Source organism: Telmatherina bonti (assembly GCF_933228915.1).
Source record: "Telmatherina bonti genome assembly, chromosome: 12".
Taxonomy (NCBI): domain Eukaryota; kingdom Metazoa; phylum Chordata; class Actinopteri; order Atheriniformes; family Telmatherinidae; genus Telmatherina; species Telmatherina bonti.
Genome location: NC_136610.1, coordinates 24663817 through 24735358, shown reverse-complemented (window position 1 = coordinate 24735358; position 71542 = coordinate 24663817). Strand labels below are relative to the sequence as shown.

Genomic DNA, 71542 nt, shown 5'->3' with positions numbered 1-71542 from the left:
ATGTTGTCTTAATAGCAACTGACATTTATTTAACATGTAGTGTAATGGTCTTGTTCGTGTGTGTTTCCATTTGCTGATGTCCCATACGTGTTGTTCATCCCTTCTGCCTGTCCACATTCTTTTCAATGGGTCACAGAATGCCTCCCTTGTATGTTGATCAGCTGCAATAAAAGGGGAATCTCATTTTAAAATAATTCATCAACTCTTTACTCACAAGTGAGATGAATGTCATCGTTTGATAAGACCACCATCAAGAGGGAAAAAAAAAACAGTCCACGATTTTGTGGGGAAAAAGAAAAATCTTGCATCCCGGTTTTAATTTGTCCCACTTTCTGTATTTTAGCCTCCCCCCTTTTTTCCTGACTGCGTCAAAAATCGAAAACTCCTCTGACAACATTAAAAGAAATATGTTAAATTAAGGTGGGCATGCTTGCCTGAGCCCCCAGAAGAGGCATAAGAAATCAGAATCAACTTCCAAAATTACTCATCTTATCTCCCCTCTAGCTGTGGGGGTTGACTCTAATGAAGTCTGGAGACTGCATATGAAGATAATTATTCATGATATGATGTTCAATGTTTTTAAAACTATTTTCATATAATTTATTAGCTCTCAGCATGCAGTTTTCTGGATGATTCTGTCTGTGTAAATGCAATCGGGGCAAAGCATCACAGCTCAGAATTTACCTTCATTTAGTAAAGCACAAGGTCTCCTGAATTTATCATATCCATATTTGAATCCACTGTAAACAACACATTTCTACAGTAGTGTAGAGCAGTCACCCTAACAGAAAAACTGGGACCTTATCAGGCTGTAACATGATAGTCTTACTGGAATAATGGGAAACCTATTACATTATGATGTAATGGTTTTATTGTGAAACTGCGTTTTATAGTGAAGAAGTGCAATTTTAACCATATTTATCTTTCAATGAGGAAACTGTGCATGCAGTAGGTCAGAGAAATGTCTGATTGAGCCTGTGATGATGAAGCTTGAAGAACACTGATAAACCAGACAGTACCATGTGTTCATGTCAGCTACCAGTCTCAGCAGAGCATGTAACCTTCGTAATTTTCATTTTCAGTAGACAGCAAGGCAATAAGTGTAATCTCACTGCCTGCAGGTGGGTGACGTGTTGCTCATAAATGTTCCACATTTCTGTGTGTTAGCAATACATCTGAGTAACAACTAATCCATGACAAAAAAAGAACTGAAATGTTTCTGTTTGACAAGAATAATTGGCATAAAATGCATTTTGCTCCAGTATATTGAGGTTGCAACATCTGCATGCAGTAGCTACTTTGTGTTTCATATTCTTACAATAAAATCATACCATGTTACACCTGATATGTTTCATGTTTTATTATAAAATTGATCACATTATAACATGACAAATCTTGTGTTTTTGCAACAAACTACTACATCATATTGTGATAAGGTCTCAATTTTTCTTAATTTAGGTGACAGCTCAGTGGTTCCATACATTTTCTTTATCTTCATCTCCTGAACTTTTATGTGACATAAGATTACATGACATTTTTCCACATAATCTCATATGGTTTATGTGATTGTTTAAATGAGGATCTGAAGATGTTACAAACACCGATCTGAGTTGGAATAGTTGGAAATCATCCAAAATTCATTCTAGATATTTTGTCAAGTTGCATTTTATTTCCATAGTGCATTTAAAAACAACCACAGTTGGCAAAAATGTTGTAAAAGCCACTGATATCTAGTCAGCCACCACCAACTCAGCACTAAATATGTGCTAAGTTGTGTAGCATTATATTAAACAAGAATAAAATAAACAAACTTATTAAAAAGCCAAGATACTCTCCTCAGCCAGGACCGGAAGCCAATGAGAAGTTTGCCCTTGAAAAGGTGAAAAGGGAGGCTTTCCACAGATTAAAGGGCCACCACTGAAAAGGCCCTGTCACATCTGATTTAGAGACTGGACCAAAGAAAGCCAGTAGCTTCGCTGGTCCAGCTGGAGTGTGAAGCTGTAAAAGGTCAGACAAGCAGGGAGACGACACACCAGTAAGTTTTTAAAAATAAAAAATAAATAAATAAGAACCCCTATTGCTTTATTTAGCAACTTGAATTGGACTGAAAGCCATTGAATGGAAGCCAGAAGGTATGATGTCTTCGGCCTTTCCTGTCAGATGTGTGTCATAAAACATGTTTCCTTCTTTTGCAAAAACACAGTTTGGATTAGGATGACAAAAGCCCCAAAGCTTTTTACCATATATGTCAGATAACCTGCACAAAGTTCTCTTCTATTCAATTCCGATTAATGCAGGGAAACTGCAGACCATAAATTAGCCTTGTCTGGAGCTCGCCCTGCTGCCTCCTTTTACAAGTGATGTGAGCCATGGAGGTCATGAGGGTTGGTGCTTAACAAGGAACAGTAATAGTACATGAGCAGTTTCACATAACACTTTATCAAGGCAGTAAGTTCAGGACAGACAGGGAGAAACAAGTTTGTCAAATGACCTTTACTTTCATCAGCAGGCTTAAGTTTTAGCAATTTGTCTCAAGTTCTCCTTCTGTGTGTGTTAGCGTGAGTGTGTAGCTGAGTAATCCTACTTGACAGCGGTAAATACAGAGTCAGAACGACTTTCAGGCTGAATAACTTTCAAAATATCCCGATATTGAGCCACAATTTGTGAGTCTAAAATCTAACTGAAAAAAGGTTCACTATAGATCTGTTCACGCCTCTCTGTGTCCAAGTTTCATACAGAAGCTCACGTTTAACCCTTCCACGTACACGTCAAAGAAAATCCTCTTCTGTTTCCTGCAGCTGTGCTGGACTTGTATGAGTTTATAAAAAACTTTGAGGAAGAATGTTGCAAAACACAAACCGGGAGTAAAGAAAAGTGATTCATAACATCATTTTCATGTGGAATCCACCTTTTCCCTTGATTTTTTCTTTCTTTTCTTTTATAAAATGACATATTAAGTGGGTAAATGGGCTTGGTCCCTGCCCCAGTGACCTCCAGGTGAGAGGCAGGGTGGACCATGAATGGGACACCAGTCCATCACATGGGGTAAAATCAATCTCTTTTAACATAGCGCCATCCAGTGGTGATATACTTAATCTGGAGGAAAACATTAGTTTTCTATCTCCATTTTGAAGATTCTTCCAAAGAAATCAATGCCTGAAACAAATCGGAACATGATAAAAATGTAGGATAAATTTCTCTTCTAATCAGATGTTTTGGAAAAAAAAGGTTTATTAAAACAATATGCAAATGGCCTGTAAAGGCCGTTTGCTATTCAAACCTGATGACGGCCCCACCACTGTTTTGACTTTGATTGGTTTATTTTCTGTTGAGCCTAAACCTAAAAACAAGTTTACAGCTGTGGCCAAATGTAAGGTTTTTATTCTCTAGTTGGCCAACTAAGTAACTTATAAAACAAGCAGTGTATCAACACAAAGTGCACATTTTTAACCAGTGAATAAACCGAAACCCTACCATAAAATCCAGATTTAGGAGATTTCCCCCCCCCATCACAGCTATTAAACACAAACCAGGTCAGTTTACTGACATCTAGAGAGAACTGCAGATTTGTGAGAATTAGTCTGATCATACGGGATCTCTCCACCATCGGACAGGAGTCAAACAAACTAAAGGAACTTATTAACACAAAGATAAATAAACAGACAGAAAACCGTAAAACACAGTGGAAAAGGGCTTCAATCAGGTAGCCAGTAAATTCAAAAGGAGTCCAATAACAAACACACACACAAAAAAAAAAACATCTCAGGCTACATTATCTCCTTCATGTTTCTTCACAGTTTTTAAAGGCTAAAGTCACATTTACTGTACGTTTATACACCAGTAATATTAACTGTTTCTTCTGATTTTGTGTCAAACATTGACTTCAATATCAACAGTATGCGTTATTTGACTTGTATCCATGAGTGGGTTTGATTTAGCTCCTCATGCTAAAACCAGATCTGTCAAATTCCTGTAGAATCCTGATGTCAGGACATCCTGAATAATCTCAGAATGAATGTTTAATCTGATCCCCGTGTCATTTCATCATATACGAGGAAACAGAAAAAAAAACCAGAGCAGAGATATATTTGGCTGCAGTATCAACACATTGTGTCATAAATGCTTCCAGCCATCAGACAACCCCAGCCATCAGACAACCCCGTCTGTAACGCCGTCTTGCTTCTTATTTGCCATCTCCTGCCTTGTCTTTGCTCTTGTCCCGTGGTACGCGGCCCATGTTGAAAAACTCAGGGTTTGGCCTCATGTCTGTGAGGTGAGCGAGTCTGTTGGACATGGCGAAGAAAGCAGCGATGGCTGCAATGTCCCAGGCGTCCTCGCGGTCGAAGCCCGCTTCCTCCAGTGACTCAAAATGCTGCTCTGTGATGGTGTCACAGCGACACACAGCCAATGCAAAGTCCAGCATGGCGTGCTCCCGGGATGTGAGCTCGGCCTTCTTGTAGTTAACAACGACCTGAAAGAAGGGAGAGAACTTATCAGCAGCCGCTTTCATAAATACAGTAGAGTCGTGAAAAGGTGCAGAGTAGAGAGGTGGCGTGTGGGAATGCATGTCATCATCTGCCGTGGACTTCAGCAGGTGAGACAATGTATAAACAAGTCAGGAAATGTTATCAAGGATCTGCCAAATCTGTGCATGTGGGGTTTGTCCTTTCAGCTGACATTTCTACAACATTACCCTTGCTGGAGTGGATGTGTGGAGATAAAGGCAACACAGCAAGGAGCCTTATCTGCTATTCTCAATGTGTTGTACAGAACATGGTGATCTTTACAGAATCATCTCCGCATCACCTGCTGCTGCCTGCACCATCTGAACAGCTGTTCACCCCACATCTCCTCCCTTGCATTTATGGCCTGCAGAGCACATTTTTAGCTGAAAGATCCCTGCTGTGACGTGCTTGTGTTAATAGCAACTGTGTAAAACACTGAAATAACTGTCCAGTTTCTCCTAAACTCTGGTGTTTGCATGGAAAAGGGCTTAATTAGTCAGTAAGCATCCAAATATGATATAAATATGCAGAAAAAAAATAAGAAAAGCTGGAGAATTATGGTAAAAACAAAAAGATGAGCGTGGAAAACAGATGTAGCTGGTTACTCCTTTGGCACAGAGTGTGACATATTTTATACCACCAGGGTTTCATGAGGACATTTGTGTTGTAGAAAGTACACAATTGTGTTGAACATTTCTCCTCTGTGTTCAGGGTGGCTGTGGTTCAGGTGGTAGAGTGGCAATGTGATGGTGTGATCGCTGGCCTGGCCACACACCACTACAACACACTACAATGCGCTGAACATAAAGTTCCTCCTGATGGCAGGCGAGCATCTTGTGCTGCAGCTCTGCTTCCGTTGCATAGAGTTTTGTTGGACCCGTCTGAGGTTAAAAAGGTGTGTTATGGTCAAACGCAGAGCATTTAGCATCAATATGCTAAGGTGGAGGTCCTGCGTGGACATCATTTGTCTGCTTATTAGCAACATTACAAAAGCTACAAAGTGGAATTACATGATAGGGGAAGTGGAGCATAAGCAAAGCCTAAAGCGTTTTATCGAGCTGTGGCTCTGATGTAGACTGCATTTGCTGTTGGACACGCTTCAGCAAGACGGCAGAAATAAAAGTAGAGAATGACAACGCTGGTTGTTTTAACTGGTATGTATATCAATGAAGTGATTCTGGGTTCAATCTGTGGAGGTGCTGAGTTGCTGGTAGGGTTCAGAAATTTCCTTCAACACTTTTTTGTTTTTTCTAAAGCAAATATTTAACAAAATAGAAAATAGAACATGCATTTAGGGACAGAATTGGAACTTTCCATAAGTAAGAGATAAGAGACAAAAATAGCTTAACTGCATCTGTCCTAAAACTGGATTATAATTAGTAGTGCAGATGTAAGTTGTGAAAGTGGTTTAAGGATTGTACCTGGTCAGAAAGAGTGGGTTTCTTTGAGTAGATGCGATGCAGCGCACCGTGCGAGACCACGCAGTAAAGACACTTGTTGTGGATACTGGTTGCCACGACAATCAGCTCCCGGTCTGCCTTGGTTAACTTGCCTGGAGGACAATGAATCCCAGAGCAAGAAACACACATTCATATAACGTTTAAATAGCAGAAAGCAAAGCTGGCTGGGATCAAAACATGCTATGTTGTTTTGGGAAAAGTAGAGCTCTGTTGCAGGATGTTCTTGATAAATCCCAAAAGCAGCTTGTGACACAAGCTTTCTGCACTGAAATAGAACTTGGAAAAGTTTGTCTTTGAGTTGATGGCTACTTTTTTCTTTTTTCTTCCTTTTTATAGCTAAAGTTCACAACACTACACAACAAAAAATTAAATATAAATAATTTTAAACATCACAAGTAAAACAAAGTTTTCACAAAGCTCCATCCTACTAAGTAATATTTAATCAAATTCTGTTATAATGGTGTTTTTCTCTTTTTTTTTGCGGGGGGAATGAATGTGACACAGCACAGTCGTTTTCTTTTTATAGCCATACAGTGTGCATCAAAGTGCTGATGCGGAGCGTGAATACTGTCCCCAATAGACAAGGTCAGGAGTGTCCAGGTCTGGTTCTGCAGGTTTTCGTCATCTACCTGAACCAACACACCTGATTTAAATTAAATGTCTCTACTAAACAGCTTGTTGTCAAGTTCTGTCCAGTCATGTTGACCCATCAATCTGACTATGGTGGGCTGCAGCCGGAAACATCCAAAAACTGCAGGACAGCGGCCCCAAGGACCGACTTTGGACGCCCCTGGAGAGGATGATTTCTAACAAAAACTACAAGATTGACTCAGTCATTCATTCAGTGTAAATCTACATCTGTCTAAACTAATTCAAGAAATTGTGAAACATGTGACTTTTAAAACACACAAGCAGCTGGCTTTGCAATAAGCACAAAAGCTATATAAACTATAAAACTGTAGAAACATAAATACACACCCGTCTCCTTGTTCATGAGTTCATTGTAGTATGCAAAGAAGGCTCTGAACTCTGCTGGTCTGTGAGAGAGGACTTTGAAGACATTTGGCAAGAAGCCTCCCTGTAAAAGTCAGTTTGGTCAAATATGTCAGTCTGCAAAGTGGAGTTAAATGCATACATTTAGCAGATTATCTTACCTTTGATTCCACCTCCTCCATAAGCTCTACTATATCATAAGGCAAGTCTTTTTTGTAAGGTATCGGATAGCGGCTGATTTTCTCTGGAGGTTCGCTGGAGGACTGTCTGGACCCCGCCATGGTCAGCACAGCCGCCTTTCCTCGAAACAAGCGGCCCGAACGGAGAGACGGCTGCACATGGAGCAGGAAAGTGACATTAACCCCCGGAACACAAGCACAATGTGATACCAGCCCACAGAAACAGAAAATGAACAGAAGCAGCAGATCAATTTATCAGCTTACAAGTTGTGTAAAGGCAGCCGGACGGAGCAACTTGGAAACGAGGTTACACGCCATGTCAGTCGACGGAAAACAAGACTGGTTGGGGATTAATATTTAGACTCAGACAGTCTAGAGTTTTCCCAGACTTATTAAGGAAGTCAGACAAATCCTTTAAAGCGCGTAAATAATGGTACAGCCACAACAACAAACGCTATATGTGTAGCTTGTTCAAACGCCCACGGATGACTCCGCCGTCTGCGTATGTTATAGTAAGCCTTTTATATCCAGTCTTGCAGTTACTTGCTTTTCCTTCGATTTTATGTCAGATGTTAAGAATCGAGTGAAATCGCCCAATGAAAGTGCAGCATCGAGTTACGCCTGTTGTTGTACATTCCTCCTTACCGCCAGGGGGCGCAATGAGTGTGACCGATGATGGTTCCACGCTTGTCAGGATTTGTGATTGTGTTACTGTTATAATTGTCAAATTGTCAGAAAACCACGTGGATAGTTGATACAAATTTAAGATAGCCAAAATAACCTAAAAACAACAACAACTAAAGAAACACTTGCAATTCAGTTTTTTCCCAAGAAATTATTTAGGGGGAACAAAAGTTCGCCAACACAGTTTTGACCCGGGAGAGACTGCAACGGACCAAAAGCAGGCTTTCGCGATTTATTCTATGTAGTCTGTGAAAAGCCGTTTAGATAGTTTATAAAATATTTAAGCAGAGGTTGAAGACTGCTACAGAATGTTTTACCATGTAAGTATGTATATTAGTCTCCTGAATTGGACGGGGTAATTTAGGTACTAGGATGTTTTAATGATTGTTTATGTAGCATTGTGATGGTAACACCACTGAAATTTTCCCTTTCCCCACCTAGCTGCCTTTGTAGTGTCGCAGATTACAGCCAGCTCATTTTCTAAACATGCTTGCAGTCTTTGATTATTCCCTAATCACAAATTACTAAAACGGACAACGTAGTAAAAGTGTTACGTTGTGGTATCCCCCCCTCCTCTTACTTTAAATGAGACGCTCAATCACGTGGTCTTTTCTGTTCATAGATTTCTTTGGAACATGAAATCTTACTACATCCAAGATATTTTGGTCCCAATCTACTCAACACCGTGAAGCAAAAGCTTTTCACAGAAGTGGAGGGTACCTGTACTGGAAAGTGAGTGACTGCAACTTTCAGTTTAATGGTTAACGCAAACTTTCAGACGTCCAAAAGGCTCTGCTTTTATTTCTGGCTAAATTTTATTTTATAACAACATTTACATAAATTTGACCACAGTTGGAACATCCATAGCAGTGGGCTCTGTTGATATTGTTATTTTCCTTCTTGCATGGAAAATTTTTAACACATTATTTGTCTATTCCTTCTTTACCAGGTACGGCTTTGTCATTGCAGTTACCACCATTGACAACATTGGGGCAGGTGTAATCCAGCCAGGCAGAGGCTTTGTCCTCTATCCAGTCAAATACAAGGCCATAGTGTTCCGCCCATTCAAAGGAGAAGTGGTGGATGCTGTAGTCACTCAGGTTAACAAGGTGTGTTGGCAATAAATAATATGTCTTTAAAGTTGTAAAAAGATTGTGTTGACGATGATGATAATTAGATGATTCTCACTGATGTTGCACTGTCTCTTTCACTCTGTCTTCTGATAAATTGGCAATGCTATGTTTTATTGATTTGAGGATTGACAACATTTTAAAATCTCCAAAATGCCCTCTTTGTTGCACCATTTGTGCCATCAGACTGTTTAGGATTATTATTCTTAACTGATAATTATTTAAGATTAAGATAGTTTTTGGTACAAATTCAAAAAGCAAATTTTTAACATCACTGGATTATTTATTGTATGATGCACCTTTTTTTTCTGATAATGAGTTTCGAAGTCCTAGATAGTTGCATGCACAGCAGAAGATCATTTGCTGGAATTTATGCCTTATTAGTGTGACTGATTCATACAAACATTTACAGCTTTCATCCAGACAAATGACTCACGTCATTAAATTTACAACACACTTTGTACAAATGTGGTGTAAATTTGTACTCATGGTTATTCACCGTTTTGCTCAACTGGTTGTTCAAAAGAACTTTCAGTTTCTTTCCATTGATTCTGCTACATCACACACTGGATACATCTGAGGTGTTGGTGTTCTCACCAAAGTAAAATCAAATTGTGCTTAGTTCCCCATCAGATTACTTCATTGTTACTATTCTCTCTGTCTTGTTTGCGTTACATTAATGTTCCCTTTTCTGGATTTTCCTCTGCATGTTTCTTTGACCCTGTCTCTTGTGCTCTGATTGACCACAGCTTCTTGGGGATGGTTAATTCACAACTTATCCTCAGCTGATTGCTTTAAAATGTAAAACATGCCAGATATTGATTTAAGAATCGGGACTTTTATTCAAGCAACTCAATTCAAACCTTTTGAAATGCTTACACATTATGATTGCATAATGCAGTGATTTCTGACAATGCTTTTGTGCTTCATCTGGATGTATTTGTTTTTGCTTTTCTCTTGTAGGTTGGACTGTTCACAGAAATAGGTCCAATGTCTTGCTTCATCTCTCGCCATGTGAGTGAGGTTAACATCTCTAACAAAACCGAATGTAGTCCTTTATTTGAATACATAATTAAGTTTTTAATGTATATTAAATGCATTGTATTTAAATAAGTAATTTTCCTTTTGCAGTCCATCCCTTCAGAAATGGAGTTTGACCCCAATTCTAATCCACCTTGTTATAAGACAGTTGATGAGGTATGCAAATAGTTTCTTATTGATGATTTTGAGTCTCCACTCCAGATAATAATCTTACTTGTATTTCCTGGGGAACCTTTTGTTGTTGCTCACTCTGACATTTAAGGACATTTTCTTTTCTCATTTTAAAGGACATTGTAATTCAGCAAGACGACGAGATCCGTCTAAAGATTGTGGGAACAAGAGTGGACAAGAATGACATTGTAAGTTTCTTTTTTTAGAACACAGATGCCATAACCAAGCCCATAAACGGCAAGAAAGAATTTGTTGCTGTTGGCCATATTTTATGTTATACAAAATAATCTAAAAAACAAGCTTCTCCTTTGTTTTTCAGTTTGCCATTGGATCTCTCATGGATGATTATCTGGGTGAGTGTTAGAATGAGACCACAATGCAGTTGGATGATCTGCACAGGAACAAATGTGGTTTTGATTTAAAAGGGAAAAATGTAATTTTATGCTGTGTGATTGGTTGTCAAACTTAACCTTCATTACTTAATTTTCAGGTCTTGTGAGCTGATTGGTCCCACTGAAGTATCTCAACTGGAGCATTTTCTGTAGTAGCCTAAGTTCTTGTTGAAATTAGTAATTTTTTTTACACATGCATTTATGTCTTGGTGATGACTAGTAGTTTTTTTTTGTAATCACTTAATGTAATCTTTCCTTTTTTTTGTACAAAGATTGAACCAAATTATCTTTTAAAGCTGATTGCAAGAGGATACAGGGGGGGAAAAAAATGTCTTTAGTCTAGCACCTACAATGTAAGGCATTTTCCTTTGTATTTTTGGATGTGTTCAGTAATAAATCTTTTTATTTGTTTTACGGTTCTGTCTGTAACTATTTTTATGTTTTGAAACCAAAACAAAAAACACGCACACACTTCAGACTCCGGCTAAAGTTCTTTTCGAAAGAAATCATGACGCAAGATGTGAACGCGGAAATTTCGAGAGCGCGCACGACTTGGGGCCGTAAATACGTCACACGCCGTCGCTCTTCCTTTCTCTCGTCCTGAAGATGGCGGCAGGGGTGAGTAAGATGGAGAGTTGGGTAGCTATGGGGCTTTCTTCAAAGATTGCAGGCACAATCCACCTGATATCAGAGCCATCTGAACTCTCTCGGTGTTCCCTCTAAAGCATATAAGGCTATCTTGATGTTTTGCCGGTGTTGTAGGGTTTATTTACTAATAATGTGCCTTGTAGTTTTCAGTATGAGGCTAGCATTGCCATCCTTACAAAGCACTAAAATGGCTAGCAAAGGGGTTGTGCCACGTTACCTTAACTGTGAGAATATTACATCATGCGTCCACTTATAGAGATGTCTTGGTCCTATTTTAGGTCATTATTCTCAGTTTATTCGGATCTAGGTATGGGCCATCTGTTTAAAACAGCTGCATGTGAGTTTATCGCCGAAAACACCGGACTGTTCGCGTTTTAATACAAGTTAAAAGCCACGTGAAGGTAACTCGTGTAATAATTGGCATATAAAAGTAGTGTAGTTCATGTAAAGTCGCATTCATCACTTATTTTGCTGACGTTTTTAAACTCTACTGCCTCTCTTTTGCACAGTCATCTATAAATGTTTGGAGCATCTCAATAGGTTGGGTTTGCTCATGAGGAGCACTAAAGCCACGCTGCTCTTTCACAGCCTTAAGCTGATACACTGGCTAGTTTGATCCCATTCAGGACATCTCATTATGCAGTCAAATTCCTGCTGTTTGGGACAGCATTTAACTATTTTGGTATATAACAGCCGTTGCCACAAAGGCACATTGGCATTGCTTGGGAACATTTTGGAAACATGTGCATTGATTTAGCTTTGTATGTGTTTTTGATTTTTGAAATAGTTTGTGTCCCTTATTTTCAGACTCTGTTCACATACCCAGAGAACTGGCGGGCCTTCAAGGCCCAGATTGCGGCCCAGTACAGTGGTGCTCGCCTCAAAGTTGCCAGCAGCCCCCCTGCCTTCACCTTCGGGCAGACGAACCGTAGTCCTGCCTTCCTGAACAACTTCCCTCTGGGCAAGGTGAGCAACAAAGCACCATTGCTGATTTGTTGTCAGTTATATATTTAAAAAGAGAATCTTTTATTTATTTTTTCATAAACATCTGTAGTTTCTTCATATAAATTAAGCCACACATCTGTTTATAGGTACCTGCCTACCAGGGAGATGACGGCTTCTGTCTGTTTGAGAGTAATGCCATTGCTCACTACTGTAAGTCATTCTGTTCAATATGTTTTGGTCTTCATCCAAGATATTGGCGTCATATTTACTAGGTTTAAATTTTCCTCTGATGGTCTGAAAGTTGTGGTAAAAGAGCAGCAACCATGTTAATTACTTTGTGTGAGCTGAACCAAATGCCAGTTAAATTAATGCCTGTTTGACAGGTTGAAATTCCACAGGTATTTGTCTAGTCATTTACGCAAGTTTAATTTTTAGTTTTTGTTCTGAAATGAATAGTTCATCCCACAAGTCTATGCTTTGCTACCACAAAATGCAAGGTGATTTTGCTCAACTTCTAAAAACGTATCTTCTTACCACAGTGAGCAATGATGCCCTGCGCGGCTCCACTCCTCAAGCAGCAGCACAAGTACTGCAGTGGGTGAGCTTTGCTGACTCTGAGATCATCCCTCCAGCTAGCGCATGGGTCTTTCCCACTCTGGGAATCATGCAGTTCAACAAGCAGGTGTGTATCTCATCATTTTCTTGTGAAGTAAAGTGATAGACAAGGTAGATAACTGGATGTAGCTGGATTTATTTATTTTTCTTCCCAGGCTACAGAGCAGGCTAAGGAGGATGTGAAGAAGATCCTTGCAACACTGAACCAACACCTGAACACCCGCACTTTCCTTGTGGGGGAGAGGGTCAGCCTTGCTGACATTACTGTGGTTTGCTCCATGCTCTGGCTCTACAAACAGGTTTGACATTCACACAGTGGATAAATCATGCAGGTAACTGCACCCTGGGTGGGTTTGACACTTACTTCAGAAATGTGGGATTTTCTCCTTTCTGTTCTCTGTAGGTATTGGAACCTTCCTTCCGTCAGCCTTATACCAACGTGACCCGCTGGTTTGTCACCTGTGTCAACCAGCCCCAGTTCAAGGCTGTTCTCGGAGAAGTCAGGCTGTGTGAAAAGATGGCACAGTTTGATGGTGAGCCACCAGTCATGGGATCAAAGGGGGTACTCGTCTAAAGGGGAGTCCCAAGAGCATACTGTCCTATTTAAAAGTTCAAAGTACATGTGCAGTCGCCTTATATCACAAGAAACTCAATTTTAACATTTCAGATAATAGATGGATACTTTATTCATCCCCAGGGGGGGAATTCAGACGAAGGGGTAAAATGTAGAATATAATATGTAATAATAAGGCTAAATGTAATACATTTTCATTTGGGCAGCCAATTTGCAAACATAGACTTGGGCATATATTATGTGGAAGTCAAATATTAATGTTTACATATATTCATGAATACAAAGGAAGCACTTTGTTTAACCTAGAGAAGATTAGAGACAGTGCGCCACAAGTATGTAACATTTTAGATGATTGTAACGTTTGTGTTGTTTTTCTAGCCAGGAAGTTTGCAGAGATGCAGCCCAAGAAAGAAGCACCAGCCAAGAAAGAGAAGGGAGGAAAAGAAGCAGCCAAGCCCCAGGAGAAGAAAGAAAAGAAAAAGGAAGAGAAGAAACCTGATCCAGAAGAAGAAATGGACGACTGCGATGCTGTTTTGGCTGCAGAACCCAAAGCCAAGGATCCCTTTGCACACCTGCCAAAGAGGTAAAGATCTGTTTTTTTTCTTTTGATGTTCTTGTAAAATTTTTTATAAATGTCTCAGTCGACGTCAAAATAACTCCAAAACTTTATGGTTCATTAATCTGCATGTTTTGATTGCAGCTAATTATTTAATGAGGGGTGTCCAACTCCAGTCCTCGAGGGCCATAATCCTGCAGGTTTTCCATTCATCCCGGCTCCAACACACATGACTCAAATGAATAATTTTGCAGAACTTAATTGGCTGTGGGATCCATTTTAAGTAAGCCAGGTGTGTTGGAGCAGGGATGCATCAAAAACTTTCAGAACAGTAGTCCTCAAGGCCTGACTTCAGACACTGCTGCACTGATTCTTGCTGAGCATTTAAAATTTTTTATTTTAATTAACTCTAAATCTTAGTATAGCATGTATGGGGTGCAGATCATGGATTGGATGGAAAAATACTGGATTCCACTATAAAATGAGCTTTTTTTGGGCTCAAAGGATAATAGGACCCCTGTCATTGGGCAAGGCAGTGTCTAATCATGGCACCAAGTCTTAATCAGACAGGGGAAGAAAAACTTCAGACCATTTTCATCCCAGTCATCTCTGACTTCGTGAGTAAATGGCTGGTTCATGCTGTGGCCACAAATAAACTTGAAACTCCAGAGCACTGTAGCTCTAGGGTGCTCAAATGTTATTGGGAGCAATGCGTTTGGACTTCTCTAAAGTTGGCGTTGTTAAATGTTGAGACAATGAGAAGCTGATCTCATTCTGTAGCTGTGCTTCTGTTCAGAACCTTTCCACATCTACAGTCTGGCCCGATTCTTTCAACCCTGCATGAGCTGGCAGCACATTCGCATGTCCTGAACTTTCTGTCCTGAAAAAACTTTATTTTTATGTTTTTATTTTAAAAGCACATTTGTCATGGATGAGTTCAAGAGAAAGTATTCCAACGAGGACACCTTGACAGTCGCCCTTCCTCATTTCTGGGAAAACTTTGACTGTGAGGGATACTCAGTCTGGTATGGTCAGTACAAATACCCAGAGGAGCTCACGCTTACCTTCAAGAGCTGCAACCTTATCACAGGTATGCCAATCTTTCTTCTTTTTTTTTTTTTTTTTCATAGGCACAATACATAATTCTTGTTAAAAAGTTTGGAAAATTCAGAATATCTTTTAGTGATGATCTTTGCCTACATTCTAACAGGTTCATATATTCATGTCTTTGTCCAGGCCATCTCTTTTTATTTATATATTTAACATGGACAGCAGGAATTGGCAACAGAAATTTTTTGTTTGCTATACGCTTGTTTGAACAAAACAGTAGTAGACCCATAGTTTTTGAAGAAAGAAGATAATGACATAACCACAAAAACAAGTTTTCGCAAGGAAAAGGACGCATGGATGGGGGGGTTCTAAAGCCAGCATTAGTTTAAAAAGTGACGCAGATATTGAACAATCTTGGAAGGATTAACAGAAAAAAATACTTTGAAAGTCAAATAACTGAATAATGGTCTTTGTCCATTTTCATTATTATTATTATTATTATTATTTAGAGCTGGACTGGATATTGAGAGCTTCTTATGAAGTGTCTTGTGAGTGGTGGTGTAGCAACTAGAATTTAACATGTTTTGTAACATATTTGTCTCCAAATAGGGCAGTGATTTAACAGATAAGTAGCATGTGGCTGAAGTTGTTTTTAAAACATGTTATTGGTTGCAGATCTACTGGGGGGAGAAAAAGATTATTTTCTTATTTCGTTCCAAATTTGATGCCTTTAGTGGCAGCCACCTGCCAGCCACTAAAATACAAGTGTTGTGCAATTGGTGCAAAAGATTTTATATTTTTAGTTTATCTGAAGTGTAGAGTGTGACAAGTAAGCACTTTTCAAGTAACGGATTTAGAAAAGGTGTCGACATGACGATCCAATAGCTGAAGTGGTTCATGAGACTGTGTTAGATGATAGGATGTTCACTGCATTCAGATTGGAGACATGAAAGAAATCACAGGTGCCCCCTGTCATTGGGCAAGGCAGTGTCCTGTCATGGCACTAAGTCTTAATCAGACAGGGGAAGAGAAACTTGAGACCATTTTCATCCCAGTCATCTCTGTTTCAGTGAGGAAAGAGCTGGTTCATGCTGTGGTCACATGTTGTCAAAATACTGATCTGTCACATAAAGTCCATCACAAGCTTGAGGCATAGGAGACTTGTTAGTTTTGGATGAATTGAATAAAGACTGACTTTTCACTGGGATAAAAGCAAAGCTGTTGTGTAGATAATTGTTTCTCCCGCTGTTAATTGGTCTTTACAGGAATGTTCCAACGCTTGGACAAACTGAGAAAGAATGCCTTCGCCAGTGTCATCCTGTTTGGCACAAACAATGACAGCAGCATATCTGGCATCTGGATCTTCAGGGGCCAGGATCTGGCATTCACTGTAAGTATGAGTGCAAATGTCTTTTTTTTGTTTTTTTTTAAATAAATATTTATTTTTATATATATGTATATAATTTAACATCTGCAGCCTTAACCTAGTGTGCTTTACAAGAAAATAATAACAGTGTAGAACTTGAGAAAAATGGGATAAGAAGCTTATTCTAGAATAGGAAAAACATTTATACTAATGCTAAACTACACTTAAATAACATCTAGTTAATTATTTTAGTAATAAAAGGAGAACTTTTACTTGCTCTTAGGCATTTTTCTTTGTAATTTTAGCTGGTTTTACCAGCAGATATTAGCATATGATCTTTTCTGGCAGGACATTGTATCTGAAGGGTGTATGCGGTCAAGGTGTGTCATTTAGTCAGATTTTCTGTGTATGTGGCTACCCCCTGTCATTGGGCAAGGCAGTGTCCAGTCATGGCACCAAGTCTTAATCAGATGGGGGAAGAGAAACTTGAGGCCATTTTCATCCCAGTCATCTCTGATTCAGTGAGTAAAAGGCTGGTTCATGCTGTGGCCACAAACTGCAGTTGTCTCTGTAGTTTTAACCTAAAGTAAGTAATAAAACTGGGAAAGTTGTGTGGTGACTGCAGCTTTTAATTTTGGGTGTTATGACATACGTGTCTCCATTTGTTTTTGTTCTAAACTTCTTCTGCGTCGACACCATCTCTTTATGTGGTGGTTTAGTCTTCTCATATTTTTTCCTTCTGCTGGTTGTGTGTTAGCCATGCAGCTCAACACTGCCTCTGCAACTGAAACGGTCCATCTGTGCCAAGCATTAATGGGGCAATAAAGTGTTTTCTGGCCAAAGCAAATGTATTATTGGCTTCAGCTTACTCACAAATTCAGCATCTGCATTGCTTTTGCAGTGTGAAATTTGTCACATCTTTTGCAATAAGTGCATGAGCACGTTTCTATATGAAAATAGTTTATTTACGTGCACTTAAGAGTATGAAAAAGTTCTTACCAAGTGATCATGTTTATAAACAGACCTGAAGCCTAATTATCTTCCTACCTTGCGTGGTTGTTGCAAGAGTTTTGTCACAGTGCACTCGGCGGTGAGCCCGTTTTCAGAGGCCAGACATGCTGGTGAGATTATCGGGACTTCTTATCACATGACTGGGACCAGTGCTAGAGTTGTACTATTTGCAAACTATTCTTGCACAAATTCAAATGGATTTTTGGTCACCGGCATCAAGTAGGAGACGGGTCAGCCATCATTGAGCTGTTTACACAATCCATGTCAGATGTGGGTTTTTGTCCAGTGTGCATTTTTTTCCCCCCATCAAGCTGAAATACAACTGGAATCTGTCATGATGCTGAAACTGTGTTGTCAAATCATGCTCCTTTTTTTTTTTCTTCCTCCCCCACTCCTGAGAAAACTTTTCTATTTCTTTTAAAGAGGTGTGTTGTCACCATATATGATGAGGGCGTTTGAGGGCGTTTCTGAATGCATATGACCATAAATGGGTGTGATGGTGGTGTGCTGGAATGTGGGAGTTATCAGCTGCTTGTGTTCAGTTGTGTGCGGATGGTTGGCCTGCATGTTTGATAAATACAGATCTTATTGTAATTCTGAATGTTATTCATGTGGAGGGATTCGGATCAGTTTCTGTGAAAGGTTGACACTGCCTGGTTTATCACATAAGATCTTTTTTTTTTTTTTTTTTTTTTTTTTTAGGGTCATGGTTATATGGATCTTAAAACCTTAAGTAGTTGCTATATATTGAGCTTGATTTGACCTGAAAATTTCCTTGTTTCAGACAGCTGACATCATTCCTCAGTATAGCAGGACAGTCCTTTTGTGTTCATAGTAAACATGGTTACATTTATTCAGCAATTTATAATTGAAGTAGAAACAAGAAATGCTAGTTTCATCTGCTTCTTAGTAAATAAAAATCTAGAACTGAGCTTCAGTAATACAGATTTTATAACTGACTTGGTACTCTTTGGTTCAGAACATGCTTCTTGAGTTTTCTTAGGTGTGACAAAAGCACTGTGGGATTCCAGACATGTTCCTGGAATATTTATTAGATTACATCCGTTCATAAATTTAATTCTTGCTCCTGGTGATGTTTAGTCTCAAAGCATTATTTTTGTAGCCTTTTGCTAAAAAAAAATGTTTTTTTGTTTTTTTTTTTCCTTCCCTGTGATGCTGAGGTGGGTTGGTATATATTAGTTCTGACTATTCAGGATATTTCACAACCTCCGCAAGTCTCAAACTTCTTCTCCATTTCACAAAGACCTCTTTAAATAAGAGTAAAATGGGGCTGCAAGGCTAAAAAAAAAAATGTTGGACAAGTTTCAGTAGTTGTATCTGGAAGTGATGTGGGGAGATGTGCCGCAGAGCATTGGTGTGCATCCAGCCGATACTGGTGTGAAGGTTATGATAGAAAATGGCAACTGGTGCCATGTGCTTTGATAGGTGGTGTTTATATATATATATATATATTTTTTTTTTTTAAACCTTTAAAAAGTGAAACGCCTTGATGTTTTGTTCAGCTTGCTTCATCTGCACTTGAATGAAAACCATGTGATAATTAAGCTGCTGCCTGCAGGATGAGGACAATCGGCAATCTGATAGGTTAAACATGCACAGCTCATACAAACTGAAGGTTATACAGTCAGTTTCAAAATTTGATCCTTTTCTTCTCTTCCTAGCTGTCTGAAGACTGGCAAATTGACTATGAATCATATGACTGGCGCAAGCTGGATCCAAACAGCGAGGAGTGCAAGACCATGGTGAAGGAGTACTTTGCGTGGGAAGGAGACTTCAAACACGTCGGCAAACCTTTCAACCAGGGCAAGATCTTCAAGTGAGAGGACGCAGAGACAGTCGAACTAAAGCACTATGTTCTCCGTCGCTCCAACACTTAAAACAAGGACTTTCAGCCACATGTGCTTACTTTGCTGCAAAAATGACTTCAAATGACCGTGTTTGAAGATGAGTGAATTTGGTCTCAATGGCCCCGAACTGGTTTTCTGTTTGATCTACGAAATAAAGAACTTCCCTCAATGCCTTTTAGGGGATTTGGCTTGTGTGACATGACTTCATGCTGAACGCTTATTCTTCATAAATTGGCATTTATTGGACGGTTTTGAAAAAAATGTTAATCCTCCTGATCAGTAATCAATTTAATTTACAGCCAAATGTAGAATGTAAAATTTAATGTGGACAACTTGAATCTAAAGTTAACATTGAAATAACTGCAGTGAAGTGGTGTATCCCAGGGATCCTCAAGGCCCAGTGTCCTGTAGGTTTTCATCCCATTATCACCTTAAATTTGCAATGGAAGATTCAGGTTCTTTGACTATACATTAAATTTGGGGTCTTTCACTGCAAGGAAACGAGTATAGAGCATCTGAGTTTTTATATTAATACACGAGTTCAGCTGTGACTGGTTTCACTCTCCTGTAGTCCCTGTAGGGGGCAGAGAAAGACCAGTTTGTCTTTGAATGGGGTGCAGTCAACAGAAAATTTGCCAATGCTCTGCAGATCATAACTTTCTGCTTTAAAATACATGTTTCTGATTTGTAAGGAGAGAAACTCAGATACAAAGAAAATCGCCCGATTTTGCCCCAATTAAGTGAAATTGGTTGGAAATATTTTTAATAAGGATACATAGAAACTAACAATGATATAGTATGTCCACTTTATGAGTTAGTTTGCTGCAGTGGTGGGTTGATCTTTAAGTTTGGCACATTTTTAGTCAAACCTGTAAGCAGGTAAGATTATAGTTTTCAGAATTATCCATTTATGTAAAAAGTTCATAAGCATGCATGTGGCGACGTCACCCTACTTAAACACTGAAATGACCAGTCAGGATCCCACTTCTGCCAAGCTGGATTCACTTAAGAGGAAGGATTCATTTTTTTTCAAGAGGGCCACATCATGCTCACTTTTCCTCTTACTTTTATTTTTGTTTTTTAAACGTTTACTTGACCAAGTAAATGTTTAAATGTTAAAACTGGCCCTTTGTGAAGACGGCTGCTTCAAATGAATGTTTGTCAAGAGTTTACACTGTGCAGACAAAGCTCTTAGTTTCATTAGACACACCCAACAAAAATCATAAGCAGGTTTGGATAAACTTTGAAGCGTTTGTAGTTCACCATTCCCACAGCTGCCCCGGCTTATCCTCGATATTTGCTTGGTGCTTCACTGTTTGTTGTACTGAGTGCAGGTAAAATAGAACACCTGGACCGACTGAAATAATAAATGTTCAATTCACGTAATCTTTGGGCATCCGCTTTGCAATGCTTTTGAAAAGTTTTATTACATTTAGCTGTAGTTTAACCACTGGCTCTGTGAAATACTAAAGCTTAGAAGCTTTTGGGTGGGTCTTGGGGCTTTCTGTCTGATTCATGCATCCACACACAGATGAGAGATGCACAAGAGCGATCTCTCATCCCAAAGTGAGTCAGATGTGTCATTTTTTCCTACTTACTAAGCGTGATTCAAGATCATTTTGGTGCAACCATCTCCCACCATGGTGTTGAATCAGGGAAGCCATTTTAGTTTGTTCTGTGGTCTGATGGAAATCAGAAAATGGAAATGTTCCCACAACAGCCAAGCGCTGAAGTCCTTGAACACATGACTCACCCATCCTGTGGATCACGGTGGAAGAGGGCTGTAACTTGAGCAAATAACTTCGACTCCGCCGCAGTTAACAACAGTGCTGGTGGATAACCCTTGAATTGCTGAAAGAGCTGCGTTACACAAGACTACAACATGCAATCAAGCATGAATTTAAAGTGAACAGGCCACGTGCAGTTTTAACCCTTTAGTTTTAAGACAGATAGTTTCTTAAGCAAGAATCAGATGAAGTTCATTTAGTATTCTGCCCCTTGTTTGTACTGAGAAGCTTCAGAGTTAAATGGCAAAACTAAAGCAAGACACAAGAACAATTAGCTGTCCTCTGCCAACAGCAACATTTTCTCTTCCAGTCCTGCCAACCTTCCTTCCCTGGTTTTCAGTTCTCTCCACCACACACTCGCTACGTTTTCCTTCCTCTCTCTGATCCTTACTCTGTGCATTCTTCTATGTCCTTCCAGAAGAAAGGGGAGCAGAGGGGGGGACTTAAAAGTACTTGAAGCGCTGGTGAGAGTATAACACAGAGAGGCTGTATTGTTTCCCCACACAAGGTCCCTGTGTGGCTGTCAGTCCTCAGTAGGAGCTTTAGGCATGATGTGCATGTGCCGAGCATCTGGTGGTGCAAGACACACATCTGGAAAATGGTGAGGAAGCCAGTGGAGGGCTTAAAACATCGAGGCAAAGTAGAAGGGAGTCAGCCGCTGAAATCCAACACTTTTCTAAATAACCTTCATGCACTTCACATGATATAACTGCAGGCGGTCTGTGTGGGTTAAACATTTTTGTGAACTTAAAAAGAGCAAGTTCTGATCAGACAGTTTGAATATGTTTTAAGTTGGTTTCAGGTTCCTTCGTATTATTTTCCTCACAAGAAAAAATACAACATGTAAAGGCCTGTTGCCTTGTGTCTGTAGTGCAGCAAAAGGCATGATAATACCTCTGAGCACTTGGCAGAGGCTGAAACCAACTGAAGGGAGCTGTAAGAGTAACTCCAATACTTTCCAGTCATCCGGATCATTTAACTCAGCTCAGCTGGAAGATACGCCTCTTTCAGCTCATAAACAAGCTCCCCTACCTAGAACTTACCCCTAGCTTTTGGAATGTACACATTATCTTGACATTTAATTGATATGTGCACATAAACGCATATTTATATTAGTAAAAAAGATCCAGAATAGTGATGGTACCTTTGATTTTTTTTAGATATAATTTTACATTGATATAACATGAACAGAAAATTATTAAATTATTAGATATGTCGGCTAAATAAAGTTTTATGCAAATTCATTATAAACAATTTATGGCACAGCACAAACTGGAAGCACAGTACATCTGTTCCTCACTGTGATGTCTATATCCTCCAGTCATCTAGTTTCTACATGCCTTTACTCTGACAGTTCTATGTGATAAATTTCATATTCTACATTTGTGTTGTAAATGTAAAATGCCCCCCGATGCTGCTTTCTTCTCCCCTCCCCACACAGGGCACTTCTGCTTCTGTTGCATTTAATCCAATTCAGTTAATCTGATTTCATTTTTAATTTGATGTAATTTCAGTTTAACAGCATTCTATATCTTAGTCTATCTCACCACCACCAGACAAGACACATCGTACCTAATAGACATGTTGTCAGTCAATCACAGGGTTCATGCAATATCTAAAAACGTTCATGAAAAAAAAAAATGAAAAGGCTCTCAGACCAGAACAAGTACCCATCGTTCCATGCGAGGAGGTGATGTTCTTACAACATTAAAAGCCCGCTACTGGTCCAGTCAATAAACAACAGCTGGCACTGGTCAACAATTGGTCTTGTGTGAAAAATTAGAGCCCCTGTGCAAACTCATGCAGCTATTGGTGATCCATTATCTTTGGTCGGTATTAATATAGAAAGGCTAATTAACAGCACCTCCACAGTAGCAGCCAATGAATTAGATAGACTGTTATTTAGGCATTTGGATTTCAAAGCTGGCAGTAATCAGCCAAGGCTGACAAGTAACTAAACAGTTTACTGGTTTAGCTACTGGCATGTCAAAGCTAACTGGATTAGGCGCTGAGTTTGCACAATTTCCATTTAGCATCAAACATCTGACATCCACTCTTCACTTAGGTGTAACTGTCCTCTACAGCAGTGCTTTTCAACCTTTTTTGAGCCAAGGCCCCCTTTTTTTTCACTGAAAACTCACAAGGCATGCCACAAACCAAAATGGTTTTTTTTTATTTGTTAAAAAAAAAAAAAAAAAAAAAGCCCATATTATTAATATAAAGTCCATCTTGTCAAAGTGGCCTTCAGCAGAAATAAGATAAACACAAGAAAAAGGAACTTTATTATCTTTCGCCTGGGCCCTGGATGAACACAAAGCTGCTTTTTAGACCAATCAGGTGAAATTGGATTATTTCTCAGGGCACACCTGATGATCTCTCACGGCACACCAGTGTGCCACGATCCAGTGGTTGAAAACACTGCTCTACAGCTCCCACCATGAAGTTGAATTTAACACATTAAATTGTGTCTTTAGGTACCTCAGCCCCTCCTAAAACTTTTCTGACTTTGCTTTAAAATCCTCAGAAAAAGCTGATTTAAATTAAAAAATTTTTTAAATCAAACAAAGTCTTGACTGAGGGTGGAAGGCATACAGAAGATGTTTTATCAACCTTTTAGAGATCACAGAGTCTTAAAGGGATGACTGGAATGCTGGTTGACTCACATGCAAAAAGAACTATGTGAAAATGAAGCATAAAGGTCAATTTAAAAGTGTCGCTGTTATCGGTTGGTTGAAGGGATATCCCTAGGCAGAGAGAAACAATACTAAGCATACAACCACACATCTATAGCTCATCCCCAGTCTTTTATGGGATTTCCCTTGAACCCAGTTCTAGATGCTAGCCTGGAGTTGGCTTTAGATCAATCCAACACATGCAAAATACTGGCATAATGAATCCTTTCTAGTCAGCTTCTAAAGACTACTTATTTTTGCATGTCTATTTGTATTGGCGTTATAACCACGGTCATGAGTGCTAAACTAAAAGATCAAGAAGGGAAAAGTGTATGAAACGGGGGAATGATGATTTTTAAATACATTTCTACACATAGTACGGCTGGGTATTTTAGTCTAAAAAAAATACCGTGGACATTTCTTCCCATTAGTGTATTTAAAGGGTGTGAGTTGCACATTTTTCCATGGCACTGAAACATAGCAAAGTAATTCAGTACTGGAATGGAATGAAGGAGGTCAAAGGTGAGTCTGCTGTGGGGAAACAGTCAAAGAAGGGAAGGAGAGAAGAGATAGTGTAACATCAATAGTACCAAGAAGACATGGCTGCACAACTGCACCTTTCAACAGCTGAGGCAGTCGTTGCTATGAGCCGTGATTATTAACTAGCAATTTACAAGTGACTATTCATTGCGCTGCAACTGAAAATGTAAATATAAAAGTGGAGTGACATTACAGGAGGGGAGAGAGGAGTAAAAGCACAGAGGGAAAACAGGCAGCCCCTGCAAATATGGGTATGAAACCCCAGAGCTGCATTTGGCTCATGTTACCAGAATCTGGAGGTGGGGCATGAATGTTGTCAAACTAAAGCAAAACTGTAACAATGCACTGCCATGACTACAAAGAGCAAAAATACCTATCACTACCCTTAAAAAAGGTTAACAATTACAACTAAAAGTGTTCCTGCTCTACCTTCCAATCATACAATGTTGGTAAACAAGGAAATTAAGAAAAAAAAAAAGTAGGCCTTCACTAGTTGCCGTTTCCTTGTGGATCAAATTGCATTAAGCAATCCTTCACCTTCTCATAAAAGACTCAAGTATGGGTTTACCTGCTTCATTTCACTCGTTTTTAAGGCGTTTTACAGATGTTCTCTTGCATTCCTCTGTTTGGAAAGAGGCCATTCAGACCTGAGGTTTCTGAGAAAATAGGTGGCCCACACTGGTTCATGTATTGACTTGCTGGTGGTTTACATCCCACTCATAGAAAGAACTGCAGTGTTAGGACATTTACAGCTATGACTGGAATGTGCCATTCAGGAACGTATCTGCTTGTGTTGAAGTGCCGCAGATGGGAGGTCACAGGAAGGAGAAGCACCTTATCATTCCGATCAATAGTCCAGATCAGTAATTGTTCATAAAGAAACTGGTCACATAAGAGTCAACACAGAGGTATTTGTATCTCCATGAGTGTGACAAATGTGGGGGATAATATGTTAAAACTAAAGTTTACAAACAGAGCATCACTTCAGGCATTTTATTTATTTATTTATTTTTTTAGATTTTTTGACACAAATTATTTTAATTTTGCGTCTTCTTTCTTGTCTGGTCAGGTGGTCCTTCCCAAAGCATGCATGGCAAAGAAATTACACACAAAGAGGAAAAGATGAGCCGTAACCTCCTGTTTCATAAGAGCAGGATGAATAAAACAATTGGCCAACAGTAATATATCTGAAATGAATTACTCAATTTGCAAAATGTTGCAGCAATGGCAAGACATAACCTGTGCAAGGTGTTCCAGCAGTGTTGCGAGCTGACTGTTGAGTTACACAAACAAGAGAGAGGGAGGGGATCATCTTCTCCAAAACAGTGACAAACTTTTTGAAACAAAGTAGAGCAGAGGTCCTTTCTGTATTACAAACTGCTTTGTGGCATTTGATATTTATCCGCACACACGCAAGGCATTACTATGGAAACATTCATGCCCTCTTGCTTATTATGTTGCTATAGCAGCCATCCACATCCCAGAATAGTCTTTTTTTTTTTTTTTTGGGTTCCTCCCTCGTGTTCCTGACTCACAACTTGCAGTGGAAACCACAATTCAGTCTGCCTCTCATTCCCCTTTTTCCACTTGCATTCTTCTCTGTACCAAAGGAGTAGCTTTCTGAATCACTGGCATATGTTCGTTTGCACGCAGAATCTGTGTGTATGAGTATGCAAGGAAGCACGCGCTATGGGAAATTCCAAAAAGATTAGCTATGATGAGTTACTATGGCAATGGTAAATATCAGGCTATGTGACCTGTGTGTCGCAAGATAGTGTATCTTGAGTACTGCATGCTGTCATTAGCTGACCGAGATTTCTTTGCAGTTGTAATCTCTCTATGGATACACTCAGCTCTCAATGGTTACCTTAGGCCCACTTTGTTTTGATAAGTCCCAGCCTGTGGTCTGCTTACTGGCTGGGTTACATGGTCAAATTTGAACAAAATCACATATATGGTTGCATGTGATGTTATGAGTAATGTATGAGGTAAAAAAGTTGCAGGAAAGCTTTTTCATGACATGATCATGAGACATTATCACTCTAGGTTTAGTTCTACGGTTAAGATGTAGAAAATTAAATTATAAACGCTAATCAAATTCAGTTAAATTAAATTGGTGGCCTGTGATAGACTGGCGACCAGTCCATGAGGTGGTTCTTCTCTTCCTCCCAATGCTAGATCCGGTCCTCCATGATTCCATGCGAGCTAAATTAGGGATGATGCAAGAATGTAGCCTATGCATACATTTAATTTAATTTTAAAAGGGTATCAGTTAAAGGACAAGGCCAGGCATTTTTAAAGTCAGGTTAATAGCTACACGTTGAACTTATTTGCAATTTAAGAAAAGGGGGAAAATCCAGAGATTTCATGCGCTAAACTGAATTTGACTTTGTTTGGAAATAAACGTGTTATTTCCAGTGAAAGAAAACATGTTCAGTCTTTGAGAAAATAACACAGCCCTGAGGGCATGACTTGTTTTCAAGTTACTTATTTAAATTAGTTTCCATTTCTTTCATGCCAAAATGAGATCATATAATGAAAAGAAAGTGAAGATCTAAAACAAGTGGGACTGTAGTCATGCGTACACATTGAATTATTATTTCAACCTCTAGTTTTCTTTTACTGTCCTGGGCTGTTAAGCAACACTCAGCTCTTTGTTGAACTCTTCATCGCATAGTTGTGGTAATTTCTATTGCCCTTAAAGCCTAATTTTCTGCATTAGTAGACATCAAAATTGTGGAATTGTATATAAAAATTGCAACTATAAAAATATAATATCTGAAAAGAGCTGTCATTAATGAGAAGTTTGATGTAGATCTATTTTTTAAAAATCTTTTTTTCATCACAGAAGCGGATTGCATACAAGCCTATTGTGTATAGGTTGAGAGAAATGTGTTCCTAAGCTCTTACTTTGTGTGAAGGGCAGGCGGAGTGTGTAGATCTGGAACTCTTCAAGTTCCCCATACACACACTTTACTAATAACTGCAACCTTAAATAACCCTGTAATGTCCTCTTTGTTTGGTGGTGCAGTTTTTTTCAGTTACTATAGAGATTTACTTAATGAAGACTTTGTGGAAGTAACCTATCTGAGTCTTCTACCTCTTGGTTTGGATATTCAAGCATATGTTATGTAATTATGTTTTCAAGTTTTGATAATTTAAATATTACATGAACTCAATCTAAAATCTCAGTCTATTTGAAAACATTTCTTTTTGTTATTCTTCTTTAAAAGTCTAAGAAGCATTTTGAATCGCCTTCTTTCTTAATGTGAACATTATACAGCAAACCTGCTTGAACAGCCATAATGAAACATGTCTATTTTTATCTAAAAAAATTCTCTTATTGTGACTTTTGAATGTGTTTGTTCTATTTTTTTTTTTTTCTGTTTTGCTTTTTGGTTGTTGTCTGCATCGCAGTTTGAATGTCAAATTTACTTATAATAGCTAAATTAAAAATAGTGGAGAAAAAATATAGTTTTATTGTGAGAAGTCAAAGTGCATAATATTGGTCATTTTTTTGAGTAATATCTACAAGGGATATTTATATGGAAATAAATGTGTGGTTATAAACCCTAAATAATGCTGACAGAAGTGGCGAATTCTGCAGGCGAGGCCCAGTTGTTTTGATCTGCAATCAGAAGTGCAAACAATGCTTTAAATAATTGCTGAACATGTAAATTGGAAACATCACAAATCAGCGCAAAATCCAAAACAAGACAAACGGACTCGCTCACGACCAGCAGGCTTTATTCCACCAGTGACGCAGACATAAATATGTTCATATAACTACAACTGAAATATTTAAAATTCATGTTTTGGTTTGGACTTTTGGACAGATTGACTTTTATTCACACTATTGTTAAAACATTCAATTTGACTTTTTTCTTTTTTTTTTTTTTTTTTTTTTTTTTTAAATTTCATGGATCCGGATAATACAATAAGACAAGAATAAATTTGAACTAACTTACAACAGTCTACCTTGGGATATTTGTTAAAAAACATGATTACAGGAAATAAAACATAAACCTAAAACAGCATCAGCTTCCTCTCTATTTGAAAATGTGACATTGCTCTGCACACAGGGACATCACCATGCCTATCGATGTCATGACATCCAAACAGAACCACTACTAAACTAAGCTTTGATGCTACAAATGTTGACTGACTCTTTGGAGATCTTGAGAGATAGAAGGCATCTTAGATTTCCTCTGGTCAATGAAAAATAATATGACTTGGCAATTCATACGTTCTGATGATTTTTTCTGCTGACATTTCAAATCAATTTACATGAATGAAGAATGACTTCTTTGTGTTGTGTAACACACCAGCGTCTCCACTCTGCAGCAACCTATAGCCACGTTGAATGTCAAAGTTAAGACATATATCTTCGGAGTAAATAACAACACAAAAGGCAGTGATTTGTGGGATTCAAAACTTTGCGATCTTATCTGGATGATTCATTTAGATAATCTCTTACTTTCATTTTGTGCTTCTGAGAAGGAAACCCACATAAATCACAAGTAACAAGAAGAAAAATAAAGGAGAATTTCGTGCCAGAGCTACTTAGTTGCTAGATTGCCATTGTGCCAGAAAGTAAATTCTGCCACTGAAACTGTGAATCTAAGTAGATGTAACATCATTTTGTTAATTATCTGACTTTACTGAAAAAAGTGTTCTTTTTAAATTATTTACAGATGCAGTCTTCAGTTCTTGATTTGAGGGCTTATTTTTCACTTTTTATCTGCTCTCCTTCTTGCTTGCATGTGCTTTGTCCTCAGGGAGCACCATGCAGTGCTACAGAAATAAACAAGAAGAAGTACCAGTAGTTATCAAGTAAACAGTTAATATAAAGGAGAATGTAAGTACAACATGCATGTATTATTTAGAAGAGCAGTGAGTGTATAAACAGATCTCAGCTAATGCAGCTTCACTCAATCTTATATTTATTCATCAAAAACTTGAGCAGAATTGAAGTACGTTTCCTCTCACATTCTTCAGCATTAACAATGCCTCATTGACTGTGTTTATTTGACTCCGTCTTCAGCAGTAGCTGGCTAGACACTTCATACAATACACACAATATTGTCTTGTGTAAAAAAAAAAAAAAAAAAAAAATCGAATGAAGCTTGGACGAGCTCCTCTCTTCACTCACAATCTGATTTGTGAGCTTCAAACGGCGACTCCAGATTCAAGCGGCAATGTGAAAATACTTCATAGGTTCATTGGCATTTTCATGAAACCACAAATGCTGCAAAGAAGACCAGTTTCGGCACAAGCGGATGCTTAGAATTTCTTTGTTGTTTGTGCAAATGACAGCTTTGCTTGGGCTTGCTGCTTATGAAAGTTTTCATAGGTCTTTATATTTGCATTCAGTTTAGAACAGAAGTGATGGATAAACTGAGCAGACACCATCTCCATCAAGATATGAGGCAACAATAGCAACTTAACAAATCCCGTTTAATTTTCAGTTGAAGAGTTTCAGAAACAACAATAGACGAGAACAGACAGAAAACATGGACTTTTTCTTGTGTTTTGGAATAAAATATTTTGTTGTGTCTCATGGTTTTCCAAATTATCTCAACAACTCCTACAAACGAGGCTTCTTGCCCCCGAACACTGTGTGCATTGTCCAAGCTGAGGAAAGAATTTTATTTGGAGATTGTGACATTTTGTAAGTATGACAAAAGAATGTTCTCTCTTGTCTTTACAGCAATTGTTAAACTCTTTGAGTGAAAGACTTGAGATGTGGTTGAAAAACACACAGTTTTGTTCAGTCCTCTGCTAAGTATTGCACAACCAAATGTGCTTCCGACTCTCTCTTGGCTGATGTGCCTATGGAAGCAAATCCAAACAATTGCTCAATAAGGGTTTGATAGGATGAAATAGTCATTAGGTCCAGGTGTTGCACCACATTTCTTTGATCATATAAAAGTTACAGTTTATCCCAGGCCAGCGCAATGCGACTTCCTTATCCTGTGCAAGACATTAATCACACACTCACGCGCAGGCACTCATGCTATCAAACGTTCAACTGTCCATGCTCGTGTAATCCACTGATTTAAGTTTGAGCTACTCTGTTTTCATTGTAGTCATGGGCTGTGACTCATCGTGTGTCTGAGCCAAGCTATTTGCGCTGGTTCACACTGGCTGACACACCTAAGGCTAGGAAACACACCCATTCCCACATATCCTTGTATTCAGTCTGAACAACCTGCCACAGAGCAGTTATGGCCATAGGGGATTATTATTGTAAAAACATGATAAAAAAAATTCAACACATTTTACTTTAGCAATCATAAAAACTTTAGCCATAAAGCTAAATTCCTTATTGTACCAAGAGCCCCTTCCTCTTCTGTTGTAAGATTAACGCGTAACAACATCTTGTTAAAAATGCACTGCACTGATATCAGGATATGTTCTAAAAAAAGGGAAGATCATGTTTACTGTGAGGCTGTCAAGGGATCCAAAAACCTTTGGTGCCAGCAGAAAAGCCGTTGAACAACAAACAGTTGGCAAACATCCCGCTGCTTACATGCAGACACATAACAGAAGTTCACTGTTTGGAAACGGCATTTTGCTGTAAGGTGAAATTCATATTCAAACGGCACAACAGCTGTGGCTCAGTGGCAAAAAAAAAAAAAAAAAAAAAGTACTGAACTGAACAAATAGGTGCACTAGCCGGACACTTAAAGAGGATAATCTGAGATTAACAGGTTAAATTCAGCAGAAAACCACCATTTACAAGTCATCTCTACTGTCAGTCTTGTTTCGAACGGCTCACTGGTTGGAAAACCTTTTGAGGCCTACAGTGACGTGCGATGGAGCATTTCTCGGCTGCCCTTTCACACTGTTATTGTCTAAACAGTGAGGAAATTCCACATTTCATACAGAGTTCTTGTAGATTTCTGCTCATACGCCACATGGTTGGAATGACTCTTACTGTTATCTTGGTGTGTGTTGCAGAGAGAAGTTGATCACAAACGCTGCTTCGACATTTGCTGGTGGAGCTGCACCCTGATTTTTTTTTTTTTGGTGCGAAGCAAAATCTGAGCTGTCCTGATGCAGCACACTGTTATGTTGTAATATTAAAATATGTTCAAGTACACATGGGTGTGTGCATGCCACTCCCTCTAGTCCGATTTCTTCCCTTGCATGTTGTTTGCTGTTTCACCTCGGTAAGCATGGGTGTGGCACAAGGAGAAGAACAGACGGGTTATTTCAATGAAACTAAACCTTTTGCATTAGAAGCAGAGAAATAAAAGCCTAAAGTAGGAGCATGCACATCGAAGACCTATATTACATGACATCTAAACCTTGTTTAATCAATAAATTCTATGTCAATTAATTTATCTTATTTTAAATATAGCTCAAGTAACAAACAAACAGAGATAGTTTAATTAAACACTACAGTAATATGCAGAATTATACAGTAATGGCTTCATGGTTGATACAAAGAAGTAAAAAAAAAATACTATGAAGGAAAGGAGCTGCAATATGTGAAGAAACTTTAGCAACACTGTCCATGTAAAGTATTTTAGTGTAAGTGTTAATACCGTAATGCAGCACAGTTTCTAAAATGAGTTTAAATGAATAGAGCGTGATGGGTGGTATTGGAAAAAAAAAGAAGAAAAAAAGGGGGGGGGGGGCACTTCAGGTCATCTGACATCGCTGCTGGTAACATCTGGAAAAAAACAACAACCCAGGAGTCACTCTCTTGTTGCATTTCTTTAGTTACTGAACTCGTGTTTAATCAGACATGTTCGTTTATGAGTCAGTTGCTGACCCAGTTATCCCCATAACCCCGGGGCTGAATTCATCTGAGGCACCACCCAAAATGGCTCGCTTACAACAAACTACCCTTGCCGTGTGTCCAGTGGCATGCGTCTGTGTTCAGATGAAATGTTTTCACTTTAATACTGCAGTTATTGTCTTTGGCTACCCCTGAAATTGAACTAAACTGCAAAACACATACTTGAAAGGACAAAGAGGTTGGTAAAGAAGGAGCACTGGTATCAGGAAGATGTTTCACAGAGTAAAACTTCCATCTGATGCTATTACAGAACAATGTTTTTAGATCTACAGTTACACAGATACATCGGCATTGCCTTCCAGTATCGATGAAAACTTACAACCCATACCGACATAACATGAATTGTTTCATACACTGTAAATTCCATAAAGAATAAAAAAAACAAAAAACAAACATTCGGTACGTGCAGCTCTGCAGTTTAGGGATGAGCATTGCTGGAACAAAAGATTTTAGTAAAACTTCTTCTGTAAACAGTAACTTAGTTTTTATAAGAAAAAAGTCTCACTGCTGAGTCATTTGGTTAATGATAACTCTGTGTTACTTTGTGTGCAGTGATTTGAATCCTGTAATAACATGTTTATGTCACTGTTTATCATACGCTACTTACTTTAAGTGTCATTCTGGCATTTGAAGCTAAAGTAAACCGTTTAAAAACATGTTTATAGCTGTTTAAATGTCCTGAAAGCTTTCAAAAAAAGTTTTTTTGTGCTTACTTTTTCATCATAAATGCATCATAAACATTCAGTAAATGTACTTTTTGCCCTTCTTATAAGTAGAATTTCTTGTTGTATGTCTTTGTAGCCCTCTACGTGGAACAATGGGTGGTCCCACGTTGACGACCACTCCCTCACACAGGTCCCCTCCCTTGCATTCCCCTCCTTCTGCAAACCAGTAGCCCTACCCAGTTCACTGTCCAACCACTCTGTTCTACCCAGAGGAGCAGCCACACAGAAAAAAAAAAAGAGGCTTAAATCAACTCAGAGCAGAGGAAGGAGGGCGAGAGGAGGGGTCAAAAACGCCCTGAAAATCTTGTTGACCAAGAAATAGGAAAAGAGTGACAGACTCCTGACAGACTACGAAGTCGTGACAGTGTGAAAGTGCTCTTCTTGGGCTGGGGAGAAGGGGAGAAGACACGTTTTCAAGGATGCTCAAGCGGGTCTGAGGCTTCTTGGGCGCAAAGATTGCGTGCAGGTAATTTACACGGTTTTGTTTTCTCAGAGTGAGATTGTTTTAACAACTGAATTTGTCAAAATGTCCTTGATTCAAAGTTTACTGTGCTGAGAAATGACAAATCACACTCAATGCCGTGGCTGATGTGTTTAATAATCTAAGTTGAAAACGTGTTGAAAAAGTTGTCTGTCTAATAATCCTTTACAACACCAAGAGGAATGTGTGGAGAGAGTGTGCATCAGTTGTAAGACCTCAGTTACTTTTTCCTCCACTGCATGTGGTTCTTTGCTGTGGTTTTGGTTCAAGAAAGTTAAGTATAAGGATTATTATTTTTTTGTTCATTCATAGTTTAATGGATAGTTGAAAGAGGGAAATGTGGTTGTATAGAAATAAATTACACGTTTAAAAGCTTTTTTTTTTTTAATAAATGAACGCAGAGCATGAGAAGTGGGTGTGTACCCGCGGCCACTTGACTGGAGTTGCGCACTTCTTTAACAATGGTTATCAAACATGCATGTAATAATTGTACCAGCTCTTTGAAAATGAATTTAAGCTCTTTTTAGTATAGCAATAGAATAAAGTACGCAGTTTTTCTTTCTTTTCTCTTTATGCACACTTGTTATCCTGTGCATACACCTTCATCTGTAGTTTTTGGGGAAAGCAAGTGTCTTTATTGAGGCTGGTGTATCTCCCTCGCAAGATGCGCTGGGTGAATCGAGGATAAACATAAAAGAGTTGCTTAGTGTTTGTTGAAGTTATGGTTGATGTATTTTTCTTATCAGTCCACCACCCTTTTCTGAAACTTGGAAGTTTAAAAAGTGAAGGTGCTTCCCTTTGAGCCTGCAGCCACAAGTTTGGGTGTGGATTCCTCTTGTTCACCTCCCTCCTCCTACTCACCCCCCACCCCCCACCCCCCCCTTCTTCTTGCTTTGCTGTCTGTTCACAGAGGCACACCCTTTACGACCAAAAAAAACCAGAAAAAAAAGAAAAGAAAGGAGAGAAACCTATATACTTCGCACAGAGCCCCTATAGTACTTCTGAAGGTCCTGACCTAGTGTGGAAAGGAGTGCAAGTACACTTTTCTTTGTATATTTAGTGTATTGTGTAAATTTCTGTTCCGTGAAAACTTAGCAGGCAAGTTTTTTTTTAATGCAATTTTCTTTCTGAAGTGGTGTAAACGTGTTTGTTACTCAGTAGAAAGTTAAAAACTATTGTGACTGCGTGGTTCTTTAAAGCATTTATATCTTTTATGACTTAACTTTTTTTTTTAAAAGTCCTGGACAGAGAGCGATTTGTCTCCCTCTCTTTTACCTTGGGTTTCTTAACCTGGGCTCCCTGCCAGGGTGTGCGGGGGGAGAAGATGGTAGGAAGACAGGGAAAGAGTCAGGGAATGAGTTGGATAGGGGGGGGGGGGGGATGGGCGGTTCTGGGGTGAGGAGGGGAGTTATGGAATGTAGTGGTTTGGAAAGACAAGCTAATTGAAACCAGGTTTGAGGCATATAGGGGGGAGCTGAGACTTTGCACTTTTGGAGAAAAGGGAAAAATGAATTTTAGAAACCCAAAAGTCAAGGGGGATTTCTGCTTCTGCTGCAGTCAAATGGCATCTTTTTAGATTTTCTTCCGTGCGTATAATCACATACTTTCTGGCCTGTTTGACATGAAACATGTGATTAAGTTGTGTAAAACAGCATATATATGTAATGTTTTGTTGAATCTCTGTAGGAAGTAAGATTTCACTGCGTGCAGTTGCCTATCCTTCGCCGCTCCCCTCCTGCCACACCCAAAAGTCTGAACCACTTTCTGCTTTGGTCTGTACTGTGTTTTCGACAATGTGCACTTAGCCCACATTTGGTGCCCTGCAGCTGGAAATGTCTGGAACGTCTCAAATTGCTCTTGTCAAGGTGATTTATTGTTAAGCACACTGCCAGAGGGTTCATTTTGTCACATAGAAAAGGTAAAGCTAAATGGTATATGTATATTAGTCTTGAGGTACAGTATTCTTTCAATTTCAAAAGTTTATGTTGAACTCAGTAAAGCAATAAAAAAAAAAAAAAAAAAAATGCATGTTAAGTTTTGTGAGTGCGTGGGCTCAGAAATGCGTAATAAATGTAGAGAATAACTCACTTTAAGCCATTTACAGTCTGTTTCAAAATGCCTACAGGTTGAAATGTTAGTTAACGGGGCATCATCTCGGTCCAGAGCAGATATTGTTTGTCTACATACTCACACTGACCACCAGTGGAAGAGCACAGAGTTCACGTTATATTGTCACCGAAACTAATGCAAGCTGTTTGGAATTCCTAAAAGTGCACTGTAAATTTTTAACAATTTTTTAATTGCTTAAATATTTCTCAGTCAAAACAGGTGACTGCTGTTACTCCTCATGGTGCTTCGTTGCCACCTTGATGACAAACTACACCTTCTTGAGCTGACAACAGTTGTAAATCAAGATTTACAGTCTTAACTCGTATTAAAATCTCTGTTGTGTTTCAACATCACATCATTTTGGGCTGTTGATTGACAGCAAGGAGTAGGGGAGTGGCGTTGCTCGTATAAGCTGGTGTTAAACTTAAGGAAACTGGCCTCCAGCACACTTCCTCAGCCATTTCCTTACGGGTTTGTTGAGTGGGTGGTTGGAAAAAGCGACAAGCGTGGGCTGAAAGAAAGAAAGCAGTGGACGTAGTGAAGGAAAAAAAAAAAAAGAGGGGTGATTGCAATGAAATTGTAACTCCTCTTTGTCTGGCATTCATATAGATGCAAAACTAGATGCTCAAACATCCTGAGGCTCCAGAAGCTTGACTAAAGTCCCACCCAAGAGACGAAAGTATGGTCGCAAATAAACATCTAACCGTAGTGTGCAAATTTAGAAAATCTTTCTAGCAATCCAATCAGCAGCCACTCCCTTCTCACTCATGCAGAGTTAGTTTGGAATGTTTCACCATGTCCTCAGTACTTTGTGGAACGTGTATCATTACTGTTACTTGCCTTGTTGTTGAGAAATAGTGATTTTAGAGGTATGACGAGACAATCAGCACAAGCCATGATATCAATTTAAATCTCATCCATGCATATACCCATGCATGCAAGTTAACCTGTTTGTCGTGCTGTCATGTTTGGTGGAGCTTTTGTGAACGATGAGCTCAAAAAGGGTGTGTTCGAAATTTTCCCGATAAGCCAGATGTGTGCTCTTCCAAACATCTGTTATTCAGAACCATCCAAAATCAATAAATATTCTCTAAAAGCTGTTTCACTGCACAGTCTACCTGCCCCACAGTGGTCCTCTTGTAATGTTGCCCCATATGAGGAATGACATGCAGCATCTGTTGCCAAAACTATTTGGAGTGGGGGTCCAAAATGTCAGACAGCAGGGCCTGGAATGCAAACTTGGAAATACATTCAGCTTTGTTTAGGTTTTCTTTATCTGGTGTGAGATACTCAAGGATGGCATTTTTCAGCTTCCAGTACATTCTCTTGCTTTAAACGTGTTTACCAAATGTTTTTGCAAATGCAGCTTTGTACAGAGAGTAAAATCTTATGTCTGAATAAACATTTTGCCACCATAGTTGCCATCTAGCCATCGTTGTAACCTTGTTGTTCCTTGCTCCATGAATGAATTCCTGCTTGTTTTAGTTCAAACGCAGTGTGGGGAAACTGAAACAAATCCCGATTTATTTGTCATATAAACGCAGTTGAAGCCGAACAGTGTAATGCCATGACCTAAATAAGTTTGTTTAACATATCAGTGAGCTGCTTATGATATCCTGTTTTAAACATCACTTTCCTATTTCCGCCTTGGGTGTTGCCACTTCTGTCAGTTTAAAACTTGCCTGCTTGTTCTACATGTCACTGTGCTGAGGAATCAAGTCAATGCTTCTTTTCTTATTATTAGTTCGGTGCTAAATGTTTTTGGCTTTGAAACTGTTCATTGGCAGTTGCCCAGGTTCACTTCTCTTTTCAGAAAATATTAGTCAAAATGTTGCGTTTCATTTTTAATAAACCGGTTATGAATGTGTTCTTTTTATCCAACATGTTTGTAACCTTTTGATTTTAATTGTGCATTCACATCTCTTCAAATACAACCGTTTGTGATGAATTTCTGAAGTAGAAAGCTTATTTTAAAGTCTTTGCACATATGGAAATAGTGAGAGAATCTCTTTAAAAGTAAATGCAAATTGAGATCAGGTAGTCTTGTGATGTAAACGATAGGGAAGCTAACAGGCAACGAGTGATGTAGAACCTCCTTTTACAAACATCCTGCATGGCTTTAATTCTGATTTAAATTACACTGAAAGCAGAGTTAAAATGTGCTTTCACTGCAGCTCTTGGGCTTATTTGTGATCTCGTAAAAACAAAGTGAAGAGGATTTTTCCTCAGTTTTTCCATTTGCTGCCTGACTCCTTCCAAAGTCACAATGGTTTAATCAGCAGCCGGCCAAGTTGGCGTCAGTGGGCAGGCTTTGGTCTTATACAGGACTTGTGGTTTGGTTTCAGGACTATGTGGACATGGAGAGCTGAAAAGAACCATTTATTTTGACACTCATTCCTTTTTTATGCGTCATGCATGCGTGTCCTGTCTGCTTTTGAGGGAGGACTGAAGGCTGGGGGCCCGCTGTGTCTCTTTTAGTGTTTGCTGTACGTGCTGTGTCAAACTACAATGTGCTGAGAGGAACAGAGATTCTATTCTGTTTTGACAACAAGACTGATTTAGTCACTGCTGTCCTCTCTCCTCCTTTGCCCCTCTGCACTGGTGTCCTTTTATTTACTCATAATCAAATCTTATCACACACCAGTGTTGCTGTGCATGATGCACTTAGTAGTGAGACGTAATCATTGTCACACTGCTCCTCTTCTCTATATACTAAATTACTAAATTGATTGGATTTGGCAAGCAACTTGGTAGACTAAACTCAACTACTTTGATAAGTGTCCAGTCTGCTGTGACTCACTTAAGTAAAAGCCATGACAGTAAAACAGATATGTGCTCTCTGGAGATTTGGCAAAGGTGAAAGGAAATTTTGAAGAAACAGCGCTGTTTGCTTTATCAACCAAATGCACAAGTAGAGCAAAGTACAAACTGTTACAGCGGTCAAAGTAAAATCTAGTTAAATCTGTTAAACATATCTTTCTTTTACATCTCACTGTTTATTTGAGAAAGTGTGTTTCAGGGTGCAGTTAAACATCCGTGACTGAATGAATTTGGTGTTTTTGCTTATTTGAGCAGAACCTGGAGGTTGTGGGGTGGGCTGACAGCAGAGGGGGGGCGGGCACTCAGGCAGGGTGCAGGGTGCAGGGTGGAATAGAATGAGAAAGAGGACATTTCTTTGGAGTTAGTCACTGTGGGGAGAGGCTGGGCTCCTTTCCAGCTGGCCTGACAGCTCTATCAAGGAATGTATGTGACTAGAGGCCTGGGTGGGGTTGTGCACTGAGCTGCTCCCTCTGCAAGTGAGGCACAGAGGCAAAACTACCTGATCTGCATTGCAGAGTATAGCATGGTATGTCCATGGCCAAAGCATGTGTTTTTATTTACTTTCCCCACTGCTGGTGACCACATTTACTGCAACACCTCTTTCTGTGTTGATGCGCGGAGTCTCACTATGGGACTGAGTGATGGGTGGGGCAATTTATATCTTATCTTGACTTAATTCTTTTAATATGACCATTGACAAGAAATACTTACATGTATTGTTGTACAACTGAAAATACAATTTCAAGTTTTGTAGTTATTCACTGTGCATAAGAAATCTAGGTAAATTACTTATTGTTACTTATACCTTTAAAGATGTCATTCAGCTGGTACATGAATACCTCCTGACATGGCAGTCTGTTTAAAGTGTTTCTGTAACAAGAGCAAGGGCTGCAGAGTGTACACAGCTGCTGTGGTGCAAGTCTCTCCACACAGTAATAATGACAACTATGTACTGGCTGACATTTATCTCAGCTATTTCTGTATGAGACTCATTCAAACTTTCAAAAGACAAATCAATAACAATGCACTCTTTAGATAAAAAATGCACACACACGTAAATATATATATATATATATAAATATATATATATATATATATATATATATATATATATATATATATATATATATATATATATATATATATATATATATATATATATATATATATGTATATATAAATATACAAATATATATAATGTGTCTATGTGTGAGTGTAAATGTTACAATGTAGTTTCAATAACTTTCTTTTATTTTAGAATGATTTAAGACCAAGACTGTTTGCAAACAGTAACTACCTCACAAACACTGTTATTTAGCATAATTTCCATCAAAGTAATGAACGCTTTTGCCTAATAAACACAGGATACTATGCAGGAGGAAGTTAATGATAGGGTTGGAGATGCTGTCTTAGGAGAATTTCTCTGAGGAACATGTTCCCACCTGCAGTTGCCTGTCTGTGCATAAACCAAGTCTGGTTCTTTTTGTGGTTTGACGGACAAAGAGCAGGCTTTGTTTCACAATATGCTCCTAGCTTGACACAGTAATCCCTGTAAGGCCTATATGAAGTTGGACTGGTTACAGTTAAGATTGACTTGGCATGCAGACTAACACTCAAAAACTAAATGATGAATACAGTTGCAACAACAAACTGTTAGTACGCCACTGAGCTTCTATGCCTGCCCGACACGGGTTCGGTGCTTCTCACATTCATCACCTGAACTATGAAACCAGAGCTGAAAAATTCATGAGCACATGTCAGAGTTCATTTTCGCTTTGAGTGCCTACAAAACCAGATTTGCTTCTCTTTAGCTTTTAATTTGAAGCTCAAGCTCAACCTATTTACTTTGAGTCTGAATGAGTTCATTCCATCTCCTTTTGACCGGAGAAAGCCTCACAGCACAAAAGCGCTTGGTTTTATTTACTTAGATAGAGCTTTGCTTAATTACTTAACAAGGTCAATGTGCCACCAGTAGTTGGTTAATTTTTAAAGCCACTAAAGGCTCTGATTGGTGATGAAAGACCATTTGTGTATGTAAATGAAAATGCCATTGAGTAAGTGGTGTGTGCATGACTTTATGTGTCATATGGAGACACCTCTTAACGCAACAGTAACTCATATGTGAGGAATACCTTCTATGGTTTGTCAAGTATGTGATCAAAACATGGAATGTTATTGCATAAAAAAACATGCTGGATAGGCTACTATTTGAGCTATAACAACATTTATACATGTTTAAAATAAATGCAATAAACCCAAATCTTATTCTTTTCTTTTTTCTTCTTGTTATTGTCTCAACAGAAGTCAAGAACAGGAGCAGTTAACTGAAGCCCTTGGTTTTGCTTGAGCAATCCAAGGTAAGTGTCCTTAATTGTGACATAATGCCAAAGATCCACACGTCACATCTATTATTGGTTAAATGAGGAAAACTGCCTTCCTGTAAATCAACTTACTCTAAGACCATGTGGTCAGTGTCACCTTAGAGCAATTATCTCTTATGTGGCTGGAAGCCAAACTACTGTTGGAGTGTTTGTTGTGAATCCCCCTTTGAACCTGGTCATGCCTCCACTATTTAAATGTGAAAGGATTCCCTGTGGAAATCTGACACTTTGCTATTTAGACTCCCTGCACCTCCTTTTTTGCACCCCTCCTTCGTCCACGAGTGACCACCTGTTCTTCTCAAACCCTTCTCATGAAATTACTTTGCCAAAAGCTAGCTGAGCTCATGCTATTCTTAAGTACTTGCTGTTGGCGGCTGCAGTATATTTATTTGTCCTTGGTTAGGCAAAATCTTGTCAAAATGTAAACATAAAAATGAGTGCAGCTACTCTTTGTCAATGACAAGGCACAGAGACCCAGAAATGTTCTGTGGTTGCACTCTAGTAACAGAAGCTTTTGTCGGGCTTGCTGTCCGCACGCCCCCCCCCCCCCCCCCCCCCCCCCCCCCCCCTACCAGGCTGTAATAAAACATGACAGGCAGACAAGCTTGTCTGTCTCCCTTTACTTTTACTCCCTCCCAGCCTCCATGGCTTCCCCCATAGATCTGAGTAAAAATCTAATTTGGTTGTCAGTTTTTGTTCACATGTACTTTTGACAACTTCCCTAATCAAGTTTACAGATATGCAGGCTGAGAAAACTCTGGTATGAAGAGTAAAAGAGAAAAAGTAGAGGACTAGTTGATTGTCATGTTTTCTGATCACTGGGTTCATAGACTGTATGCTTGTCTTGTGATTCCAAGAACAGAAGCATATTATCCAGCTTCTGTTTACAGCACAGTCCATATCTAATCATATGATCTTTTTAGATTGAATTAATTGTCTATTGCTCAATTTCCCAACATACTTTAAAGCAATGTTAAGGCCTGTAAAAAAAACTTCCCTAAAGGGGAATACTAAAGGGACACACTGGGCTGAGTTAGGTAAAGAAAAAGTGGGAGAAAGCCGCTCATGATCTATTTAAATTGTTTTTATGACTGGATAAGAAGAGGAGGAAGAGGTGTCAACTAGCCACACTTAACCCATGAGGAAAAACACAAGTTCTTTTGGGCCTGTTTTGTCCAAAGTTTGTTTAGTTCAGATACATCAGAACACCCAAATTAGACACCATGAGAGACATTGTCAGCTGACTTGAGTGGAATATTATTTTTTCATTATTAATATTATTCTCTTTGGCTTTGCTGTTGGTTTTTTAATCCAGAGTTTGCAAAAGGCTATTTAAGTGAACACAGTATAGAGAATTTAATATGACCTCAAAGCATTGCAAACATTCTCCAGTATTCCCAATCAGAGTGGCAGTCTATTTATTGACTTGTGTTAATTAGTGCCTTGCCAGTTATTTGCCCTTGGGCTGGCTCCAACAAAGTAGTGAGACTAAGTTGCAAATTACGCTAGATTCCGTGGCGCAAAATTACTAATGCTTTCTCACATACATCTCTGTGTGTATTTCTCAGCAAAAAAATAATGACAGTGTTTTTAGAACTGTGTAAAATCACTGAAGTTCCAACTGTTTTCACAGCACACACAAATTCATTAATTAAAATGGCACAATATGGACATATTGCCAAAGTAAAAAAAAAATGGATTGTTAGATTCTGTTTTATCTAAATTAAACTGTGAAGACACCCAAAAAGAACTTCATTGACTGCTTAAATTGGCAGCCTATCAGCCTACGTCCTTGAGAATCACCCAAGCAATATTGTTTCCTTGCATTTATTTATTTATTCAGTATGATTCAGTATATGCACAGCGCAGCAAAAAAATATAGACATTTAAATGAGTGGTGCACGTCACAGATTCCTTTGAAACGCCTGCATTTTTGTCTTCACAGCAGATTGCTGTTGAATCCAGCTGCTTCTCTTGTTGATAGAGTAGAATTTTCGTAGTATGCGGGAAGAATATAAACATTAACTTTTAATGCTGGTATTACAGCAAAATAGTAGACACCAAAGTGTGTTTTAGTGGTAATTATTACCAATCCAAAAGATACATTTAAAAAATGCAGCATTTTTTTCTCTAAAAGCATTTATACATCCTGAATTTAATTATGTACTTTCTTAATCAATCACAAAGAAATCATGTTGTGAAGCATCAGTGGTAAAAATCTGAGTTTATAGGTCTTCACACTCTCTAAAATGGTCCCTTGGTTGTAAAGCCTACAACATGAAAACACAAGCAGTCTGTCCCCACAATGACTCATATCCTGCTTCTTTATGCCACCCATGGATAGGCTCTTGCCATTTGTTTTGGCTGATTACAGGCAGAGCATTTGCTGAAACCAACTGAACGGCTGCAGCAGGCTATTTGAGAGCGAGTCTCACTGAAAGGATTGTTGTAACAGAGTTTTGAGTCTCCAACAATAAAATAACATGAAGAGAAAAAAAAGGTCTTTGACAAACTATATAATTCTTTTACATACTTTGCATTATAAAAAGTTTGATGTGAATCATGCATGTAGGCATATGTCTACTTGTTTTATTATGTGTATTTCAGTTTGTCACTCAGCATTTCTACTGCACAATATGTGTTTTCCTGAAGGCAGCTTTAACAATAACTGTTCTCTGTATTGACCTTTTAGTTAGGATGTAGGTGCAGGATTTGGCTGCTTTCCTCAGGGTAGGGTGTGGTCTGGCTTCAACCAAATTTCCAAAGCATAAAACACCCAAGAGGTAGGGAGCTGTCGGAGTATACTGAGGAGATGCAGGCAGGCTGTGTTGTCTTAGAGAAGTTTAACACCATCTAGTGTTCACCTTTGGATTTTACAACCTAATGAAAGTTTGTACAATTTTCATCCAAGAAAATAAAGACACTACTTTAAAACTAAAATAATACTTTGTTCAGGACAAAATAATTTCTAAGTCAATTTTGCTTTAAATATTTTTTGTACTGTCTTCTTGCAGGAAAACAATAACAGCACTCATCATACCGGGGCTCAAATAAAAGAAAGAAAAAAAAGGTATTTTAATATTACAATCAGTTGCATTTTCCATATTTCATTATGTGGTATATTACTGCAGCTACGTTGTGCTTTTCACACTGAACCCGTTATTAATATGGCTATCTTTACAGATGGATGACGAGGAAGACACCAGGGAGGTGCTCTTTCCAGACTGGGAAGGTCCAGACAAAACTGGCTTAACCATTGAACACTCAAGTGGAGGAGAGATGTTTGTCAAGGAGGTAAAAGGGGAGTCACCTGCAGCAAGATCTGGAAAAGTACATGAAGGTAATATTTTGTTTTTGTTTTTTTCTCCTTCAAATCAGTGGCTATTGTCTGATTTGTTTCCACTAAAACTAATCTTCAAACATTAATTACACACTTTCTGGCTGCTGTTTTAATTTAATTCACAGGTGACCAGATTGTGGGTGCCACTATCTACTTTGATAATATGAGCTCAGAGGAGACAGCAGAGCTACTGAAAACTTTGAACAAACACAAAGTTGGACTGAAACTACAAAACAAAGGAGACAAATCCCCATGCTACTCGCCCTTGAGCACACCATGTCGATCACCAATGGGCACCCTCACGTGGGAAAGCAAGGCCCACTTTGGAGGTTCTAGTCCAGATATCATTCTTGTGAGTTCCCTTTTTAAAATAGCTATCATATAGGTCCTTATGAACTAATATAGAATATTCTAAGATTGCTGTGTTGAATGTACTTTTTAATCAACAGAGTGGGGATGATGAAGACTACAAGAGAATATACACAAAAAAGATTAAACCAAGGCTGAAGTCTGAAGACCTTGCGGAGGGAGTGGATGTTCGTACAGAGCGACATAGCAGCACAAGCAGTGATGGTAGCACAATTACCACCATCACTCGTCGTATCACAACCTACACAGTTGATATGCCAAGTGGCATAAGTGAGAAACTTGAAATGTCAAGTCCAGACTTAAAGAGACTACGGCATGACTCTGGAGAAGGCTCTCCTCATATCAGAATCTTACATGGCAGCCCTTCAGGTAAAGTGGGAGCAGAAGAAGGAGTCTTTGAGTCAGGCAATTTAAGTTACACTGGGCCACAAGTCAGTTCTACGGAGACACACTGGGGCAGCAAGGGAGTTCAGACAACAGTTATAAGAGAGGTGAAAGACAGAAATACAGATCTCAGATTTAAAGGGATAAACTTTGGAGTAACAGGCCATGAAGGCACAACGATCACAAGAGGGAGTGGAGAGCAAGGAGAGGAAAGCATTCGGGTTTCTGAAACAAATACGACACTAAGAGACAGTACAAATAATGAAAGAAATGTAACAATGGGAGGGTTGGGAGGTGCAGAAATTGGTGAAAATGGAGCATCAGTTAGTGTCTCTTTTCCAGGCAAAAACATGCAGATTCCAGCTGCGATGGATAAAACACAAGTGGGAGGTTCTGACACCAGTTTAGGTGAGATGTCAAAAGCAGAGGTATCTAAAATTATTATCAGTCACCCACAGAAAAAGGGATCAGGCGGTACTGATGTCAGACTTGCTGGAGTGTCAGCAAATGTAGATACTAACTTGAGATCACCAGTCACCATAGATAATGTTGCCTCAGGATTGTTATCATCACCAGGCAATGTTTCAGTGACAGATATGGATATAAATTTCACCAGTTCAAAGATAAAACTTGTGGATGATGCATCTGTCAGTTGCCTGACAGATGTCAGTGTTAGATGTGTTGAGGGTGAGAGTGACCTCAAAGTACCAAAGAGTGAAGGCAAATACAAAATGGAAGTTAAAGGTCTATCTCAATCTGGAGGAGATATGGAGTCTAAACTGAAAAGTTCTAAGCTGAATGAAAATCATAATGTAACATCAATGGAGAGAAAAACAGCAACATCTAAAGCAAACATTAAAGATGCAGATGCAAATATCGAAGCAAAAGAAGGGGCTTTCAAAACACCTCAAATAAAGATGCCATCCTATGGGTCCATAGGATTAAAAGTCGATGCAAAAGTTCCACAGGTTGAGATTAAAGTGACAGAATCTCCAATTGAAAGCAATAGCATGACAACAAAAGGAACTGGGTTCAAATTGCCATCTGTGTCAGATCATAACTTGAAAGAACACATAAAGGACAATGAAGCTGATGTTGGAGGAACAAAAACAAATAAACAAGGGTCGAAAGTAAAGGAGGAAACAAAAAAATCTGACAAAAACAGGAAAGGTCCAGATCTGGAAATTCAAGGGCCTAAGAGTGGATCTGAAATGCCAAAAATAAAGATGCCAACTCTGGACATTAAAAGTAAAACTTTAAAAGCTTCAGATGTAGACATCAATCTTAAGGGGCCAAAAGATGAAAATAATATGGAAGTAAAAGCTCCAAATATTCAAAAGAATGAGGAAGTTCCTGAAGCAGACTTTAAAGGTCGAGATATTGACATAGAGAGTAAAGAAGGAGGGCTTAAAATGTCTAAATTCAAGCTGCCATCATTTGGAATGAAGGGTCCAGAACTTAATGTTGATCCTTCTGAAAGACATGTTACTGTGGAAACCGCTGATGTTGACAATAAAGCACCAGAAGTTGACATTAAGAATAAAAATGATGAATTAAAAGGACCCAAATTCAACATGCCAACAATTTCAGGACCCAAATTGTCCATGACAGATGTGGATTTCAACTTGAAAGGTCCCAAACTCAAAGGTGATGCAGATCTGTCGGCTCCAAAGATTAAAGGAGACATAAAAACACCAGACATTGACATTAAGGGTCGAGAAGTTGACATTGAAGGATCTAAGGGTGGATTTGAAATACCCAAAATAAAGATGCCTTCACTGAACATCAAGGGACCAAAAGTGGAAGCACCAGATGTGGACATCAACCTAAAAGAACGAAAACTTGGAGGGGATGTTGATATAAAAGCGCCAAGGATTCAAGGAAAACTTGAAGGTCCTGAGTTGGATATTGAAGGTCCAGGTGTTGATATTGATGGTCACAAAGGGGGATTCAAAATGCCAAAGTTCAAAATGCCATCATTTGGAGTGAAAGGTCCCAATCTGGAAGGTCCCGAAGTTGATGTCAACCTACCAAAAGGAAACATTGATATCAAAGCACCTGATGTTGACGTGAAAGGACCAGAAGTGGACATTGAGGGTCCAAATGCAAAATTAAAAGGACCCAAATTCAACATGCCAACAATTTCAGGACCCAAATTGTCCATGACAGATGTGGATTTCAACTTGAAAGGTCCCAAACTCAAAGGTGATGCAGATCTGTCGGCTCCAAAGATTAAAGGAGACATAACAACACCAGACATTGACATTAAGGGTCGAGAAGTTGACATTGAAGGATCTAAGGGTGGATTTGAAATACCCAAAATAAAGATGCCATCACTGAACATCAAGGGACCAAAAGTGGAAGCACCAGATGTGGACATCAACCTAAAAGGACCAAAACTTGGAGGGGATGTTGATATAAAAGCGCCAAGGATTCAAGGAAAACTTGAAGGTCCTGAGTTGGATATTGAAGGTCCAGGTGTTGATATTGATGGTCACAAAGGGGGATTCAAAATGCCAAAGTTCAAAATGCCATCATTTGGAGTGAAAGGTCCCAATCTGGAAGGTCCCGAAGTTGATGTCAACCTACCAAAAGGAAACATTGATATCAAAGCACCTGATGTTGACGTGAAAGGACCAGAAGTGGACATTGAGGGTCCAAATGCAAAAATAAAAGGACCCAAGTTCAACATGCCAACAATTTCAGGACCCAAATTGTCCATGCCAGATGTGGATTTCAACACGAAAGGTCCCAAAGACAAAGAAGATGCAGATCTGTCAGCTCCAAAGATTAAAGGAGACATAAAAACACCAGACATTGACATTAAGGGTCCAGAAGTTGACATTGAAGGGCCCAAGGGTGGATTTGAAATGCCAAAAATAAAGATGCCTTCATTGAACATTAAGGGACAAAAAGTGGAAGCCCCAGATGTGGACATTAACCTAAAAGGACGAAAACTTGGAGGGGACATTGATATAAAAGCTCCAAAGATTGAAGGCAATATCGAAGGTCCTGAGTTGGATATTGAAAGTCCAGATGTTGATATTGAAGGTCACAAAGGAGGATACAAAATGCCAAAGTTCAAAATGCCATCATTTGGAATGAAAGGTCCCAAACTGGAAGGTCCCGAAGTTGATGTCAACCTACCAAAGAGAAACATTGACATCAAAGTGCCAGATGTTGATGTTAAAGGAACAGAAGTGGACATTGAGGGTCCAAAGGCAAAATTAAAAGGACCCAAATTCAACATGCCAACAATTTCAGGACCCAAATTGTCCATGCCAGATGTGGATTTCAACTTAAAAGGTCCTAAACTCAAAGGTGATGCAGATCTGTCAGCTCCAAAGATTAAAGGAGACATAAAAACACCAGACATTGACATTAAGGGTCCAGAAGTTGACATTGAAGGACCCAAGGGTGGATTTGAAATGCCCAAAATAAAGATGCCATCACTGAACATCAAGGGACCAAAAGTGGAGGCCCCAGATATGGACATCAACCTAAAAGGATCAAAACTTGGAGGGGACATTGATATAAAAGCTCCAAAGATTGAAGGAAGTATTGAAGGTCCTGAGTTGAACCTTGAAGGTCCAGATATGGATATTGATGGTCACAAAGGAGGATTCAAAATGCCAAAGTTCAAAATACCATCATTTGGAGTGAAAGGTCCCAAACTGGAAGGTCCCGAAGTTGATGTCAACCTACCAAAAGGAAACATTGAAATCAAAGCGCCAGATGTTGATGTTAAAGGACCAGAAGTGGACATTGAGGGTCCAAATGCAAAATTAAAAGGACCCAAATTCAACATGCCAACAATTTCAGGACCCAAATTGTCCATGACAGATGTGGATTTCAACTTAAAAGGTCCTAAACTCAAAGGTGATGCAGATCTGTCACCTCCAAAGATTAAAGGAGACATAAAAACACCAGACATTGACATTAAGGGTCCAGAAGTTGACATTGAAGGACCCAAAGGTGGATTCGAAATGCCAAAAATAAAGATGCCATCATTGAACATTAAGGGGCCAAAAGTGGAAGCCCCAGATGTTGACATCAACCTAAAAGGACCAAAACTTGGAGGGAATGTTGATATGAAAGCTCCAAAGATTGAAGGAAGTATTGAAGGTCCTGAGTTGAACCTTGAAGGCCCAGATATGGATATTGATGGTCACAAAGGAGGATTCAAAATGCCAAAGTTCAAAATGCCATCATTTGGAGTGAAAGGTCCCAAACTGGAAGGTCCCGAAGTTGATGTCAACCTACCAAAAGGAAACATTGACATCAAAGCGCCAGATGTTGATGTTAAAGGACCAGAAGTGGACATTGAGGGTCCAAATGCAAAATTAAAAGGACCCAAATTCAACATGCCAACAATTTCAGGACCTAAATTGTCCATGCTAGATGTGGATTTCAACTTAAAAGGTCCTAAACTCAAAGGTGATGCAGATCTGTCAGCTCCAAAGATTAAAGGAGACATAAAAACACCAGACATTGACATTAAGGGTCCAGAAGTTGACATTGAAGGACCCATGGGTGGATTTGAAATGCCCAAAATAAAGATGCCATCATTGAACATTAAAGGACCAAAAGTGGAAGCCCCAGATATGGACATCAACCTAAAAGGACCAAAACTTGGAGGGGATGTTGATATCAAGGCTCCAAAGATTGAAGGAAGTATTGAAGGTCCTGAGTTGAACCTTGAAGGCCCAGATATGGATATTGATGGTCACAAAGGAGGATTCAAAATGCCAAAGGTCAAAATGCCATCATTTGGAGTGAAAGGTCCCAAACTGGAAGGTCCCGAAGTTGATGTCAACCTACCAAAAGGAAACATTAACATCAAAGCGCCAGATGTTGATGTTAAAGGACTAGAAGTGGACATTGAGGGTCCAAATGCAAAATTGAAAGGACCCAAATTCAACATGCCAACAATTTCAGGACCCAAAATGTCCATGCCAGATGTGGATTTCAACTTAAAAGGTCCTAAACTCAAAGGTGATGCAGATCTGTCAGCTCCAAAGATTAAAGGGGACATAAAAACACCAGACATTGACATTAAGGGTCCAGAAGTTGACATTGAAGGACCCAAGGGTGGATTTGAAATGCCCAAAATAAAGATGCCATCATTGAACATTAAGGGGCCCAAAGTGGAAGCCCCAGATATGGACATCAACCTAAAAGGACCAAAACTTGGAGGGGATGTTGATATCAAGGCTCCAAAGATTGAAGGAAGTATTGAAGGTCCTGAGTTGAACCTTGAAGGCCCAGATATGGACATTGATGGTCACAAAGGAGGATTCAAAATGCCAAAGTTCAAAATACCATCATTTGGAGTGAAAGGTCCCAAACTGGAAGGTCCTGAAGTTGATGTCAACCTACCAAAAGGAAACATTGAAATCAAAGCGCCAGATGTTGATGTTAAAGGACCAGAAGTGGACATTGAGGGTCCTAATGCTAAATTGAAAGGACCCAAATTCAACATGCCAACAATTTCAGGACCCAAATTGTCCATGCCAGATGTGGATTTCAACTTGAAAGGTCCCAAACTCAAAGGTGATGCAGATCTGTCAGCTCCAAAGATTAAAGGAGACATAAAAACACCAGACATTGACATTAAGGGTCCAGAAGTTGACATTGAAGGACCCAAGGGTGGATTTGAAATGCCCAAAATAAAGATGCCGTCACTGAACATTAAGGGACCAAAAGTGGAAGCCCCAGATGTTGACATCAACCTAAAAGGACCAAAACTTGGAGGGGATGTTGATATGAAAGCTCCAAAGATTGAAGGAAGTATTGAAGGTCCTGAGTTGAACCTTGAAGGTCCAGATATGGATATTGATGGTCACAAAGGAGGATTCAAAATGCCAAAGTTCAAAATGCCATCATTTGGAGTGAAAGGTCCCAAACTGGAAGGTCCCGAAGTTGATGTCAACCTACCTAAAGGCAACATTGATATTAAAGCACCTGATGTTGACATTAAAGCACCAGAAGTGGACATTAAGGGTCCAAATGCAAAATTAAAAGGACCCAAATTCAACATGCCAACAATTTCAGGACCCAAATTGTCCATGCCAGATGTGGATTTCAACTTGAAAGGTCCCAAACTCAAAGGTGATGCAGATCTGTCAGCTCCAAAGATTAAAGGAGACATAAAAACACCAGACATTGACATTAAGGGTCCAGAAGTTGACATTGAAGGACCCAAGGGTGGATTTGAAATGCCCAAAATAAAGATGCCTTCACTGAACATTAAGGGACCAAAAGTGGAGGCCCAAGATATGGACATAAACCTAAAAGGACCAAAACTTGGAGGGGATGTTGATATCAAGGCTCCAAAGATTGAAGGAAGTATTGAAGGTCCTGAGTTGAACCTTGAAGGCCCAGATATGGATATTGATGGTCACAAAGGAGGATTCAAAATGCCAAAGTTCAAGATGCCATCATTTGGAGTGAAAGGTCCCAAACTGGAAGGTCCTGAAGTTGATGTCAACCTACCAAAAGGAAACATTGACATCAAAGCGCCAGATGTTGATGTTAAAGGACCAGAAGTGGACATTGAGGGTCCAAATGCAAAATTAAAAGGACCCAAATTCAACATGCCAACAATTTCAGGACCCAAATTGTCCATGCCAGATGTGGATTTCAACTTGAAAGGTCCCAAACTCAAAGGTGATGCAGATCTGTCAGCTCCAAAGATTAAAGGAGACATAAAAACACCAGACATTGACATTAAGGGTCCAGAAGTTGACATTGAAGGACCCAAGGGTGGATTTGAAATGCCCAAAATAAAGATGCCGTCACTGAACATTAAGGGACCAAAAGTGGGGGCCCCAGATATGGACATAAACCTAAAAGGACCAAAACTTGGAGGGGATGTTGATATGAAAGCTCCAAAGATTGAAGGAAATATTGAAGGTCCTGAGTTGAACCTTGAAGGTCCAGATATGGACATTGATGGTCACAAAGGAGGATTCAAAATGCCAAAGTTCAAAATGCCATCATTTGGAGTGAAAGGTCCCAAACTTGAAGGTCCCGAAGTTGATGTCAACCTACCAAAAGGAAAAATTGATATTAAAGCACCTGATGTTGACATTAAAGGACCAGAAGTGGACATTGAGGGTCCTAATGCAAAATTAAAAGGACCCAAATTCAACATTCCAACAATTTCAGGACCCAAACTGTCCATGCCAGATGTGGATTTCAACTTGAAAGGTCCCAAACTCAAAGGTGATGCAGATCTGTCAGCTCCAAAGATTAAAGGAGACATAAAAACACCAGACATTGACATTAAGGGTCCAGAAGTTGACATTGAAGGACCCAAAGGTGGATTTGAAATGCCCAAAATAAAGATGCCGTCACTGAACATTAAGGGACCAAAAGTGGAAGCCCCAGATGTTGACATCAACCTAAAAGGACCAAAACTTGGAGGGAATGTTGATATGAAAGCTCCAAAGATTGAAGGAAGTATTGAAGGTCCTGAGTTGTACCTTGAAGGTCCAGATATGGATATTGATGGTCACAAAGGAGGATTCAAAATGCCAAAGTTCAAAATGCCATCATTTGGAGTGAAAGGTCCCAAACTGGAAGGTCCTGAAGTTGATGTCAACCTACCAAAAGGCAACATTGATATTAAAGCACCTGATGTTGACATTAAAGGACCAGAAGTGGACATTGAGGGTCCAAATGCAAAATTAAAAGGACCCAAATTCAACATGCCAACAATTTCAGGACCCAAATTGTCCATGCCAGATGTGGATTTCAACTTGAAAGGTCCCAAACTCAAAGGTGATGCAGATCTGTCAGCTCCAAAGATTAAAGGAGACATAAAAACACCAGACATTGACATTAAGGGTCCAGAAGTTGACATTGAAGGACCCAAGGGTGGATTTGAAATGCCCAAAATAAAGATGCCGTCACTGAACATTAAGGGACCAAAAGTGGGGGCCCCAGATATGGACATAAACCTAAAAGGACCAAAACTTGGAGGGGATGTTGATATCAAGGCTCCAAAGATTGAAGGAAGTATTGAAGGTCCTGATTTGAACCTTGAAGGCCCAGATATGGATATTGATGGTCACAAAGGAGGATTCAAAATGCCAAAGTTTAAAATGCCATCATTTGGAGTGAAAGGTCCCAAACTTGAAGGTCCCGAAGTTGATGTCAACCTACCAAAAGGAAACATTGATATTAAAGCACCTGATGTTGACATGAAAGGACCAGAAGTGGACATTGAGGGTCCTAATGCTAAATTAAAAGGACCCAAATTCAACATGCCAACAATTTCAGGACCCAAACTGTCCATGCCAGATGTGGATTTCAACTTGAAAGGTCCCAAACTCAAAGGTGATGCAGATCTGTCAGCTCCAAAGATTAAAGGAGACATAAAAACACCAGACATTGACATTAAGGGTCCAGAAGTTGACAATGAAGGACCCAAGGGTGGATTTGAAATGCCCAAAATAAAGATGCCGTCACTGAACATTAAGGGACCAAAAGTGGGGGCCCCAGATATGGACATAAACCTAAAAGGACCAAAACTTGGAGGGGATGTTGATATCAAAGCTCCAAAGATTGAAGGAAGTATTGAAGGTCCTGATTTGAACCTTGAAGGCCCAGATATGGATATTGATGGTCACAAAGGAGGATTCAAAATGCCAAAGTTTAAAATGCCATCATTTGGAGTGAAAGGTCCCAAACTGGAAGGTCCCGAAGTTGACGTCACCTTTCCAAAAGGAAACATTGATATCAAAGCACCTGATGTTGACATTAAAGCACCAGGAGTGGACATTGAGGGTCCAGATGCTAAATTAAAAGGACCCAAATTCAACATGCCAACAATTTCAGGACCCAAACTGTCCATGCCAGATGTGGATTTCAACTTGAAAGGTCCCAAACTCAAAGGTGATGCAGATCTGTCAGCTCCAAAGATTAAAGGAGACTTAAAAACACCAGACATTGACATTAAGGGTCCAGAAGTTGACATTGAAGGACCCACGGGTGGATTTGAAATGCCCAAAATAAAGATGCCTTCACTGAACATTAAGGGACCAAAAGTGGAGGCCCCAGATATGGACATAAACCTAAAAGGACCTAAACTTGGAGGGGATGTTGATATCAAGGCTCCAAAGATTGATGGAAGTATTGAAGGTCCTGATTTGAACCTTGAAGGCCCAGATATGGACATTGATGGTCACAAAGGAGGATTCAAAATGCCAAAGTTCAAGATGCCTTCATTTGGAGTGAAAGGTCCCAAACTGGAAGGTCCCGAAGTTGATGTCAACCTGCCAAAAGGAAACATTGCCATCAAAGCGCCAGATGTTGATGTTAAAGGACCAGAAGTGGACATTGAGGGTCCTAATGCTAAATTAAAAGGACCCAAATTCAACATGCCAACAATTTCAGGACCCAAATTGTCCATGCCAGATGTGGATTTCAACTTGAAAGGTCCCAAACTCAAAGGTGATGCAGATCTGTCAGCTCCAAAGATTAAAGGAGACATAAAAACACCAGACATTGACATTAAGGGTCCAGAAGTTGACATTGAAGGACCCAAGGGTGGATTTGAAATGCCCAAAATAAAGATGCCGTCACTGAACATTAAGGGACCAAAAGTGGAAGCCCCAGATTTTGACATCAACCTAAAAGGACCAAAACTTGGAGGGGATGTTGATATGAAAGCTCCAAAGATTGAAGGAAATATTGAAGGTCCTGAGTTGAACCTTGAAGGTCCAGATCTTGATATTGATGGTCACAAAGGAGGATTCAGAATGCCAAAGTTCAAGATGCCATCATTCGGAGTGAAAGGTCCCAAACTTGAAGGTCCCGAAGTTGATGTCAACCTACCAAAAGGAAACATTGATATTAAAGCACCTGATGTTGACATTAAAGGACCAGAAGTGGACATTGAGGGTCCTAATGCTAAATTAAAAGGACCCAAATTCAACATGCCAACAATTTCAGGACCCAAACTGTCCATGCCAGATGTGGATTTCAACTTGAAAGGTCCCAAACTCAAAGGTGATGCAGATGTGTCAGCTCCAAAGATTAAAGGAGACATAAAAACACCAGACATTGACATTAAGGGTCCAGAAGTTGACATTGAAGGACCCAAGGGTGGATTTGAAATGCCCAAAATAAAGATGCCGTCACTGAACATTAAGGGACCAAAAGTGGGGGCCCCAGATATGGACATAAACCTAAAAGGACCAAAACTTGGAGGGGATGTTGATATCAAAGCTCCAAAGATTGAAGGAAGTATTGAAGGTCCTGATTTGAACCTTGAAGGCCCAGATATGGATATTGATGGTCACAAAGGAGGATTCAAAATGCCAAAGTTTAAAATGCCATCATTTGGAGTGAAAGGTCCCAAACTGGAAGGTCCCGAAGTTGACGTCTACTTACCAAAAGGAAACATTGATATCAAAGCACCTGATGTTGACATTGAAGGGCCAGAAGTGGACATTGAGGGTCCAGATGCTAAATTAAAAGGACCCAAATTCAACATGCCAACAATTTCAGGACCCAAACTGTCCATGCCAGATGTGGATTTCAACTTGAAAGGTCCCAAACTCAAAGGTGATGCAGATCTGTCAGCTCCAAAGATTAAAGGAGACATAAAAACACCAGACATTGACATTAAGGGTCCAGAAGTTGACATTGAAGGACCCAAGGGTGGATTTGAAATGCCCAAAATAAAGATGCCTTCACTGAACATTAAAGGACCAAAAGTGGAGGCCCCAGATGTGGACATAAACCTAAAAGGACCAAAACTTGGAGGGGATGTTGATATCAAGGCTCCAAAGATTGAAGGAAGTATTGAAGGTCCTGATTTGAACCTTGAAGGCCCAGATCTTGATATTGATGGTCACAAAGGAGGATTCAAAATGCCAAAGTTCAAGATGCCTTCATTTGGAGTGAAAGGTCCCAAACTGGAAGGTCCCGAAGTTGATGTCAACCTGCCAAAAGGAAACATTGACATCAAAGCGCCAGATGTTGATGTTAAAGGACCAGAAGTGGACATTGAGGGTCCTAATGCTAAATTAAAAGGACCCAAATTCAACATGCCAACAATTTCAGGACCCAAATTGTCCATGCCAGATGTGGATTTCAACTTGAAAGGTCCCAAACTCAAAGGTGATGCAGATCTGTCAGCTCCAAAGATTAAAGCAGACATAAAAACACCAGACATTGACATTAAGGGTCCAGAAGTTGACATTGAAGGACCCAAGGGTGGATTTGAAATGCCCAAAATAAAGATGCCGTCACTGAACATTAAGGGACCAAAAGTGGAAGCCCCAGATTTTGACATCAACCTAAAAGGACCAAAACTTGGAGGGGATGTTGATATGAAAGCTCCAAAGATTGAAGGAAATATTGAAGGTCCTGAGTTGAACCTTGAAGGTCCAGATCTTGATATTGATGGTCACAAAGGAGGATTCAGAATGCCAAAGTTCAAAATGCCATCATTCGGAGTGAAAGGTCCCAAACTTGAAGGTCCCGAAGTTGATGTCAACCTACCAAAAGGAAACATTGATATTAAAGCACCTGATGTTGACATTAAAGGACCAGAAGTGGACATTGAGGGTCCAAATGCAAAATTAAAAGGACCCAAATTCAACATGCCAACAATTTCAGGACCCAAATTGTCCATGCCAGATGTGGATTTCAACTTGAAAGGTCCCAAACTCAAAGGTGATGCAGATCTGTCAGCTCCAAAGATTAAAGGAGACATAAAAACACCAGACATTGACATTAAGGGTCCAGAAGTTGACATTGAAGGACCCAAGGGTGGATTTGAAATGCCCAAAATAAAGATGCCGTCACTGAACATTAAGGGACCAAAAGTGGGGGCCCCAGATATGGACATAAACCTAAAAGGACCAAAACTTGGAGGGGATGTTGATATCAAAGCTCCAAAGATTGAAGGAAGTATTGAAGGTCCTGAGTTGAACCTTGAAGGCCCAGATATGGATATTGATGGTCACAAAGGAGGATTCAAAATGCCAAAGTTTAAAATGCCATCATTTGGAGTGAAAGGTCCCAAACTGGAAGGTCCCGAAGTTGATGTCAACATACCAAAAGGAAACATTGATATCAAAGCACCTGATGTTGACATTAAAGCACCAGAAGTGGACATTGAGGGTCCAGATGCTAAATTAAAAGGACCCAAATTCAACATGCCAACAATTTCAGGACCCAAACTGTCCATGCCAGATGTGGATTTCAACTTGAAAGGTCCCAAACTCAAAGGTGATGCAGATCTGTCAGCTCCAAAGATTAAAGGAGACATAAAAACACCAGACATTGACATTAAGGGTCCAGAAGTTGACATTGAAGGACCCAAGGGTGGATTTGAAATGCCCAAAATAAAGATGCCATCACTGAACTTTAAGGGACCAAAATTTGAAACTCCAGATGTGGACATCAACCTAAAAGGACCAAAAGTTGGAGGGGATGTTGATATGAAAGCTCCAAAGATTGAAGGAAGTATTGAAGGTCCTGAGGTGGATATTGAAGGTCCAGATGTTGATATTGAAGGTCACAAAGGAGGATTCAAAATGCCAAAGTTCAAAATGCCATCATTTGGAGTGAAAAGTCCCAAAATGGGAGGTCCTGAAGTTGATGTCAACCTACCAAAAGGAAATATTGATATCAAAGCACCTGATGTTGACATTGAAGGGCCAGAAGTGGACATTGAGGGTCCAAATGCAAAATTAAAAGGACCCAAATTCAACATGCCAACAATTTCAGGACCCAAATTGTCCATGCCAGATGTGGATTTCAACTTGAAAGGTCCCAAACTCAAAGGTGATGCAGATCTGTCAGCTCCAAAGATTAAAGGAGACATAAAAACACCAGAGATTGACATTAAGGGTCCAGAAGTTGACATTGAAGGACACAAGGGTGGATTTGAAATGCCCAAAATAAAGATGCCATCACTGAACATTAAGGGACCAAAACTGGAAGCCCCAGATGTTGACATCAACCTAAAAGGACCAAAACTTGGAGGGGATGTTGATATGAAAGCTCCAAAGATTGAAGGAAATATTGAAGGTCCTGAGTTGAACCTTGAAGGTCCAGATCTTGATATTGATGGTCACAAAGGAGGATTCAGAATGCCAAAGTTCAAAATGCCATCATTCGGAGTGAAAGGTCCCAAACTTGAAGGTCCCGAAGTTGATGTCAACCTACCAAAAGGAAACATTGATATCAAAGCACCTGATGTTGACATTGAAGGGCCAGAAGTGGACATTGAGGGTCCAAATGCAAAATTAAAAGGACCCAAATTCAACATGCCAACAATTTCAGGACCCAAATTGTCCATGCCAGATGTGGATTTCAACTTGAAAGGTCCCAAACTCAAAGGTGATGCAGATCTGTCAGCTCCAAAGATTAAAGGAGACATAAAAACACCAGACATTGACATTAAGGGTCCAGAAGTTGACATTGAAGGACCCAAGGGTGGATTTGAAATGCCCAAAATAAAGATGCCTTCACTGAACATTAAGGGACCAAAAGTGGAGGCCCCAGATATGGCCATAAACCTAAAAGGACCAAAACTTGAAGGGGATGTTGATATGAAAACTCCAAAGATTGATGGAAATATTGAAGGTCCTGAGTTGAACCTTGAAGGTCCAGATCTTGATATTGATGGTCACAAAGGAGGATTCAAAATGCCAAAGTTCAAAATGCCATCATTTGGAGTGAAAGGTCCCAAACTGGAAGGTCCAGAAGTTGATGTCAACCTTCCAAAAGGAAACATTGACATCAAAGCTGCTGATGCTGACATTAAAGGACCAGAGTTCAATATTGAGGGTCCAAATGCAAATGTAAAAGGACCCAAATTCCACATGCCAACAATTTCAGGACCCAAATTGTCCATGCCAGATGTGGATTTGAACTTGAAAGGTCCCAAACTCAAAGGTGATGCAGGTGTGTCAGCACCAAAGATTAAAGGTCACAAAGGAGGATTCAAAATGCCAAAGTTCAAAATGCCATCATTTGGAGTGAAAGGTCCCAAAATGGAAAGTCCTGAAGTTGACATAGACCTACCACAAGGAAACATTGACATCAAAGCACCTGATGCTGATATTAAAGGACCAGAAGTGGACATTGAGGGTCCAAATGCAAAATTAAAAGGACCCAAATTCAACATGCCAACAATTTCAGGACCCAAATTGTCCATGCCAGATGTGGATTTCAACTTGAAAGGTCCCAAACTCAAAGGTGATGCAGATCTGTCAGCTCCAAAGATGAAAGGAGACATAAAAACACCAGACATTGAAATTAAGGGTCCAGAAGTTGACATTGAAGGACCCAAGGGTGGATTTGAAATGCCCAAAATAAAGATGCCTTCACTGAACATTAAGGGACCAAAAGTGGAGGCCCCAGATATGGCCATAAACCTAAAAGGACCAAAACTTGGAGGGGATGTTGATATGAAAGCTCCAAAGATTGAAGGAAGTATTGAAGGTCCTGAGTTGAACCTTGAAGGTCCAGATCTTGATATTGATGGTCACAAAGGAGGATTCAAAATGCCAAAGTTCAAAATGCCATCATTTGGAGTGAAAGGTCCCAATCTTGAAGGTCCCGAAGTTGATGTCAACATACCAAAAGGAAAAATTGATATTAAAGCACCTGATGTTGACATTAAAGGACCAGAAGTGGACATTGAGGGTCCAAATGCAAAATTAAAAGGACCCAAATTCAACATGCCAGCAATTTCAGGACCCAAATTGTCCATGCCAGATGTGGATTTCAACTTGAAAGGTCCCAAACTCAAAGGTGATGCAGATCTGTCAGCTCCAAAGATTAAAGGAGACATAAAAACACCAGACATTGACATTAAGGGTCCAGAAGTTGACATTGAAGGACCCAAAGGTGGATTTGAAATGCCCAAAATAAAGATGCCGTCACTGAACATTAAGGGACCAAAAGTGGAAGCCCCAGATGTTGACATCAACCTAAAAGGACCAAAACTTGGAGGGGATGTTGATATCAAAGCTCCAAAGATTGAAGGAAGTATTGAAGGTCCTGATTTGAACCTTGAAGGTCCAGATCTTGATATTGATGGTCACAAAGGAGGATTCAAAATGCCAAAGTTCAAAATGCCATCATTTGGAGTGAAAGGTCCCAATCTTGAAGGTCCCGAAGTTGATGTCAACATACCAAAAGGAAAAATTGATATTAAAGCACCTGATGTTGACATTAAAGGACCAGAAGTGGACATTGAGGGTCCAAATGCTAAATTAAAAGGACCCAAATTCAACATGCCAACAATTTCAGGACCCAAATTGTCCATGCCAGATGTGGATTTCAACTTGAAAGGTCCCAAACTCAAAGGTGATGCAGATCTGTCAGCTCCAAAGATTAAAGGAGACATAAAAACACCAGACATTGACATTAAGGGTCCAGAAGTTGACATTGAAGGACCCAAGGGTGGATTTGAAATGCCCAAAATAAAGATGCCGTCACTGAACATTAAGGGACCAAAAGTGGAAGCCCCAGATGTTGACATCAACCTAAAAGGACCAAAACTTGGAAGGGATGTTGATATGAAAGCTCCAAAGATTGAAGGAAATATTGAAGGTCCTGAGTTGAACCTTGAAGGTCCAGATATGGATATTGATGGTCACAAAGGAGGATTCAAAATGCCAAAGTTCAAAATGCCATCATTTGGAGTGAAAGGTCCCAATCTTGAAGGTCCAGAAGTTGATGTCAACATACCAAAAGGAAATATTGATATTAAAGCACCTGATGTTGACATTAAAGGACCAGAAGTGGACATTGAGGGTCCAAATGCAAAATTAAAAGGACCCAAATTCAACATGCCAACAATTTCAGGACCCAAACTGTCCATGCCAGATGTGGATTTCAACTTGAAAGGTCCCAAACTCAAAGGTGATGCAGATCTGTCAGCTCCAAAGATTAAAGGAGACATAAAAACACCAGACATTGACATTAAGGGTCCAGAAGTTGACATTGAAGGACCCAAAGGTGGATTTGAAATGCCCAAAATAAAGATGCCGTCACTGAACATTAAGGGACCAAAAGTGGAAGCCCCAGATGTTGACATCAACCTAAAAGGACCAAAACTTGGAGGGGATGTTGATATGAAAGCTCCAAAGATTGAAGGAAGTATTGAAGGTCCTGAGTTGAACCTTGAAGGTCCAGATCTTGATATTGATGGTCACAAAGGAGGATTCAAAATGCCAAAGTTCAAAATGCCATCATTTGGAGTGAAAGGTCCCAAACTGGAAGGTCCCGAAGTTGATGTCAACCTACCAAAAGGAAACATTAATATTAAAGCACCTGATGTTGATGTTAAAGGACCAGAAGTGGACATTGAGGGTCCAAATGCAAAATTAAAAGGACCCAAATTCAACATGCCAACAATTTCAGGACCCAAATTGTCCATGCCAGATGTGGATTTCAACTTGAAAGGTCCCAAACTCAAAGGTGATGCAGATCTGTCAGCTCCAAAGATTAAAGGAGACATAAAAACACCAGACATTGACATTAAGGGTCCAGAAGTTGACATTGAAGGACCCAAGGGTGGATTTGAAATGCCCAAAATAAAGATGCCGTCACTGAACATTAAGGGACCAAAAGTGGAAGCCCCAGATGTTGACATCAACCTAAAAGGACCAAAACTTGGAAGGGATGTTGATATGAAAGCTCCAAAGATTGAAGGAAATATTGAAGGTCCTGAGTTGAACCTTGAAGGTCCAGATATGGATATTGATGGTCACAAAGGAGGATTCAAAATGCCAAAGTTCAAAATGCCATCATTTGGAGTGAAAGGTCCCAATCTTGAAGGTCCCGAAGTTGATGTCAACATACCAAAAGGAAAAATTGATATTAAAGCACCTGATGTTGACATTAAAGGACCAGAAGTGGACATTGAGGGTCCAAATGCAAAATTAAAAGGACCCAAATTCAACATGCCAACAATTTCAGGACCCAAACTGTCCATGCCAGATGTGGATTTCAACTTGAAAGGTCCCAAACTCAAAGGTGATGCAGATCTGTCAGCTCCAAAGATTAAAGGAGACATAAAAACACCAGACATTGACATTAAGGGTCCAGAAGTTGACATTGAAGGACCCAAAGGTGGATTTGAAATGCCCAAAATAAAGATGCCGTCACTGAACATTAAGGGACCAAAAGTGGAAGCCCCAGATGTTGACATCAACCTAAAAGGACCAAAACTTGGAGGGGATGTTGATATCAAAGCTCCAAAGATTGAAGGAAGTATTGAAGGTCCTGAGTTGAACCTTGAAGGTCCAGATATGGATATTGATGGTCACAAAGGAGGATTCAAAATGCCAAAGTTCAAAATGCCATCATTTGGAGTGAAAGGTCCCAATCTTGAAGGTCCCGAAGTTGATGTCAACATACCAAAAGGAAACATTAATATTAAAGCACCTGATGTTGACATTAAAGGACCAGAAGTGGACATTGAGGGTCCAAATGCAAAATTAAAAGGACCCAAATTCAACATGCCAACAATTTCAGGACCCAAATTGTCCATGCCAGATGTGGATTTCAACTTGAAAGGTCCCAAACTCAAAGGTGATGCAGATCTGTCAGCTCCAAAGATTAAAGGAGACATAAAAACACCAGACATTGACATTAAGGGTCCAGAAGTTGACATTGAAGGACCCAAAGGTGGATTTGAAATGCCCAAAATAAAGATGCCGTCACTGAACATTAAGGGACCAAAAGTGGAAGCCCCAGATGTTGACATCAACCTAAAAGGACCAAAACTTGGAGGGGATGTTGATATGAAAGCTCCAAAGATTGAAGGAAGTATTGAAGGTCCTGAGTTGAACCTTGAAGGTCCAGATATGGATATTGATGGTCACAAAGGAGGATTCAAAATGCCAAAGTTCAAAATGCCATCATTTGGAGTGAAAGGTCCCAATCTTGAAGGTCCCGAAGTTGATGTCAACATACCAAAAGGAAAAATTGATATTAAAGCACCTGATGTTGACATTAAAGGACCAGAAGTGGACATTGAGGGTCCTAATGCTAAATTAAAAGGACCCAAATTCAACATGCCAACAATTTCAGGACCCAAACTGTCCATGCCAGATGTGGATTTCAACTTGAAAGGTCCCAAACTCAAAGGTGATGCAGATCTGTCAGCTCCAAAGATTAAAGGAGACATAAAAACACCAGACATTGACATTAAGGGTCCAGAAGTTGACATTGAAGGACCCAAAGGTGGATTTGAAATGCCCAAAATAAAGATGCCGTCACTGAACATTAAGGGACCAAAAGTGGAAGCCCCAGATGTTGACATCAACCTAAAAGGACCAAAACTTGGAGGGGATGTTGATATGAAAGCTCCAAAGATTGAAGGAAATATTGAAGGTCCTGAGTTGAACCTTGAAGGTCCAGATCTTGATATTGATGGTCACAAAGGAGGATTCAAAATGCCAAAGTTCAAAATGCCATCATTTGGAGTGAAAGGTCCCAATCTTGAAGGTCCCGAAGTTGATGTCAACATACCAAAAGGAAAAATTGATATTAAAGCACCTGATGTTGACATTAAAAGACCAGAAGTGGACATTGAGGGTCCTAATGCTAAATTAAAAGGACCCAAATTCAACATGCCAACAATTTCAGGACCCAAACTGTCCATGCCAGATGTGGATTTCAACTTGAAAGGTCCCAAACTCAAAGGTGATGCAGATCTGTCAGCTCCAAACATTAAAGGAGACATAAAAACACCAGACATTGACATTAAGGGTCCAGAAGTTGACATTGAAGGACCCAAAGGTGGATTTGAAATGCCCAAAATAAAGATGCCGTCACTGAACATTAAGGGACCAAAAGTGGAAGCCCCAGATGTTGACATCAACCTAAAAGGACCAAAACTTGGAGGGGATGTTGATATGAAAGCTCCAAAGATTGAAGGAAATATTGAAGGTCCTGAGTTGAACCTTGAAGGTCCAGATCTTGATATTGATGGTCACAAAGGAGGATTCAAAATGCCAAAGTTCAAAATGCCATCATTTGGAGTGAAAGGTCCCAAACTGGAAGGTCCCGAAGTTGATGTCAACCTACCAAAAGGAAACATTGATATTAAAGCACCTGATGTTGATGTTAAAGGACCAGAAGTGGACCTTGAGGGCCCGGGTGCAAAATTAAAAGGACCCAAATTCAACATGCCAACAATTTCAGGACCCAAATTGTCCATGCCAGATGTGGATTTTAATTTGAAAGGTCCCAAACTCAAAGGTGATGCAGATCTCTCAGCACCAAAGATTAAAGGAGACATAAAAACACCAGACATTGACATTAAGGGTCCAGAAGTTGACATTGAAGGACCCAAGGGTGGATTTGAAATGCCCAAAATAAAGATGCCATCACTGAACCTTAAGGGACCAAAAGTGGAAGCCCCAGATGTGGACATCACCCTAAAAGGAGCTGGAGACGTTTCAGTATCAAACCTTAAGGGCGATATAAAAGTTCCTGACATTGATGTCAAAAGCCCAAATATTGACATAGACTTGGGAGGTTTTAATGCTAGTGTCAACCCTGACTCTGAAAAGACAGGTATTACATTTCCCAAGTTCAAAGGACCAAAGTTTTCGTCAAAATCTCCTGAATTTGAAGGGCCCACTGTTAAGACACCTGTAACTGGTATTGGTGCAAAAGGTTCCAAAACAGAAGTTAGCTTTCCTGATACTGAAGTCAGTCTTGATGCCCCTGACATAGATATTAATGTAAAGGGTAAAAAGGGAAAATTTAAACTTCCTAAAGTGAAAGGAAAGGCCAAGAAACCAGAAGTTGACATTGAAACACCAGAGGTAGATATGGGTGATCCTAACATCAGTGCCAAAAGAACAAAAGTAAAGAAGCATCTTTTTGGAAAGCTACACTTTCCTGATGTGGAGTTGGATGTCAAATCACCAAAAGTGAAAAGTGATGCATCTTTATCTGAGGAATTGAAATCCTCTGATTTAGATTTGCCATCTGCTAGCTTGAACACTGCTATTGATGGATCTGGCACTGGTGGTGTTAAGCATGTTCATTTAGAAGGGCCAGATATGAACGTCAAATCTTCAAGTCCAAAATTGGCTGGTGCAAAAAAGGGTCCAGAAGTTATTGCAAGCAATTCTGGAAGTGCATCTGGCAGTTTTCAGTATCCAGAGGGTGCGATAACCTTTCCTAAAATCAAAGTTCCAAAGTTTGGAATTTTATTGCCTGATGTCAAAGACCAAGAAAGTAGTGGAAAAGCCAAAACAAAACTAACAGCAAGTGGAGATGTAAACATTCAGTCACCATCAGTCAGTTCTCAAGTTAGTTCACAAAATGTTGAGTTGCCCAGTCCAGAACTGAGACATCATGAAAGCAAAGTTAAGGTAAAGATGCCAAAATTGTTTGGTAAATCAAAAGCAAAGGGCAGTAGTACAAGTGATCTTCATGATCGAGATGCAGAACTGAGTGCAAGTGGAAAAGGGAGTAAGGGCACTGAAGAACTTAGTATACGTTCTGGTGAACTTATGGGAGGAAAATTAGATCTAGAAGGTAATTCTGGACTCAGTGTATCAACTAAAGGCAAGTCAGCCTCATTGGATCTGTTTAAAAAATCCAGACACCGGTCTTCATCTCTGAGTGATGAGGGTTCCCTTGCAGTCAGCTCTCCTTCTGCTCACTTACAAGCTGAGGGGGGTGACATTTCGTTGGATCTCGGGAAAAGTAAGGCCAAAGAAAAGAAAGGAAAGTTGAAGTTTGGCACATTTGGAGGTTTTGGTTCAAAGTCAAAGGGCTCATATGAAGTGACTCTTGGAAATGACAGTGAATCAGTTACGGAAGGGAGTGTTTCTTTACCTTCTAAAAAATCAAGATTATCTTCATCCTCGAGTAGTGAAAGTGGTTCAAGAGGTGGTTTCAGGTTCCCAAAAATTGAGCTTTCAGTTTCACCTAAGAAGTGATTGAGGCAAACTGAATCTCATGTACATACAAATATATCCTGCAAATACAATAAAGTAAACTTTCAAACCTTGATTTTTCAAGAACTAATGGGTACATGCATGGTTCTCTCAGCTTGGTTAATGGAAACTCAGTTTAAAATAAAATAGATCTGAGTGCATGAGATTGTTTAAAATTAGTTAAAACTGTAAATAAGATTCATTTGTATTGTAATAATAAATATTGTTTTGTACATAGTACAGATTTATTGAACATATGCCATCTCACAAATTTATCAACAATAGCTGTTACAGAGTTTTTCACTGTGTCAGGATTTATTGAATTAAATGAATGTTCAAATGAATGGGTGTGGTATATTTCTACTTCGGGGTCTCTTGCAGAAAACAAACACATTAGTTATTTTGATCTATATTTGAGTGATGATGTGCTTTATAACTCCAAACACATTTAAACAGTTCAATTTTATCGATAAAATTGTCTTATTTTCAAGCTTTAATATATAATCTTTGTAGAAGCATATTTTCACAAGAGTGATGATGTATATAGCAGAATTGCAAAGACTTACTTTTTTTCAAATTCTCTGAAGTGCTGCAAGTGTTTTTTTTTCCTCATTTAAAAAATGTATTTTGGTTAAATTCAATGTCATTTACAACAAATATAAGTTAGTTTTGATTATTTCAAACAGGTTTCTTATTCTGTCATTTTCATTTTACTGATCTTCTGTATTTTGTTTCAATTTGTCACTCTCTCTGTATACACAAAATGCTTACATAAAGATGTGCCACAAATAAACTGTCAGTTTTTTTAGGTCATTTATTTGCATTTAAGTTCTTGGATGATGGAAAGATACATAGAATTGATCAGATATGATGGAGAGATTTATTGTCAGGCTCTGTTCATCTGTGTGCATTCTGTCAAACAAACTTAATAAACAGATTTATAGAATAAAATTTATTTTTGGACTCATTTGTCTTATGTGATGTTCGCGTTTTATTATAAGAAAAGGTGTGTACAAAGTGTGTTATTAGGCATTTTCATCCATTTTCTATCATCATTATCACAAACAACACAGACACTCAACCCCTAACCTATTTACAATTCAGAGTAACCAGTTTACCTACATGTTTTTAGATGGTGGGAAGAGACCAGGGTGACCAGAGAGAGCCCACACATTCAAAGGGAGAACATACAAATTCCACAAGACAGGACCCCGTTTGAACATCTCTCACGACGAGCCTCAAATCAGCAACTTATTAGCTGTGAGGCCGTGGCTGCATTTTCATCCATATAAATTTTTAATTTATATATTTGACACTTATCACATGTTTACCATTAACAGTGACACATGGGCCTTTATTACTGAATTTGTAAAAATATACATTTCCCACAGCAAAGCAAAACATACACCTTACTCTTTAAATCTTCAATGATCAAACTAAACTAATTTGTTTGCAATGCCCTAAACTGAAACAAACAGGAACATTCTATTTAAAGTCAGTGGATCCAGTGGTTCAAGCGGGGGAAGAGTGCTGTCCAATAGACCTGGGTCTGGGCTGGCATGGCTTGGCCTGTGGGGTGGCTGTGGGATGCTGGGAGTGGTGGTTGGTTGTCCATGGGGTATCACAATGGGGCATGTTGGGAGGGAAAGAGAACAGGGTGTGCGAGAGAGAATGTATGAAGTTGTGAATGGGAGATGACAGAGTGGAGGGGGGGTGATAAGTGGAGGATTTAGAGTGAAAGAATTTAGATAACTGGATGAATGATGGGGGGGGGGGTCTTGGGTGTATGCGGATGGCTGGGGGCGTGTATGTGAAGGGTTATGTAGGTGCGTAGGGGTGTAATGGGACCTGTATGCATATGATGGAGTGTGCTTGTGTATAAGAAGGAGTTTGAGTGCAGATGGAGCAGAGGGGGTAGGGGTGTGTGCGTGTAGAGTGGAGTGTGTGAGTGGTGTTGGGGTGGGGGAATGTGTGATGGAGCGTGTGTAAATAAAGGTGGAGTATGTGGGTGGGGTAAGGGGTTGTTTGATTGGGTGTGTGTAGGTGTGTAGAGGAGAGATGGGGTGGGGTGTGTGGGCATGCATAGGTAGAGACATAGTATTACGCTGCCTATACGAGCTGACATCTCACTGCGTCTCACTGCGTCTCACTGCCATCTTGGATCGGTGTCCCATGCGCCTCCAATGCATTTTTTTTTTGGAAGGTGTAGGCCCAACCACAACAATAACTTCATGACTTTTTACCTGATCTTTTCTCTCTTTGTGCATTTGGATTTCTAATTATATTTTTATTTGGTCAAATAACAAATTATTATTCAACCTAAAAATATAATTGCACACGATCTGCTTTCAATATTTTGGTGGTTATTGCAACTGTATGCTGAAATAAATACAGGAATAGTTGCTGGCTTTCTCTTAACTATGACTGCCTGTTTCTTTTTTACATTTATTAATTTATTAATATAGAGATACAGTTGTACAAAGTCTGAAAATAAAGTATTGTATCAAAATGTTGCAATTCAAAATTTACCTAGAAAAACACTCGTAGAGCACAAACTTCCGCCAAGGCCTTTTCAAAAGTTCCTGGATCCAAACGGTGATCCGATCACCACCAAAATTAAATAAGTACTTCCTTTTCACATTTCCAACAATTCCTGAAAGATTAATGAAAATCTGTCCATAACCTTATGAGTTATCTTGAGCACAATAAAGCAAACAAACAGACAAACTAGAAAAGCACTCAGAAAGCGCAAACCTCCGCCAAGCACAATGTTAAAGAATCCTTTAAAAAAATTCCTGAATCTAAATGGTAATCTGGATCACCTGGATGGGGGGCTTGACGGGGCATGTGATGGTGTGTAGAAGGAGAGTTTTTGAGGGGGTGTGTGTTATGGAGTGTGTGTGTGTATGGGGAAGTATGTGTGGTGGGGCAGCGGGGTGGGGGACTGTAAAGCCTGTTACATACTCCACGAGAAGCGAGAACTTTTTTCTTGTTCTCAAGGCGCTGAGAAGAAAATGACGTCATTTTGTTCTCGCGGACATGTTTGAGGACAGTTCTTCACACACCGGGCTGGCAGAACTTTTTTCTTGCGGGGCTGCAAGAAGTATCGTGTGATTGGTCGGACATTGGAGGTGGGCGTCGTTAACACAAAGCATGAAGCGAAATTGCTGCTTCTGTGTGTTTGCTGTTGCCGGCAAAACGGATTGTTTTGATAAAACAGCTTATCAAGGTGGTGCGAAAGTACAAACATTTTTACATGTGGCAATAAAACACTCGGACCCAGCCGCGTGCACAACCCGCCCTGCCGCGGACGAAGGGGAAAACAACCTCCTTGGCAGAGGTAACAACCGGGTTGATTGCACATAAAGCAGACATCTGCCCCCAGCAGTGATCCCTCCCCACTGCAGACGTGCTTCTCGTGTAGTATGTATGGACCTGCCGAACAAGACGTTTTTTCTTGTTCTTGCAGCCTCGAGAACAAGAACTCAGTTCTTGCTTCTCGTGAAGTATGTAACAGGCTTTAGTTGGAGCATGTGTAAGGGATGGGACGTGTAAGGTGCATGTAGGGAAGGATTATGTGAGGGTGTGTTTGTGTGAGGTTGGGGGGTCTGGTGCCCGGGGAGGGCGGCTAGGGTGCTCCCCGGGCCCCAGCTAGGCCACACTGGGGTGTGGCCAAGCAGCTACTTGGTGGCAGTCTGGGGGTCCTGGTTCTCTGTTGGAGTGGGCTGTGCCTTCTGCCTGTGGAGTTTCCTTCAGGTTCTCATGGCCCTGGGGACCACGGTCTATCTGCCTTGGGCGGCCAGTGCCCAGTGGGGCCGGCCTTTGCCAGGTAAGGCCTGTTCCCCCTGACTGGGGACTCTGGCTAGAGCAGGTAGTTTTCTTTCTATGTTTCTGATTTATATTTAACTTGTTCATTTCTGGTGCTCATGACAGTTGTTGGCTTTGTCGTCCCGCAGGGTGACCATGAATCTATGGTTGGCTTGTATATGTATGTGTGTGTGTATGTGTATGCAAATGTGTATGTGTGTGGGTGCATGTGTGTATTGGAGTATGTATATGCCTATGTATGTTGTTTCTCTCTCTCATGCTCTGTGAGGGTTTTTTATGTCTCCTCCCTACTCTCTGTCTTTCCTTAAAAGCATTTTTTTTAAAATTACTTTTTCTTTTCTCTTTCTATCCTTTTTTGTATTGTCTCCAGTCAGGTCCAGCAGTACTATACAAACTCTGTAATACAAACATTCATTCATTAACCGAAGCGCTTAGTCTGATGAAGGGTCACAGGGAAGCTGGAACCAATCCCAGTAGTCTTTGGTTGAAAGGCAGGGTAAACCCTGGACACGTCGCCAGTCCATCCCAGGGCCAACAAAAAGAGACAAACAACCACTCACGCCTAGGAACAATTTAGAGTAACCAATTAACTTAACATGCATGTCTTTGGAGAGTGGGCGAAAGCTGGAGTACCTGGTGAGAACCCACACATACACAGGGAGAACATGCAAATTCCACACAGAAGGGCCACTGTTCCAGCCTCCCTAGCTGAGGATCAAACCAGCAACCTTCTTGCTGTGAGGCCACAGTGTAAACCACTATGCCACTGTGCAGCCTTGTAATACAAATAATTATGCAAAATAAATAGAAAAATAAAATAAGAATCCAAAATATCAAGGGGATCATTATAAATCTTTAAAGCTCCCCTTGGCAAAGTAAATTTGCTCAGAAGAACACAGCATCCAGGCCATCATTTCAATTGCTCAAATACTGGACAAGACAAAAAAAAAAAAAAAAAAAAAAAAAAAACGGAAAAGAAAGATAGAAAAAGAATCACTGAAAAATCATGTGAAAACCAAAAGTGTATGCTTGGTGTGACTTATTAAAAGTTAATTTGCTTATATTAAGAACATGTTAGTAAGTTTAGTTAAACTATTGGCTTATCCAATAGGATATTGGGACTTTTGAAAAAAATTATTGCAGTAGTTGTAAAAAAATATCCCTGTATTACTACTATCACTACTACTACTACTACTACTACTACTACTAATAATAATATTCATTCATTCATTCATTTTCCTAACCACTTAGTCCAATTCAGGGTCGCAGGGAAGCTGGAGCCTATCCCAACAGTCTTTGGGCGAAAGGCAGGGTACACCCTGGACAGGTCGCCAGTACATCACAGTACTACTACTGCTACTACTATTACTACTACTACTACTACTACTACTAATAATAATAATAATGTGTGTGTGTGTGTGTGTGTGTTTGTGTATACATTCTTACAAATGATATTTGTTTTTAACTTTTATTTAAAATTTCCATAGCTAAATAATGGAGGATAACAAGCTAAATGTGGGGTATACAAAAAGTTATTTAATGTATCTTTACATGAATGTAGAATATGTATCTTGCTATGCAGTTTTTTAGCATTAACAGAGCAAAATAAAACTGTCCATGTGGCAACATGAAGCAGCAAAATGAGCAATATTGCCTACTAATATTTCAACTAACTTAAAAAATATTACAATCTTTTCAATCGCGTTATAGTTTTATCACATCTTATAATCAACATAAATGCTGTTCTCACAAATAACACGTCTCTTGCATCACTTCGATTATTCCTAACAGTGATGCCATAATAAAATACCTAATACATTCTTGTACAAGTAAAACTGTTTTTTTTTTTTTTTTTAATTTAAGTAGCCGTAAATTGAATCAGTTATATGTTAACTAATCATTATGTCCTCAACTGCTTGCAAAATATTTATAGTGCTTTTTATACAGTCCAGTCAATGTGGCACAAATAGTGTATATACAAAGCTAAACTGATTTTATTCATGTCAGAAATGACCAGCAGATATGTTATGCACACTGTTAGAGTGCTAAACCTTTAATGTGCAACAGTGAAGTGCAGCATCTTAACTACAGTGCAGTTTTCAAGTCCATACAACACACCTACTTTATGCATGGGTTGAAAAAACTGTAAAGAGCTAAGGTGAG

At 39.6% G+C, this 71542-nt stretch overlaps 4 protein-coding genes across 5 annotated transcripts; 3 read left to right on the top strand and 1 right to left on the bottom strand.

The window, feature by feature from the left end:
- Positions 1–3502: 3502 nt before the first annotated feature.
- Positions 3503–7772, bottom strand: LOC306762953 (uncharacterized protein). Its single transcript, XM_079249609.1, has 5 exons — positions 7402–7772; positions 7120–7290; positions 6944–7043; positions 5927–6057; positions 3503–4471 (listed from the first exon to the last, which is right to left on the bottom strand). Exons 1-5 carry the CDS (start codon positions 7453–7455, stop codon positions 4184–4186), a joined length of 744 nt encoding a protein of 247 aa, XP_079105735.1. The 5' UTR covers positions 7456–7772; the 3' UTR covers positions 3503–4183.
- A 250-nt stretch (positions 7773–8022) lies between these two features.
- Positions 8023–10947, top strand: polr2g (RNA polymerase II subunit G). Its single transcript, XM_079250403.1, has 8 exons — positions 8023–8141; positions 8444–8553; positions 8771–8930; positions 9915–9965; positions 10083–10148; positions 10280–10351; positions 10483–10516; positions 10654–10947. Exons 1-8 carry the CDS (start codon positions 8130–8132, stop codon positions 10665–10667), a joined length of 519 nt encoding a protein of 172 aa, XP_079106529.1. The 5' UTR covers positions 8023–8129; the 3' UTR covers positions 10668–10947.
- A 186-nt stretch (positions 10948–11133) lies between these two features.
- eef1g (eukaryotic translation elongation factor 1 gamma) lies at positions 11134–19360 on the top strand. Its single transcript, XM_079249989.1, has 10 exons — positions 11134–11173; positions 12011–12169; positions 12295–12358; positions 12688–12830; positions 12919–13062; positions 13167–13296; positions 13716–13920; positions 14811–14983; positions 16209–16333; positions 19003–19360. The coding sequence occupies exons 1-10, from the start codon at positions 11162–11164 to the stop codon at positions 19159–19161; spliced, it is 1314 nt and encodes a 437-aa protein (XP_079106115.1). The 5' UTR covers positions 11134–11161; the 3' UTR covers positions 19162–19360.
- Positions 19361–32936: 13576 nt separating this feature from the next.
- On the top strand, positions 32937–66500 carry ahnak (AHNAK nucleoprotein). 2 transcript variants are annotated; one of them, XM_079249928.1, is made up of 7 exons: positions 32937–33188; positions 40434–40489; positions 43528–43583; positions 43697–43853; positions 43979–44205; positions 44303–60308; positions 60867–66500. In XM_079249928.1, the coding sequence occupies exons 4-7, from the start codon at positions 43697–43699 to the stop codon at positions 65552–65554; spliced, it is 21078 nt and encodes a 7025-aa protein (XP_079106054.1). In that variant the 5' UTR covers positions 32937–33188; positions 40434–40489; positions 43528–43583; the 3' UTR covers positions 65555–66500. The 2 variants fall into 2 exon arrangements, with proteins under 2 accessions (XP_079106054.1, XP_079106053.1); XM_079249927.1 differs by having other exon boundaries at positions 44303–66500.
- The last annotated feature ends 5042 nt before the right edge of the window (positions 66501–71542 follow it).

Bases quoted from the DNA above. Each gene is read 5' to 3' on its own strand.
- LOC306762953 (XM_079249609.1), bottom strand. From the start codon at position 7,455: ATGGCGTGTAACCTCGTTTCCAAGTTGCTCCGTCCGGCTGCCTTTACA. The intron at 7,291-7,401 runs GTAAGCTGATAA...CTCCATGTGCAG, and splicing joins CGGCTGCCTTTACACAACTT to CCGTCTCTCCGTTCGGGCCG. The intron at 6,058-6,943 runs GTGTGTATTTAT...ATTGTCCTCCAG, and splicing joins ACTCATGAACAAGGAGACGG to GCAAGTTAACCAAGGCAGAC.
- polr2g (XM_079250403.1), top strand. The intron at 9,966-10,082 runs GTGAGTGAGGTT...TTCCTTTTGCAG, and splicing joins CTTGCTTCATCTCTCGCCAT to TCCATCCCTTCAGAAATGGA. The intron at 10,352-10,482 runs GTAAGTTTCTTT...TTTGTTTTTCAG, and splicing joins GAGTGGACAAGAATGACATT to TTTGCCATTGGATCTCTCAT.
- eef1g (XM_079249989.1), top strand. The intron at 12,359-12,687 runs GTAAGTCATTCT...TTCTTACCACAG, and splicing joins TAATGCCATTGCTCACTACT to TGAGCAATGATGCCCTGCGC. The intron at 14,984-16,208 runs GTATGCCAATCT...TGGTCTTTACAG, and splicing joins GAGCTGCAACCTTATCACAG to GAATGTTCCAACGCTTGGAC.
- ahnak (XM_079249927.1), top strand. From the start codon at position 43,697: ATGGATGACGAGGAAGACACCAGGGAGGTGCTCTTTCCAGACTGGGAA. The intron at 43,854-43,978 runs GTAATATTTTGT...TTTAATTCACAG, and splicing joins ATCTGGAAAAGTACATGAAG to GTGACCAGATTGTGGGTGCC. The intron at 44,206-44,302 runs GTGAGTTCCCTT...TTTAATCAACAG, and splicing joins CTAGTCCAGATATCATTCTT to AGTGGGGATGATGAAGACTA.